General features: G+C 42.3%; 2 protein-coding genes across 13 annotated transcripts; one reads left to right on the top strand and one right to left on the bottom strand.

The window, feature by feature from the left end:
- Window positions 1–28,459: 28,459 nt before the first annotated feature.
- On the top strand, window positions 28,460–53,190 carry LOC147418960 (peroxidase P7-like). 11 transcript variants are annotated; one of them, XM_086506317.1, is made up of 8 exons: window positions 28,460–28,755; window positions 28,953–29,076; window positions 42,223–42,335; window positions 42,468–42,620; window positions 50,572–50,821; window positions 51,014–51,205; window positions 51,629–51,794; window positions 52,799–53,190. In XM_086506317.1, the coding sequence occupies exons 5-8, from the start codon at window positions 50,597–50,599 to the stop codon at window positions 53,188–53,190; spliced, it is 975 nt and encodes a 324-aa protein (XP_086362443.1). In that variant the 5' UTR covers window positions 28,460–28,755; window positions 28,953–29,076; window positions 42,223–42,335; window positions 42,468–42,620; window positions 50,572–50,596. The 11 variants fall into 11 exon arrangements, with proteins under 11 accessions (XP_086362443.1, XP_086362444.1, XP_086362441.1 ...); XM_086506318.1 differs by lacking the exon at window positions 28,953–29,076; XM_086506315.1 differs by having other exon boundaries at window positions 42,223–42,620.
- LOC147418959 (putative glucan 1,3-beta-glucosidase A) lies at window positions 53,062–58,063 on the bottom strand. Of its 2 annotated transcripts, XM_086506311.1 has the most exons (10): window positions 57,826–57,917; window positions 57,598–57,661; window positions 56,703–56,854; window positions 56,473–56,592; window positions 55,700–55,891; window positions 55,437–55,604; window positions 54,903–55,072; window positions 54,642–54,815; window positions 54,023–54,375; window positions 53,062–53,642 (listed from the first exon to the last, which is right to left on the bottom strand). In XM_086506311.1, the coding sequence occupies exons 4-10, from the start codon at window positions 56,545–56,547 to the stop codon at window positions 53,431–53,433; spliced, it is 1,344 nt and encodes a 447-aa protein (XP_086362437.1). In that variant the 5' UTR covers window positions 56,548–56,592; window positions 56,703–56,854; window positions 57,598–57,661; window positions 57,826–57,917; the 3' UTR covers window positions 53,062–53,430. The 2 variants fall into 2 exon arrangements, with proteins under 2 accessions (XP_086362437.1, XP_086362436.1); XM_086506310.1 differs by lacking the exon at window positions 57,598–57,661 and having other exon boundaries at window positions 57,826–58,063.
- Between the last annotated feature and the right edge of the window lie 14,026 nt (window positions 58,064–72,089).

Raw genomic sequence — 72,089 nt, 5'->3', positions numbered from 1 at the left:
TAAATATGCAAGAAGTAATAAACCAATATTATGCGGACGCCGCAAAAGTAGAGGAATGGGCTACACATCGATGGCAAGAGCAAGAACAACGGGAAGCTTCACAGGTGCAAGAAGCATGGGAAGCCATAGAAGAGGCCCATGATTTCGAGCGACGCGAAAGGATACCCGAGACCAGCATCCCCAGAGGCAGAGGTAGCAGCAATCGGAGCAGAGGGCAGGGGAGCAATTGGAGCAGAGGGCAAGGGACGAGTGGCACAAACCACGGGAGAGGACAGGGGACGAGTGGCACAAACCGGGGGAGAGGACAGGGGACGAGTCGCACAAACCGAGGGAGAGGACAGTTAGCAGGGAAAGGGAGCAAATTACTTGTATAAATATTGACAGAAACAACACAACATGTAAAGTTTTGAAACATTGAAAATGTACATTTTTGAAACATTGTTTTACCGCCAAAAAATGTATCTGCATTAGTCATTTTGAAGAGTACATCATGGTTTGCATGGCATCAAAGCTCTTTGCGTGCACAAGGTATGTGACCTAGCTTCCGGTGGAAGCAATTAAGTGAAGTGCATTTGTTAGTGACTCCTTGCACAATGTTGTTTTCTCCTTGCGCCTTGGAATCTGAAAAGAAGAAAAAGTTAGATTCATTCATAGTGTATTAAAGACAATCAAAATTTATCGATTTAGTAAGCACCTTTCTATTGTTGAGACTGAATGCATACAATTCCGGCAAAAGTGGAAGTTCTTCACATCTAAGATCTATCCTGAGTTGTGCCAGAGTTGTGCTTGACATTGTCTCCATCACAATAAGTAGGCTGTCTCGAAAGTAGAGCTCCATTGATAAAGGTTTGTTCTCGAGGTTGTTCTCTGTATCTTGGTCAAGTGGAATAAGCTGCCTACTAAGAAGATGATATCTAATATAGTAAAACGATACTAAGAAATTTTGAGAGCTTATGATAAACTTGCAAATTATGGACTTCTTTTGCAAAATACAGATTTTGTTCTGTGATTGTTTCCTATCCCAGTTATCATCTAAAAAGTCCAAACAGCTCTCAGACTTGCAAATGAACATTGTTGCGGTAGTTCTTATTTGCTCATCGAAGAAAAAATCTACAAACACTTCAAGAGGCATAAATAGTGCGAGCCGAACTATTTTTGTGGCAATTGAATACTTGAGGGACTTTTGTATATCCTAAAACAACTTATTCCTGAAGCTTTCACTAGTTTGCAAAGCAGGCAGGGACCAATCCTTGCTGTCAAAGGATGGAAGTGACAAAGGAGCTACACGACCCCAACCAATGGAAGTTCTCGGTTCCACATATGACATATCATAAAAGAAAATTTCATTATCTGCAAGTTCCTTGTGTTGTCTTCCTCCGTACATTTGCTCACCAATAAACGCATGGAAAGCATCAAAAATCCCAACTATGCTCTCAACTGGTTGGCAATCTGTCCTATTCGATGGATAAATATCTAAAACATACCAAAGATGATATCCACCAAGTAATATTCGAATATAATCATGCACTAAGCGAGATGCTGAAATAACTTACAGTTGGGTCGATGCCTTGGAAAACTTGGAGGAGATGTTTGCAACCTTAAGTCTGCATGTTGGAAAGCATGTTGTATGAGGACCTCTTTCACCCGCTTGCTTTGTGCACACACTTTAAAATCTTAAACTTGACCCTTGAAAGCCTCCACCAAATCATTGTGTTGCCTCCTCTTCCTCCTCCTAGGTTGCAGTAGAACCCAACTTCCGATAGTTATTCGAGATGGAATCCATGCTTGATCGTCTGTAGTATAACTGTTAAAAATGCTAACAGAGTCAATGGTAGTGCTAGGCTTTGGAGAAGTAGACATGGTGTGCAGTAGAATGAATACACAAAAAGGTTAGCGCAATTATGAAAAAGGGAAGAAGTTTTGAGAGGGAAATAAAGCTACTCAAAGTCATATTTGGGCGGGAACAAAGATACTAGATAGAGTCTTCAATGAAAGTTCTGAAATTCCTCAGTACTAGTTAGTACGACTTATGGCATTTATGCCTAAAAAGCGTGAAATTGTGCAATTTGATGAACCAAAATAATATTTCCTTCCTTTTTTTTAAAAGAGCTTGACTCCAAAATGTCGATTTTCAACGTAACGTTAGCCTCTTCCTCATTGGTCGAGCTTCACTCTCTCTCTAGAACTAGAAGGCCCAAAAGTGAGTCCAGCTTTCTCCTAATGACAAGCTTGTAGCGTAGGCTACGAGGAAGCACAGAAAAAACGCTTTCGGGGTGTGTTACAGTGAATGCCATGTTTGTTTTTTATAACCTACGGCCAATGTTAAAATGGAATTCCGTTATTGATTAAACCCATGTGTGGCTAGCCGGCCAAGGTGATAATGTTTAGTTTGTGGGAGGGAGAGAGAGAGAGAGAGAGGGAGAGAGATGGGGAAATTTTTAAATTGGTTTGAGTTTATATATGTTTAAAAGACCTTTAGTAAACTCGTTTTTTTGGAGTTTCCTCTGACACACTATTTCATTTTGAGATAAAATATAGAGAGGGAGATCGAGAAACGGGAAGGGACATAATAGCCTCCTATTCAGAGGTTTCTAGATGAGCTTAAAGGGTGAGATAGACATAGAGAGAGAACAAGAGAGAAGGAGAGTGAGAGAGAGAGATGGGAACATTATTATCTTTTATTTTTTATCTTTGTTATCACTTTAGAAAGAGAGATAGAGAGGGAGAGAACGAACTTTTGTTGTTTTTACGTCGTTCATGTGTGTTTTTGAAGAAATTTAAAAATCTCTTCATGATTTTTTGAATTATAAAGAAAAAATTATAGAACAAACTATTATGGGTATTTTAGTCCGAGGTTATTTTTGTGTTTTTTTAGCCTTGCAGAATGAGGGGGATTAAATACGAGGGAGTACGCGGGAGTTGGATTACAAGGAAAAACCTTGGAGGTAAAACTTTGTGGTGCAGCTACCCGAATTATAGAGAGAGAGAGAGAGAGAGAGAGAGAGAGAGAGAGAGAGAGAGAGAGAGAGAGAGAGAGAGAGAGAGAGAGAGAGAGAGAGAGAGAGAGAGAGAGAGAGAGAGAGAGAGAGAGAGAGAGAGAGAGAGAGAGAGAGAGAGAGAGAGAGAGAGAGAGATATTTTGTCTCTACAATAGCTTGGCACCACTGAGAGCAGGATCGCGAGAGGTGTCTGAGAACAAGATCGCAGAAAGCCAAAGACAAGGGAAGTATGTTTTGCCTATTTGGAGATGGAGATGCTGACTTCCATGGTGATTGGTTTTTGACGCCAAACGACAACTCAAAAAGGGCACATGGGTTTTCCTCACAAGGATAACCAGTGTAAAGGCAATGAGAGGACTCAGTACAATGTGTCTATTGTTCCTTCTTGTATCGTTTTGAGCTACTTGTAAGTTTTCCTTGCCTCCAAGTGTACCAATGAAGTTTAAGCTATAAGAACACTCAATATGCCATCGATGTCATCTCTATGGAAACCTTTGCAATCTAAACAATCCTTCTATGTAGTTCTTCTTATAGGAATTTTACATCTTTAGGTGAATTTCTTAGCTTGGATGAGCAAAAGAACCATGCATGTCTGCTTGGCTTCATTCATACCAACCTCTAGGGCAAAAGCATTCAGACATGTTGCAAAATACCCCCAAGCTCGTATGTTGATAGCATATTCCAAACTTTGGATGCTTCTATGCAATATGCCTAAAGTTGAAGCCTTTCTTTACATAAGTACATCAAAAAGATAAAACATGATGGAACCTACGTGCTCATAGCTAGCAGGTGCTCTTGCTGACATACAGATGTCAAGGTAAAATAAAATCAACCTTGTAGATCATTTACATATAATCGACCTTGTCAAATTGTACATCATACTTTTGAGGAGTCCACTATGTACAAATGCATATAGCACGTGCAAACAAGAGATATTCTAATAATCCCTTACCAATATATTTTCAAGCATATATGTACCCTTTTGTATGCATTTTTGTTTTACGTAAGTACATTTTCCTGTATATGTACCTAACTTTAAATTCCTTATTTTGTCCACATGTGCTATCTTACATATTTTGTAGTGGACTCCCTGGGATCATACTGAGAATCACAAAAGTATCTTAGATTCCCCAATTTTCAAATGAGATAGCTCATGAAATTTAGCAATCAACTTCATATTAGTACAAAATCTTGCATGACCGAAGCAACTATTGTTTGTCAAGCTAGTTGGATAGAAGATTCCCCAAGACTAATAAGGTCAAAATTGTCAACCTTAAACTGAAATTGCTGACTGATTTGCTTGAATATAATTGTCCTTGGCATCAGAATTCGTTGCACCTCATGTTGTGGCCACCTTTGCTGGATACCTCACATGTGAAGAAGCCTTGCTTCACCATGTACAATTACACCTTGCACAAGCCTTGCTTGTGAGTAGTTATGTATGAAACCTTGCTCCTTAGTCCAGATTGTGATTACCATAGCCTTAGTTGGATGGTGTCGGGATGACCATGGTCATAATTGAGTGCGTATGTAGACTCTCAAGGCACCATAGCCGAGGTTAAGATGATGACACGCTCCTATAGTATAAACTTATACATAAAGTTATGAAACCCAAAAACATGAAATTTCAAACCTTAGGACCCATCCCAATCGTTGTGCTCAATCTGATTCCATGCATAGAGAGAAGTCGTGCTTCTCGGGTACCGAGATATGATTGCCACTACAAGAGGTTCTTCATATTAGCGACGCTAGCAGTGTGACACTCAAATGTGAAAATCCACGGCATCACTATGATCATCACTATAAGCGTCATTATATTATTTGTTGCATAGTGACGATCATAGCGACACCGACAGGGGTTTTAAAAGAAAATCGAGAGAGCCAAAAACTCAAATCTTAGATCTGAGTTTTGACGCTCTAGCAAAACAGGTATACCTGCGCCTCTCTCTCTCTCTCTCTCTCTCTCTCTCTCTCTCTCTCTCTCTCTCCCCACACACACACACACACACACACACACACACACACACACACACAAGGAGAGGAAGGAGAGCCAGGTATGCTCCTTCCCTTTCCTCCCTCTCATGTTCCCTTCCCCTCTTTCTCTCTCTCCCTCCCCCTCTCTCTCTCTCTCTCTCTCTCTCTCTCTCTCTCTCTCTCTCTCACACACACACACACACACACACACACACACACATTGTGTCTTTGAGAGAGAGAGAGAGAGAGAGAGAGAGAGAGAGAGAGAGAGAGAGAGAAAGAGAGAGAGAATGTACACACATGCATAAACAAAACACACACACACACACACACACATTGAATGTACAAAAAAATGTACACACACATTGTGTGTATGTGTGTGTGGATGAGAGAGAGAGAGAGAGAGAGAATGTACACACATGCATAAACAAAAAAAACACACACACACATTGAATGTACAAAAAATGTACCACACATGCATAAAAAAAGAATGCATACACACACATTGTGTGTGTGTGTGTATGAGAGAGAGAGAGAGAGGGGGGAGAGAGCAAAGAGAGAGCGAGAGAGAAATAAGGGGAGAAAACAAAGAGAGAGAGAGAGAGAGAGAGAGAGAGAGAGAGAGAGAGGGAGAGAGAGAAAAGTAGAGAAAATATGAAATGAAATGTTATATTAAGATTTAGGGTTAGGTTAGATGTAAGATTACATTTAAGTTAGGTTTAAGATTAGGCTAGATTACATTTAACTTAGATTTAAGATTAGGTTAGATTACATTTACGTTTAGGTTAGATTTAAGATTAAGTTAGACTTAAAATAAATTATTTCTAGGTTTATGTTAGATTTAAGATTAGGTTAGACTTAAGATTAGGTTAAAATGTAAACTAGACTTAAGATTAGGTTAGATTACATTTAAGCTAGATTTAGGTTAGATTACATTTAGGTTTATGTTAGATTTAAGATTAGATTAGATTTAAGTTTAAAATTTAAGATTAGATTAGATTTAGGTTTATGTTATATTTAAATTAGGGTAAGATTTAAGATAGTTTAGACTTAAGATTATGTTAGATTTAAAATTATATTAAATTTAGGTTTATGTTAGATTTAGATTTAGGTTAGATCTATGTTAGATTTTGGATTTAGTTTTTGTATTAAAGTTTACCTTCAGGATTACGGTTTAAATTTAGAGTTAGGCCAATGATGATCCCTTTCTTCCTCTCCACGGATGTGGCATTAAGTTGGAAAGCTTTCAACGGCATGATACTCAGATTGGAGGCAGACATGTAATGTGCACAGTAATCCCTCGAACAAGGAGCTATTGTTAAGAGATGTTAGGCTCAGAGTTTTCCCTTGTTTTAGCTCCTTTTTATGCTTCTACTATGTTGTGTTGTCATAAAATATAATATCTAGCTTTACCAAATGGTTTTCTCATATTAAACTGATCATTTAATGTGGGAGAATAAATAGGAACAAGAGTTAGAATAGAGACATGTGCTTCTAGACCTATCTCAACACGGGACCAAAAGGAGAGATGGTTGCATCTCAATAGGGGTCCAAAAGGAGATGGTCTATCAAAGAGCAATGTGCAATAAGTGCTTCTAGACTTGCCTCAGCAGGGGACCAAGAGGAGAGATAGTTACATCTCAATCGGGGCCCAAAAGGAGGTAGTCTATCAAAGAGCAATGTGCATCTAATGGAGCTTAAAAGACCTTAGGGTTAGCTTCATTAAAGACCTCCAATGGTTAGTGGTTAAATTACTTTGACCTTAGCCAAGCTAGGGCTGAACTTGAGGTGGGAACCCAACCTAAGCTTGAGGTGCTTGTCATGCTTCATGACTAAGGTGCGTGCTTGATGACTAAGGTGCTTCAGGTGCTTGTCGTGCTTGATGACTATGGTGCTTGAGGTGCTTATCATGCTTGATGACTAAGGTACTTGAGGTGCTTGTCATACTTAATGAGGAAGCTGCTTGAGAAGCTTCCCATGCATGGGGGGTAAGGTGCTTGAATCAAAAAGAGACCCTACAAACTGAATGAGGAAGGTGCTTGAGAAGCTTCCCATGCATGGGAGGCTAAGGTGCTTGAGTCAAAAAGAGACCTTACAAACTTAATGAGGAAGGTGCTTGAGAAGCTTCCTATGCATGAAAGTCCCAAAGTTAGGGGAATCTTTGACTTAACCTTCCACTCACCCAAAGGGCACCCCTTTTCTCAAAGGGAACATGGGACACATGTCGGACTTTCCCTATGCTTAACCACATGGTGTGCTTGAATGCTATTGGTTGGTTTAAAGAGGGGTCCAATGAGCTTCTAGCTCCATCCAACCAATATCTAGATATTTTCAAGCTTTCTCTCTCTAAGGGGTAAGGAGGACACTTGTCCAAAGACTATCCATGTACTTGAATGCATGCAGCATGTGATTGGCTAGGGGGGAGAGGGGTCCAATGAGCTTGAAACATTTGTAAAATCTACAACTCGCCCCAAGCAAGCAAGGGGGTATACACCACACACACACACTCATTTTGTGGATCATTCTCACTCGGTGAAAGTTGAGGAACTCCACCTCCTTCTCCAAGCTTGTGAGAAGTGAGAGCCTACACCAACACTCTTGGCTATGGAATGCAAATCCAACCAAGAGCCATGCTTCAATGATTAAGCTTGCCATCTTCTCAATCTTCATTACTATGCTATTATGTATGCTAGCAAGAAGAGTGATGATAAGTGAGTAACTATTTCTTTCTCCTATGGAATGTTTCTTCTTCCTCTTCCCTACCCTCATTCTCCGCTAGCTCTCTCCACCTTCGAAGGTGTTTGAGGCCTTGGAATTGAGGCTTGGGATAGTTAATGCTTTCTACAAAGTTTATGTTATGTTTGTGATGCATGAAGCTTTCCATCTTCATTGCATCACTTAGGTCATAAAGAACACAAAGATTGTATTGTACCAAGTCTCTCTTGATGGGAGAAACTATAATACAAATGGCTATTAGAGGGGGGACCAGCTCTGTATGAATCCGGTCCTCAACTATTGTCATGTTCTCTAAACTCTCTCGTTTGCAAAAGTATTGTTCATGCCAAGTTAACTAAGTACCATGTTTATGTTACTACCATCAATTAAGTTCACCCGCTATGCTCACAAAGTAATCTCACAAAAGTGCTTCATCTAATTTTCTAATTCCGCTACTCTCAAAGTTCATAGGCCATTTTCATTACATTGGTATCAGAGTATTTAATTTTCCTTTTCTTGCTTAAGAAGAGAGGTCCTTAAGTAGCCTATTAATGGTTTATTTTGTTAATTATATTAGGGTAAGTGGGATTGGGATCTATTATCGGTTTTGTTGAGCCCACTATGTGGGATATGGTGCACACCTCGGGAGCTTTGGTCTTAATAATGGATTCTTTTTAGACTTTCCTACGGCTTTACCATTATTGAGCCATAAGAAGTCCGAAAGGAGCTATCCCTCGGCAACTTCGCTATGTTAGACTCACTCCACTACTCTCTATAATTAACCAATTCGATCCGTGGGTGTAGATACTTAAGTGCTTATTTTCAAAGGCTAAGAGGAGAAAAAACTTAGGATTTGAATTGACAAATCATACACTAAGTAAACACATAAGTTTAATTAACGTGGCTGACAATAACCAAGAGAGTAGAATGAACATTGATAACTTTGATTTTGTACATGAAGGTGCTAATGATGATGCCCCCATGTTTGTTAATTATCTTGTTACTAGGTTGCAACAAGATATGGGAAACCCCGCTTTGCAAGCCGAAGTTACTCAACAACTTCGTGCTTATGGGATTTTATTTCCTCTCCAAGAGGAGAGAGAGCTTAGGAGGCCTCTGGATGAGACCCCCAAAAGAAGACTCTCTCCCATACGAGGAAAAATCCAAAGATCAAGAAAGTAATGAATCCCTAAATTCCTTCAAAGATGTGGCTCCACAAAGAAGGCGGACTAAACGATTTTCAACTCCTCCCAAGAGGAAACGGTTAACCCATAGTCCTTCTCCTCATCACTCCAAAAGGGAAGAGGGGAAACCAAGGACGAAAAGGGCAAGAAAGAGGTCACCCTCTTCTCCTTCTTCTTCACTTCCTCCTCTACCAATGAAAGCTATGGCTATTCTTCTAGATAATACAAGAGGGGAGTACATCACAAATCTTACCCTGCATGGCGAAGGTCACAAAAGCTAAAGAAGTTGAAAGAGGGAGGAAAGAGTATCTCTTTTCTCACCTATGATGGCACCTTTGGTGCTACCGACAAAGTATTGGCCTTCATCCAACAATTTGATGTGGCCTTTGAAGACGAGGGCTTCACGGAGTCCTCCAAGCTACACCATGTAGTTATGCACTTCCAAAAATCGACTCGTCAATGGTGGGCTAGCCTTCGTGGCATCGGTGAATCCCCAAAGACATGGAAAATTCTACGAGTTTCCATCATGAAGAAATTCCTTGCAAGCGATGCAAAGGACAAAGTGCTCACCAAATGGTGGAGTTTGAGTCTTCTCTCTCACGAGTCTATCCACAAATATGTGGACAAGTTTTGGGATTTATATTCCAAGACTGTTGCCTTTCAAAAGATATACTTCTCCGAGAAAAAGCAATAATTTTGTGCGAGATTACCCAAAGAGATGGCCAAGTATGTCAACTCTCAATGGCCTGGTTCTATCACGAAAGTAATCCACCACACCATGGTTGCTTCACACATCAATTTCCAACAAGGGGCTAGATGGAATGTCAAGCCCATGGAAAATAAAGACAAAAGTGATGCCAAGAGGAAAACCAATGCCCAAAATTCGTACCAAGGCTATTCCAACAACAACAACAGTCGGTCCAAGGAGAAGGGAGTTTACAAAGGTAAATATAAACTCTCTCCTAAAGAGCTAGAAGCTTTTCGTAAGGACCACAAATGTTTTAAGTGTGGGAAGCAAGGCCATGGTTATCATCCTTGCCCCAAGAGAATTTCCCACGATGAGACTCCTAGAGCCTCTATGTTTGAAGCTCCAAAAGAGGATACTCATTGCCAAAGATTTCTCCTTTCCTATGCTTGGGGAAAGATGGAAGAGCATGATGCCTTTATTTTGTTTGACCCTGGTTCAACTCACAACTTCATATCCACGGAGTTGACCACCAAGCTAGGCATACAAGCCCACGAGATGGGAGATGCATTGAAAGCCAATGGAGCTATCAAGGGACAAAACGTCTTTGTTACTTCCTTAATTGGAAAATTAAGTCTTCATGTCCAAAGCTATGTGGACAAAAAGGATTTATTCATCTCCCCTCTCAAACATGAGAATGTTATCATTGGGGCACCATGGTTTAACCGCATGGCTTCCAACATGAAGCTCCCTAAAAGGAGAATCTACTTCACCTACAGGGAAGAGAGCATGTTTATAGATGCTAATGAGTTGGGGAACACCATATCCCTGCAATAAAGGGAATCAAGAGAAACTAGAGTTGTCTAATTTCCTAAATGGATTTCAAGATGTTTTCATTGATGACATCCCTAGTGAGCTACCTCTAAAATGAGGGATGATGACTATGCAATTGAGCTCCTACCAAGAAGTTCACCACCTAACATGCCTCCTTATCAAGTTTCACAAGCTCAACAAAAGGAGATCATGAGGCAAGTGCATGAATTGGTGGAAAAAGGGATGGTGAGGTCTAGCTCCTCTCCATTTTGTTCACCATTGCTTTTAGTGCAAAAGAAAGACGACACATATCACATGTGTGTCGACTATAGAGTACTAAATAAGATCACTATCAAAAATAGGTTTCCCGTGTTGTGGATAGAAGATCTATTTGATAATTTACAACTTTTGGCTTTGACAAATGCTCCAAACTCATTCAAATTCATGATGGACAAAAATCTTCAGGCCATTCAAATTTTCTTGAGGAGTACAAGGGACACCTCCATGTAATCTTTCAAGTTGTGAGAGAGAATAAGCTTTTCATTATTTTTTTTTTTAAAGTGAATTTTTCCTACAAGAGATTCAATATTTAGGTCACATTATCTCTATAGATGGCACCCGTATGGATCCAACAAAGTTAGAGATAATAAAAGGATGGCCTAATCCAAGGAATCTATAGGAGGTACGAAGCTGCATAGGTATGTGTGCACACGATAGATGCTTCATAGAAAAAATTCTCGCTAATAGCAGGCCCATTACATGACTTAACAAAAAAAACAACATTAAGTATTCATGGACTGCAAAAGTGCAAGAAGCTTTCGAGAAGCTTATCTCTCAACGTGTGCTCACACTACTAGATCTCTCAAAGCCATTTGAGGTCCAATGGGATGTTTGTGGTGATTTCCTTGGAGTTGCATTGCTTCAAGAAGGGCATGCCATAGCATATGTGATTCAAAGACTCAACTTCGATAAGTGAGTATTGGGCAAATGCGAAAAAGAGCACTAGCTATTCTATATGCCTAAACACGTGGAAACACTATCTCTTAGGGACTCCATTCATCCTACAAATGGATCACAAAGACTCAAGAACTTCATGACGCAAACCAAGCTCTCCACGACAAACAAATGAGTTGGCCAAATTTTCTTTTGCAATTTAAATATCATATTGCTTACATTGTTGGCAAGCACAATCAAGTGGTCGATCCACTTTCACAACGACCAAGGGTAAATGTGGTGTCTATAGCAACTCACAATGGTCTATCTTATATGATAGATGAGTATGCTTCTGATCAAGACTTTAAGTACGTAACTAGAGCCTTTGCAATAGGGAAGAAAAAAAAACCATTCACCTTGAAATGTGGTTATCTTTCAAACGGCAATAGGCTATGTGTTACTCACCCATACAATAAGAAAGTCATGTATGAATCCCATACTTGTCCTTATGCAGGGCAAAGAGGAAATCCATAATCTACTCTTCAAGGAGTAGAAATGTTATTTTGTTGGTCTACCATGAAAATTAAACATACAAGAGTATGTTTCAAAATGCGTGGTATACCAAAAGTTGAAATTTGATCTAGGGAAGCAACTTGGATTGTTTCAGTCTCGACAGGCTTAACAAGAAAACACACTCTATGCCTATCAAAAAGACTATTAAGTCACATCAAATGGCAACCTTCTTCAGATCTCAAATTTTCAAGCATCACGGATTTCCAACATCCATAGTGTCAGACAAAGGTCCTAGAATGACTAGTAATTTTTAGGAGGATCTCTTAGAATCTAGGAAATAGATTAAATTTCTCTTTTGGCCTATCATCCACAAATGGATGACCAAAGTGAAATAACTAATCTAGCAATTCTTGAATCTACTAAAGGCTATGTCATGGAAGTAGATCAACGTTCTAAATGATAGAAGTACCTACCTCTTATAGAGTATGCGTACAATGACATTGTACATACATCTATGGGGAAAGCACCTTTCGAAGTTAAAGAGGGAAGATCCAAAAGTCCCTCACTACTTAAAGTACATGGGAAGATCTTCGCCTACTACTGATGAATATAGCCGAGGCTCACAAGAACCTTTTCCAAAGATCAAAGAGGTTATATCCATCTCAAAGCAAAGGCAAAAGGGGTTGCTGCTAATAAGCATAGAAGAGCCTTAGCCTTTAAGGAAAATGATTGGGTCTTGCTAAAGTTTCTCAAGGCTCATCTGAGGCATACTACGGGCAAGAGTCCTACAGACCACCAAGAGTATGATGCTAAACTAGTAAAAAGATACTATGGTCCTTAAAACTCTTAAGCCAGTCAATGAGATGGCTTATCAATTGAAGTTTCCCAACCATTGGCTCATGCACAATGTTTTCCATGAGAACCTACATAAGCCTTACAAAGGAGCGCCATCAAAAGAAGCAATAGTTGCAGACCCTCCAAAAATCAAAGATCAAGAAGAACTACTTCAATCTAAGTCCATCCTATGACATGAAGACAAGGTATTAAGAAACGGTAAAATTATCTGACGATATATTATTAAGTTAAAGAATTATCCTTTTAAAGATGATAAATGGATGCAAGGAACCTAGCTTAAGGATAATATGAACCTTGTCAATGCTTACAATGCTACACTAGAGTAAGCATATGAAAATGCATTTTAAATGAAAAATGTTTTTGTCTTATAAGACTAGTTCTCTTTTATTGTGCACAAATTTAAATAGTATGCATGCTTAGAATCATGTCTGTGGTGACGACGTCTCCCAAACACCAAGTAGAACTTGTCACTCTACTTTGGAAGTATGATATGGACTAAAGAGCAGACATGCTTGCGGCAACTATGTCTCCCAAGCACCAAATGGACTAGTCATCCATCTTGGAATGATGTCGTAGGGTAAAAAGGGATCCTCTACCCGCTAAGAAACATGGACTAATGACTAGGCTTTATCTTCTCTACCTCATAGTCAAGGACGACTATGATTTCAAGAGAGAGGTAATGTCATAAAATATAATATTTAACTTTACCAAATAATTTTCTCATATTAAACTGATCATTTAATGTGGGAGAATAAACAGAAACAAGAGTTAGAATATAGACATGTGCTTCTAGACCTATCTCAATATGGGACCAAAAGAAGAGATGGTTGCATCTCAATAGGGGTCCAAAAGGAGATGGTCTATCAAAGAGCAATGTGCAATAAGTGCTTCTAAACTTACCTCAGCAGGGGACTAAGAGGAGAGATGGTTACATCTCAATATGAGTCCAGAAGGAGGTAGTCTATCAAAGAGAAATGTGCATCTAATGGATCTTAAAAGACCTTAGGGTTAGCTTCATTAAAGACCTCCAATGGTTAGTGTTAAAAGCACTTTGTTCTTCGGCAAGCTAGGACTGAGCTTGAGGTGGGAACCCGACCTAAGCTTGAGGTGCTTGTCATGCTTGATGACTATGGTGCTTAAGGTGCTTGTCATGCTTGATGACTAAGGTACTTGAGGTGCTTGTCATACTTAATGAGAAAGCTGCTTGAGAATCTTCCCATGCATGGAGGTAAGGTGCTTGAGTCAAAAAAAGGACCCTACAAACTTAATGAGGAAGGTGCTTGAGAAGCTTCCTATGCATGGGGGGGTAAGGTGCTTGAGTCAAAAAGAGACCCTACAAACTTAATGAGGAAGGTGCTTGAGAAGCTTCCTATGCATGAAAGTCCCAAAGTTAGGGGAATCTCTGACTTAACCTTCCACTCACCCAAAGGGTACCCCTTTTCTAAAAGGGAACATGGGACACATGTCAGACTTTCCCTATGCTTAACCACATGGTGTGCTTGAATGCTATTGGTTGGTCTAAAGAGGGGTCCAATGAGCTTCTAGATCCATCCAACAAATATCTAGATATTTTCAAGCTTTCTCTCTCTAAGGGGTAAGGTGGACACTTGTCCAAAGACTACCCATGTACTTGAATGCATACAGCATGTGATTGGCTAGGGGGGAGAGGGGTCCAATGAGCTGGAAACATGTGTAAAAGCTACAACTTGCCCCAAGTAAGCAAGGGGGGTATACACCACACACACACTCATTTTGTGGATCATTCTCACTTGGTGAAAGTTGAGGAACTCCACCTCCTTCTCCAAGCTTGTGAGAAGTGAGAGCCTACACCAACACTCTTGGCTATAGAATGCAAATCCAACCAAGAGCCATGCTTCAATGCTTAAGCTTGCCATCTTCATTACTATGCTATTATGTATGCTAGCAATAAGAGTGATGATAAGTGTGGAACTATTTCTTTCTCCTATGGAATGTTTCTTTTTCCTCTTCCCTGTCCTCATTCCTTGCTAGCTCTCTCCACCTTTGAAGGTGTTTGAGGCCTTGTGATTGAGGCTTGGGGTAGTTAATGCTTTCTACAAAGTTTATGTTATGTATGTGATGCATGAAGCTTTCCATCTTCATTGCATCACCTAGGTCACAAGGAACACAAAGATTGTATTGTACCAAGTCTCTCTTGATGGGAGAAACAATAATACAAATGCCTATTGGAGAGGGGACCGCCAGCTCCGTATGAATCCGGTCCTCAACTATTATCATGTTCTCTAAACTCTCTCTCTTGCAAAAGTATTGTTCATGCCAAGTTAACTAAGTACCATGTTTATGTTGCTACCATCAATTAAGTTCACCCGCTATGCTCAAAAGTAATCTCACAAAAGTGCTTCATCTAATTTGTTGATTCCGCTACTCTCAAAGTTCATAGGCCATTTCCATTACATTGTGTAGTATATTTGCAATGCAAAATCAATGTGTAATGTTAGTGGACTCTAAACTAAGTGCAAAACTAATTAAGACATAGAGACTTGAAATGTGTGTATCTGAAAATAATAAATTACAGGAGTCTTTAACTTTTGGCATGAGTGGGATCTTTCTCATCAATTCACTCCACTTGGTATAATCATACACATGCTACCTGTACTTATCTATTAGAGCTTTTACGGCATGTCAATGAAGGGGGAGTTCTAGCTAAGCTCAATACTTTTCCCAAAGAGCAAGAACTAGGTACACAAGAATATGTATATTCCCATCAAAATCTAACACCTATTGATTCACCCACTAACCATGTTCAACTAGCTCAAAAAAAGGGCAGGCAATGCCATATTTTGAGAGATTTTTTGGGCCAATTTAATCTTTCCCTACCTATAGATATTGCTATGTACCTTTGTGTACCTTAGGCCTCCCATTGGACCAATGACACTAATTGAACTTAATCTTTCTTTAGTTAAGTTTTAATATTCTACAACGTGACTAATGACTCAAAGATTGATGCTTTTTATGTGAAGAGATGTTAAGTTGTTGTGAATTGATACAACTAAAGAAGAGGCAAAGGGGTTTTTTCCACTACATGCATTGTCATGTAGACGTGGGTGTGTAGATTTCTCGTACCCACAAATATAGGCATTGACCAATAAAGACGATATTGTAATCCGGTGGTTCTGATCTCTGTGCACCTCTAGACCAAGGTGTGCAGGGATCAAACATGACCAAAGAATGTGAGGTAGTTTATTGTGTCATCTAAGAGAGAGAGAGAGAGAGAGAGAGAGAGAGAGAGAGGGATAAGAGACGGAGGATTCCAATAGAAGTTTAAATTTATGTCTAGGTTATAAGGTTTTAATTTACATTCATTATGAGTAGTGACAACGATGTGGGGCCGTCCAACCGAAACACCTATCTCCCAACAAGGATCTTATGTCCTTGTAATCAATGCAAACATGTTGTGCAACGGACAAGACGCATTTCTTTGCAGCACATTCGGAAATTTGGCGAGTTTGACCCATCTATTATAGATCGAGTTGTTGCCAATTACAACTCATCGGACTCTAACGTTGGCCAACAGGCAAAAATCTTGCAACCCAATAGACGTGTTCGCAGGCGCTTCGGTCAAGCAACATATGTGAGGCCACAAGATGAAGCCCCTAACAGCTCGGAGAGTGATCATGCAGACCACATTCCCAACGAGGCTATGTTTGATCCCAAGATCAATGAAATGATCGATACGATCATGGATTCAGAAAGGCTCATCTATGATGACATAAAAAGTGAAGCCGATACACCATTGTATGGTGGAGCACGTGTGTCTAGATTGAAGGCGCTCCTGGTTCTTCTCAACATATAGGCAAATTTTAAATGGAGTGACACTAGCGTCCCAGTTCTTTTTGGGTGATCTATTATAATGTGTTTACTTCAATAAAAAAACTCTAGATGTATAATAAACCAATGATTACTTACACAAAGTGTACCGTATTTTTTTCGTTGTGTAGATTGCTCAAAGAGCCCATACTACCAGTTGATAATGTGATGCCAGGTTCCAAAGAGGAAGCAAGAAAGATCTTGCAAAACCTGGGGATAGATTACAATTCAATTCACGCTTGTCCTAATGACTACATTCTTTTCAGAGGGGAATACATAGAGATGGAGAAGTGTCCGAAATGTGATTCCGAGAGATATCAAATAGATCTCCACGGACAAAAAACTCCACAAAAGGTTTTGCGACACTTTCCTCCGCTACCTTGCATCAAGCATTTCTTTGAATGTAAGTCCATGGCCGCCCTAGCATCAAGGCACGAGGAGAATAGATCTTCGGATGGTGTGTTGCGGATTCTTGCAGATTGCACAGCCTGGAAACATATAGACGATACATGGCCGGATTTTGCCAGGGAAGCTCGAAATTTGCGCATCGGCCTGGCTATGGATGGCGTAAATCCATTTGGTCATAGGTCAATATCTTACAGTGTATGGCCAGTTGTCATCGTCAACTACAACATTCCCCCGTGGTTGACTACCAAGAAGGGGCACCTGTTTCTAAGCTTGATTGTGTTGGGGCAGTATAAAGCGAAGAATATGGATATGTATGTTTGTCCACGATTGGAAGAGCTACAACAATTGTGGATTGGCATAGAAGTGGTGGATATGAGCCGAACACAGGTCGACGCAATGCTTTGATCAGAGGCATTCTAATGTAGACCATGCATGACTATTCCAAACTAACAGAACGCTCAAGTGATATATACTCAAACTCAAACACTATAAACCTTGGTTTTTCTCAAGCTTATCTATTGTCATGTGTATACATGCAGGGCTTCAAACAAGTGTCACATGTGGACCTAGACTTAATGCACGTCGGGCGCCCTCACCGAAGAAGCAAGGTCATCAAGCGCATCTTCCAGAATCACGAGTTACATGATGGTTTTTTGTGAAGAGAGCTTGAGCATGGTTAGAGAGAAAAAGGAGATGTGTGATGACGGTTTGCCCCCAAGGATGAAGAGATTCTCTCTATGGTATGAGTTACCATATTGGCGTAGACTCATGATCAATCACTTGCTCGATCCAATGCACATATTCAAGAATGTGGGTAATCTGCTATGGGACCATCTCATCAGCAATAAAGATACTTTGGAGGCCAGAATTGACCTTAGAAATGTGGATCGTATGGAGCAATATTGGCCGCAAACAGCACCTGATGGATCGATAAAACTCCCTAAAGCGCCATGGATTTTGATAGCGGGCCAAGAACGCAAAGTAAAAGAGATCATTCGATCTGTGCGGACGTCCATTGGCATAATGCACTCACTCCGAACATGTTTCACTAAAGAAGGGAAGCTTAATGGTTTGAAGTCACATGATTGTCATAAAAGGTGCCAAGTATGTTTGAAGTGGAATATACCATAGTGGGAATTGTGTAACATATCCGTATGTGGAATTGAATACCATTGCTAGACATGTTTTGCAGTTTATTTTACCAGTGTCCATTGAGGGATGTTTGTCTCTTGGCATCCGTACCATAATCTACAAATTTGAAAAGTTGGTGCAATGGATCTCACAAAAGGATCCATGTAGATTCCATACCATCCGCCAAACTAAATGCTGCGGAGGTTGTATGCATGTTTAAGAAATACTTTCCTACTACCATGCTAACCATTCAAGTGCATCTTCTTGTTCACATTGTTGATGAGGTGGAAATAGCTAGCACGGTGCATTCCAGATGGATGTTCTTTTTAGAACGTTTCATGAAAATGCTCAAGGGATATGTGCATCAGAAGGCACGTCCTAAAGGTAGCATAGCAGAAGGTTGGTTGGTATTAGAGTCCCTAGTTTACATTGGAAAGTGGCTAGACAGATTTGATAAAGCCCGAGACACGCTATGGTGAACCATAGATGATGAGCGCATATCCGGGATTGTCATGCGCAATCTCGGTGTTGAGAAAAAAATGACGAAAGATATAGAGGCTAAAATCAATCAATTTTGCATGCTTCACAATCCAGTGATGCAAAAGTGGATTTCACAATACGAGGATGCAAAGCAAGAGCAACGAAGGGCACGAATCGAGTGGAGACGGGGAAGGCGACCACCGATGCATTATCCGGCAGGTCTTGAGAGCCTACCAACATTCATGAGCTTAAGATGGTTACACAACCAATTGAAAAGCGCACAACAGTGTGGCGAATAAGTGACTTAGGAGGAGTGAGATACTCTCGAGGTTGTGCGACCAAGGTAAGTTTTCAATGTACGACTCATGGCTTTCTAGATGTTTGGATGGCCACTCTTAATCTTTGTTGGTTGTAGTATAAGTCATACACGGCAGCATGGTGTAAAGGTCGACATTTTAGGATGGAACGGATTGACAAAAAGCATTTTACACAAAATTGTGGAATCATGGCAAGCTTTGAACAGTCTAGTCAACGATGGTCCTTTGATGCAAATCCTGTGGTGGTGGAACTCACTTACTTCGGCATGCTACAAGAGATTTTGAGGATCGATTATAGAGGATTTTTTGTGGATTTGTTCGACATGCAATGGTTCAAGATAAACATGGAGGGTTACAATGCTACTTGCGCAAAGAAGAATCAGGTTTCCTTGCGGTGGATTCAACTAAAAAATAGACCGACCTAAGAGACACTTTCGTACTACCCGAGCATTGTGAACAAGTAATTCTGTAAATATTTAACATCCAATTTTAGAGGACCAGTGGTTTGGAAGCACTCATGTAAGTTATGTGGCTCTTGTAGGTGGTATTTCATCCTACAAAGTCTACATCGAACTGGTGGTATGTCATAGAGGTAGCCCCTTGTAGTGCACGAACGTATGAGGCCTACCATGTGCCAATCACAACGGCATCAGTGGAGGAGATCGGAGAGGATACTGAGTCGGAAGCCACTGAGGTGGTGCAAGACGAGCCTAGTGCTACTACTCTCTATGGGATGCATGCAAAGGATCTACAAAATGAAACGGAGGGCATTTGCCTAAACGGAGAGCTCTATATAGACATAGGGAGTTATGTTGAGTTATGCGAGGATGAGAGAGAGACCTCTTAAAGCCATATTGTATTTGAGTAATTTTGCTCCTTTTTATAATATATAATGTATTCACGTGGAGTTTTGTCCATTCTTGTCTATATGCTATACTCGAGAAATTTAAATTGTGTTTAATCAAATTATAACTTGTTCTCTATTCATCATTAAGATTTAATGCTCATGTGTTTAATGCAGGTATGGATGATGACCAATTTCTTTCTTCCTTGTGACCCCAGCAGAGGAGGTGGTACGAGGAGCGTCATCGCTCTGGAGCACCATCACGTTGTTCCACTCTTTCAGTGTCTCCCTCTATTTTGGAGCATTCAGCGCACTTCGAGAGTTTGGTGTTGACGAGACAATCTACACATTCTTCTAGGCACCAACGCTCTAGTGGTGGTGGTGGTTGCTGTGGAGATGCTGCCGCTGATGCTTCGAAACCGCTTTCGTAGTCGACAAGGCTCCTTACCTTCCCCTTCTTTGCCCGCCCCCACACCAGCCACGACATCACCATCTACTCCAGGTTTTGCGCGGCTATCGATCGTTCCTGGCTACACACCACTCGCTACTTCTCCGGGAGTCACCCCAGTCAACACTCCTCGCTTCAGGACACAGACTCCATTGGAGACACCAATCATCCGTGCCTCCACTCAATACGCCACTCGAGACCCCTGCCAAGACACCCAGGTTCACGCATCACAGGCTAGAGGGCTTACCATACTCGGTTGACATCAGCGAGATGGCATCATGGATGACGATGGTAAGAAGGTGATCTCGCGCATGCGCGGACTTTGCTCTCAGGTGTTTTGACATTACATACTAAACACCTGGAGTAAAGTGCTAAATGAATTAAAAGACAGTCATCAGCATGCTGCATGATGAGTTTCCCATGTCAAGTCGGGATGAGCACTTCAATGAAGACCTGATGAAGGTGTGGATGCACGAATACTGCAAGCACAAGCGTTCTGAAGTGCAAAAAGAAATAAAGCATGGGTGGAACATGCCAGATTGATTGGCCAAAGAAGATTGGAAGAATGCAAAGCAAATAGCACGCGAGAATCCTGACAAGTGGAAGCAACAAAAGGAGGCATCCAAAGCGCGAGTAGAGGCTGGGAGCTTGCACCACTTGGGGAGCGGCGGGTGGGTGTCATTTGAGGTCGATTTTTTATGTGTTTTTGGATTGCCCTTTAGGTTTGGTAGTTATGGATAATTGTACTTTTAAATTCTAACATAACCGTGTATTCTTTATATGTTTTGAACAGTGGTCGAGGATGACAAGACATGACCCCACACCATACAAGTGCGAGTATGCGGGCAGAAAGGGCTTACACACCCTTATAAACATTCTTAGTTCTTGCATCGGCATGGTTAGTATTTCACTTTACTCTCTTACATTTGTTGTAATTTAATGATAAGCTAAGAAAATAGATTGTTTTGTAATTATATGTTTATACTTACAAAAAATCTTATTGTTTTTTTCTGTAAAATCTGACAGATACACCGCTTGGACACGATGAGACATCTGATTAACACTAGAATGGTAACCTAACAGGACATAAAAGTGTCCTTTCAGGGTTTTGGGAAAAAATTCCAAAACCATAGTAGATCCACTCATTTTGAAAAATCCTTTCATGAGCTTATAGTTCAATAACTACTACGTATGGAAAAAATGAGAAACTTGTAATTTTTCTCATCCCTTGGTCACTACAAGCCTCCAAAGTTGATGGACCAGTGCATTTTGCCCAAAACAGCAATTTCTTACGGTTGATTGCATATAAATAAGAGTGGAGATTTTTGTAGGACATGAGATAAAATGCCCCGTTAACTTCAATGGGTTGGTGACCAAAACATATGGTTGCTTTTACCTCACTAATTTTTTTTTGGACAAAAAAAATAGGTACAAAAAAGTTGCATTTTTGCCATTCTGCGGACCTATCATCAAAGTTTCTATAGTCACGCTCAATACAGATACTATATACATGTTTTCTTAGTTCTCTTTGGGCCTCTGGATTCAAAAGGAGCCATGGAGCATGTCAAATGGATAATGGATCTCTTACAATTGGAACCTTGGGGGCAATGATAAAGTGCTAAATACAGCAAACATGAAAAAACTGGGTTTAGCATTATGACCTCTAGAAACCCATAGAAACTACTCAATATCTAGCCAAGTTTGTAGTCTATGATTAGATATGGTCACTACCTACAAAATACACACAATTGGCCTAAGAAAGTAGCAATATTGAGAAAGTTATACTTGCTACTCTAAAATGTGTCGTATTCTTCAACAATCAAAAAACTCAACCATCATCATATACTATGCTATATAGCATATTTGGTCCCCCAAAACTCAAGGAAGATTAGCTTTATGTTATACATTACACTTACACAATCAAAATTGAATTTGGATATCAAGAAAGCCACCAAAAAATTCATAAAAGTGCTAATTTTGGCCAAAAAACAGGATTATGCAATTCTTGTAAATTGGTCATAACTTTCAATTTTAACACTTAGCTCTCCCTACAAGCATCAAAACATGTTGAGAACTATGAAGGCCTAACCTCTAGCCATCTAAACCTCACAAACATGAAGTTTAGAGTGGTATAGTTGCCAAAAATTGACAAAAAGCCAAAAACAGGACCCGTTTTTTCACACTGTTTAGGTTCAAAAATGTTGTGCAAGAATAAGGTTAATGGTGAGATCGATACTAAAAAAAAAAAGCTAAGTTTTTTTCAGGTCATAAGGCAACTTTGTGGATATATAGCACCTAGAAATTCATTTTCATACTCTTCAAATAATTTAAGCAAAATGGTCACTTAACAGGACACAAAAGTGTCCAAGGACATAAAAGTGTCCTGTTACCATTCTAATGTTAAACGATGTCAATCTAGCCGTAGCAAGATAGCACTAGTTTTCTTTTGTCATAGCATGTATATATGATGATGTGTATACGTCATTTTTGTAAATATTGGTCAACGATGTATTTTCTCAATAATGACAATTGTGTTGTAACTATTACATCAAATGATTTTGCCTATGATGTGTATAATTTTGTCATTGTATTACTTTCGTATATTCGCTTTCGTCAAAGTACTTTTTTCAGTCAATTTTGCATCTTTATTTTGGAAACAATGCTCAATATGCTTGATGGGTGGCAGGGCACTGAATTCCCTGCCACCCAAAAAAAATTATTCTCGGGCATCGCTATAGGCGTCTTTATATAAGGTCCGGCAGTGTCACTATATTTGTCGCTAAATCACGACTGTTTGCGTCGCTATAGGCGTCGCTTTAAGCGTCGTTATTTAGAGATGCTTATAGCAACGCATATACCAACGCCAATAGTGACGCTTATAGCAACGTTCTCGTTTTGATGCTTTTAGCGACGGTTTTAGCGACGCCGGGGGATAAAAGAACCCATTGTAGTTTCATCGCTACAGCCATCACAATTGCGCATAACCTATTGTAGTGAGCTTTAATCACTTTCTTCAAACGCTCATGTTGAGCTCAAATTGTGCTTCTCATGAAACGTGAAATTACCCGTATACTTTGATATGATTGATATGATTGTTTTTATTACTTTCTTTAAACGTTTGTGTTGAGCTCAAACTCAACTTCCAGCAAATCTGGAAATTACCCATCCACTTTGCAACCTTGAACGACGTGCCCCTTGAGAACATCAAAACTACTTATTGTGTGTTTGGTCTTGTAGAGTCTGAGGTGAGCTTTGGATCTTGAAGCTGAGAAGCCCTCATATTCTTGTTGCACCCTTGCAACCTCTTTGCCTGTACAAAACTTTCTTCAAAGAGCTTCCAACCCAGAGATATTGAAGCCTTGTGTGACTTGCATGGATACCGAGAAAGACTTGATAGCAAAAAAAATCTATTATGTAGAAAATTTATATAGCTCCCATAGCCCGTTGGTGTTGGCAGTGTCGACTTTGCTACTCCCATATGTAGTTTCCACCCACATGAGGGGGGGGGGGAGGGGGGGGGGGGGGTTACCAACACTTATGGGCACTCCATGTGGGAAAAAAAAGAGCTCAAAGCTTTCCATGGCGACGACAAACTACACTCTAGCTTTGGCAAGACAAATCCATCAAGCCCGCTTGCAAGCAGTCCCCAAGCGGTTTGGTGATTGTCAACCTTGGCTCCCTTTGCATATAAGGGTGCTTTCCCCCGCACACACACACACACACACACACACACACACACACACACACACACACACAGAGAGAGAGAGAGAGAGAGAGAGAGAGAGAGAGAGAGAGAGAGAGAGAATTATCATCCACAGAGGTCATATATGACCTATTGGACTGGAAAACAAAACAAAACATTTCATGCATCTTAGTTAAGGACTAAGGGTCCAATGAAACCTAAGGAGGGGCAAGTGAGAGGGTAGCCGGTCTTGGAGTTCGAAACTCTTAGACAATGTCTTAATCTCCTCGGTAGACGGCCCATTTTTCTGTTGTGCATGCTTCACGTACCTTCTGGAGTTCTACCTTATTTTGTTTAAGTTGGGCGGGTGTAAGGTTCTCTGCAAACCAAAGTGTGGTGTCTTTGAGAAGCCTTGATTGCTCGAGGAATTTGATTTCATAAGCCTTGGTCTTTTAGAAGTGGTGTTCATGCGCAAGGGTGGTGATTGTTGCTTGATTACATTGTACTTATGTATGGACTATCGCCGCCTGAATTCCAGCGAGGGACTCACTAAACTTGAGGTCCCCCTCCCCTTCTAATTTCTTGGGAGCCCGCCAATGCGAACATTGAGAGCTATATCATCTTGCCGTTTTTGTTCGCGTAGCTTGGATGCCACATCGTCTTCAATCTTGCGAGAGATCTCCTCTTTTACTTGAATCTTGAACTCCTTTGTGAGTGTCGTGGCTACTTCCCCTTTGGCTTTAGTGAGCAAGGCTTCCATTTGCTCTGTTTCTGTTTTCGTTTCCTCCACTCCGGTGAGATGGGCTTCGATCGTGACGGGTCTCTCTTTCATTTCTCCTTGCGAAGTCTCTCAGCTTTGTTTTGAAGGTGTGCATTGTTGTCGAGATTCGGGGGTGTTGCCACCTCCCCAAAGAAAGTGAGCCTGCTTCGAGTTGCTCGGGTGGTCATATGGATTGTTTGTGTGACCACCTAGTAGGCAGCCCAACTGAAAAGGTGACAGCCTGTAATTTACCCGACCCTGAGCAGGGTTACCGAGCATAACCAAACCCCATGATCGTTGCAGCCTGCAAAACCACGCCGCAAGATGCTCATAGCTTGCATAACAGAGAGTTGACGCTCGTCACTGCTTCCTCGTCAAGATGACCTTCAGTGGCTTCGTGGAGATGATCACTTGCAGGGCGTGAGAGACTTGTTGGAGGTCGCAGATGAAAGTGAGAAGGCGCTTGTGGGTTGAGAGAGGGAGAGATCAGCTCTTGGTTGGCGCTCTGAGTTTAGAGATGGAGGGCGAGCTTGAGGGCTTAACGCCCCTCCACAGGCCCACCCCTGAACCTGGGAGGGACAGAGGTTGCGACAGAGGTTGTGCTCTAGCCTTTGCGACAGAGGCAATGCTTGTGTGTGTGTGTGGGGGGGGGGGGGGGGGGGGGGAGAGAGAGAGAGAGAGAGAGAGAGAGAGAGAGAGAGAGAGAGAGAGGCACTATCGTGATGGCAACATGACACCTACAGAGTGGGGGTGGGCAATGCAAGAAAAGAGCGAGCAAGCTGCAACAAGCTCATCCCATAGTCAACAGCACGATGCTCGAGCCAAACAAACTCCCACACACTATGGTTCAAGAGGCAAAGCGGCTTGGAAAGATAAATATGTAAGTTATTTTCAATTGTGTAAGTTCGGATTAGAAGGTGGTTTAACTTATGAAACTTTTTTGGTTATTGTTGACTTAGGAAATCACTATGAGCCATCCTACGAGGCAAGTGGTCAAGTATCGAGAGAGACACACGGTGCTCGATACTGGGCAATGGTTGTTGGAAAGCCATCATAATTTGGGTTATTGATTTATCTTATTTGTTTCTGGTTGATGTAGAGTCATAACCATCAAACGTTTCTACATGCGGATGAGAACGAGGAGGACGACGAAGAGGGCTAGGATAGATAGATTATTTTTTGTACTCCTCTTTTACAAGTGCAAATGTGGCACAACCCTCATGATTTACAAAACTCATTTGAAAATCTGGCTTTATTTGTAAAATTTTTGAAGTATTGTTCTCTTCTGCTTCAATTTATAAAGGTAAGGTGTGACTTGTAATTTAAAAGTTTATGATTATTACTTTTGTACATGACAAAAATAAAGATGCTCATTTGAGCCACCCAATTTGAGCATCTTTACTTTTGAAAAGCACTATAGCGGCAATATAGAGATAATGAGCGCGGTAATAGTCATGGAAATATAATTGTGCCTACCACTGCCGTGTGCATTGCCACCGTTATTACCACTCACACATACTTATCTCTTTCTATTTTCCTTTGTTAAACTACAACAATGTTGGCGGACCGATAGTTCTGGACTTAGGCTCTTACAATGGCTCCAATCGCTTTACAAGGGTGCATTTTTTATAAAATAAGGCATTCACAGAATATTAAAAAAAAACTCACTCCGAAGCTTGCTCTATTCTGATCCTTTTACAATTATGGCATTGAATTCCGGTGAGTTCATTCTTTGGCTATCTTTAAAGAGTAGATATTGCCCTGATAAGAGTAAAGGAATGTAGAAGAAGGAGGAGCTTGTTTGACATTGCAATGGAGATGGGATAAGGGGAGAGGGTGTTGGTATTGCAATAATGGAGGTAGGAGAAGATGTATAACCTTGCTTGCTATGGCAATGGAGGTGGGAGAGATATGAGGAGGAGAACCTTGGTTGGTGCTCCAATGGAGGTGAGACGGAGCTAGTAGAGAGAGAATGTTGGAGTAGGAAGTGAATGTGAGTGTAGAAGCAATGGTGAGCTTGGAAAAGGAATTTTAGAGAGAGAACTCACTTTTTAGCTATGGGATAGGTTACGGGGAGCTTTGGATAAGGAAGAGTGCTATTTTGAAATTTTTGTAAACAAAAATATTTTTGGGCTTTTTGGCGTGCGTTTTTGACTTGTAGAGGTCAAACAATGCACTTTTAATTATAAAATAGTTATGAGTTTTGAAATTTTTCAAAAAATTTGAATTTTTAGGGTTTTTTTTCAAAACCACGTAAAAAAGGAGGGAAAGGAGGTTCCATATGGTCCCCCCTCCCGCCCGCCCCCCCTCTTTCACTAGGGGAGAGGCCATCAAGAAGAGTAACACAACTTTGTCTCCCTATTAATTTGAGGGCATAGAGTGTGTCCACCACCCTCTTCCTATTGGTTGGCCTTTAATTAACCTTGATCCCAAAGGCCCCCTAGAGGGTTTATATTTCTCTTGAGGCTAAATTTGCTAAGAAATTTTGCAATTGGATTTTAGCCCATAAAAATCAATCTTGAGATAAACTTCTTGGTTCTTGGTCGTTGCATGTAACACCGCCAATAGCAACCATAAATCTAATACTATCACATTGAGTTGTGCCCACACTCTAGAGGTAGGGTCTAGGCACTAGCGCCTGTTCATCGCCCAATGTTCCTTATAAAGACCTTTATTGGTAAAGCCCCTCTATGGCCAGATCTTCTCCTAGATCCCTCATTCCCACATGGCCCTTGTCTTGACATTCTCCCCCCTTGTGGCGAAGATTCCATCCTCCAAAATAAAAATAGGAAAATGATACTTGTGGCCTTCAAGTATATTGCAGTCATGTCTATCTTGCCATTGTTTGCTCATATTTTTGGTTCTAGCTTACCTTGAAAATTGGTTTAACTTGCTCGATGTGACCAATATGCTTTCTCATTACCTGGGAGCAGGGAAGTGAGCCTAATCTCAACGGGTGGAATATTACTTGCTGAAAAGAGCAAGTAAACCACCCGCCCAAATTTGAGGCAAAGGCGTTCTTGAACTCAAAAGCTTGTAGAAGTTGGGAACATGGTGTGTTTTTAGTTATACTCTAGGCCAAATTAAATGAATTTCTTGTACAATTTCAATATTGCTTAAGGGCAACCGACAGAAATTGACACATTTTAGTGCAAAAATGGAGAAAATATCTTCTGATATTGAGCTTGTCCCTTTCTCCATTGGTTCTTCAAAATGGGTTTGGGAAGCCTTTGTAGAGCGTTTGGAAAAACTCCTTATCCTAAACATACACAAGTCCCTTTGAGCCAAGTCTTATGCAAAAATTTTGCATATTACACTACATGTTTAGTTATATTTAAACTATTTTCTTGCAAAATCCAAGTGGAGTTTTCCCTATTCAGTCTCCTCTCAACCGGCTATCTTGAATTTCTAATGAGCTCAAGGCTAAGTCTTTTCCTGAACAATGTTTTGAATTTGTTGAGTTTGGCAAGAAACAATGTTGGGGGAATTTATGTCTCAACTTACAATTGTGCCAATTTGAAAATCTAAAATGTTGGTTGAGAGGGATACAAAGAAGAAAACCCGCCTAGATTTTAAAAAAAATAGAGTAAAAATAGTGAAAATTAGCTCAAGTTTTTAAAAATTCAATTGAATAAATCATAAAAAGTAACTAGTACGGTCGGCCGCCTTCGGCGGCCTCTCTCTCCCCCTCACTCATATAAATCGGAACTCACCAGATGCAGCAAACTTGGCATTGGAAAACCAATCTCCTTAATATATATATAGTATAGATATAGATATAGATTGTGTATGGTCGCAAAAATGTTTTTCCGGAACATCGGAGCGCGCCGCTAATTTTAGAACCTTTTCAGCTGCCGTGCATGCAAAGTTGTTGTTGACTTGTGTAGTGGTGGTTGAGGCACACGCACACAGAACAGAAGATGGCGCTGCAGAGAAAAGGCGGCCACAAAAGGAGGAGGAGAGTCCGCGCCGTCGCGCTGCCAATTTCTGGTTCCACCTAACTAGCGGCTGCAATACTTCCAGAGCTTGGGCAAGACGCTGCAACCACATAGCTTTTTCTCAATATTTTGCAGCGCCTCTTACTTTTCACTGGCTGCCAGCTACGCAGGATTCCTTACCAAAGCTTCGAGCTGAACCATCTTGTAATTGGTGACCTGCCTAATTGTCTGGTGAGAGAGAGAGAGAGAGAGAGAGAGAGAGCTGAGTATATAACTAGCTTTGCTATGTGAAAGAGTGTGTTTGTGTGTGTGGAGAGAGAGAGAGAGAGAGAGAGAGAGAGAGCGCACACAGTGCTTTTGGTAGAAGTGCCTATATGTCAGAAGCGCTTGCCATCCTCTCTTACCAAGGCACTTTTTACTCTCTTTAGGAAAGGTGTTTTACCCTGTCCGTCAAGGTCGCTAGTGGGCGGGCACTGGGCAGAGGGTCCTGGCCCTTCATCAGCTGTCAGTTCTGAAGAGGAATCTTTGCTGCAGCTGACAGATTGACGGCAGGTCAGTTCCCAGCCCCGTCAGCAGCCGTAATTAATCGATCAAGCTCTTCTCAATCATTTCCACTGATTCTAAGCCACAGCAGCACCCGAAATCCATCTCCCTCATCAGCGCGTGTTCTCTGCTGAACTGTACCTATTGTTGCAGGTTGTACCCGACAGGCATCAAGGTGAATTCATAGGTGCTGCAGCAGTCCGGCCAGAACAAGTGTGCAACGTGCGATAGTCGCCTCCCAGCAACTCTTGACTGTCGGGAATGGACACTACGTGTCCATTCCCTCATGATACCTGCGACCCCTTGGCGACCGGCGGATGTCCATTCCCTACCCCTTCTGTTTCTATAGTTTGTCCATTTGTCCATCATGTGACTTGTTGTATTGAGCTTTTACAGTCTCCATTTGTTGCCTTCAGGCCTGCCGTGTACTCAGTGATGTACTTGCCCTCAGAATCGGCACCGTTTTGAGGGACTTTTCAAGTAATAGAAATCGGCCTCCTTTGTTGTCAAAAACAGAGAGAGATCAGAGAGTCATGCACTTGTTTTTTTCGTAGCAGTACCCACATTCCCGTGGGCGACGATACAAAGTGCACCTACAAGCATTTCACAGGGTCCCCTAGTTGCACTGGAAGCCATCACCCGGGTGACGGAGGACAAATACTCAACTAACCAAGCCTTTTAATAGACATCTTTCTACAAGTTATACAGCCTCTTGCAGAAAGAAGCGCAACTCCATTACTCCTTTCTTTATCGTAATCGTGTATGCATGCTACATTTGGTGTCAGCATGGGCTAAGATTTCAATGTGGTCAGATTGTCGTGCCTTCTTTGATGATGGCGCTATTGCTGACCTAGAATTTGAATATAGAAGCATTGGAGAATTCACAACATAAAGCTTCTTCGCTTCAAAGAGGCGGTCTTGTACTTAGATTCAGTGCTTGAGAGAGAAATAGTGTCTTGTCGCGTGCTCTTCTAAGATACAGCGGAATCTCGTATTGAGTGTCTCAATAAACTATCGGTTTTCCAATCAGCATTGTATAGCCATGTACATGATGACTATTTTTTGCGTTCTCTCTCTAAAATGTACTTAGACCAAGATTATATACACTACATGTTTTGCAGCAGACGTTCGGCTAAACCAAGATGCTCATGCCTTGGAGAATGCATGTAGCGTGAAAGCATGCTTTCCACACATCATGGCGAAGTAGCAGTAGATCCTGCTTTTTCATGCTCTAGCCTCCGTAATGATTGCTTCAATGGAAAATAAGATGTAGAGTAATGTGCTCTTGTCTGAACCCAGCTTGACCACTTAGCTCTTGATGATGCCTCTCTGTCCAATTGCTTGTAGAATTGGAATTGGACACAGTCAACACACAGGAGTTGATGAACAGAGAGGAAGATACACAAGATAGAGAGGTGAACTGTGATGATTGTTTGCTTCAGCCCAAAAGGACGACTATACAATGGTTTGTGTCTTTCCATGTGTCAATTCATGTTACGTTATTGTTCGATATTTTGCTTAAGTACCTAAGAGTTGTTAATTAGCGTTGTTGACTTTTCAACATTTAACATGCCTCCCTAATCTTAGTCACTTTGGGAGATGATCATTGAATTCAACATGTGATTGTAGCATCTCCAATGTTTATCTTTTGATGCTATCTTCCTATCTATTGTTCATTTGTTGACTGTGTAAATTATCTCACAAGTCTTCTCCACTACAAGGTCCCGAACAAAATTTTTGAAGTCGATGTGCTTTGTCCTTTCACTTTCCTTCCGTTGGTGAGTCATCAAGATTGCAGATTTGTTATCGCAATCACGGGTGAATAAGCCGACAGAGGAAAGTCTTGTTTCATGTCAAAATTTCCAGATCCAAATACCTTCTTTTGTAGCTGCCGCAAGAGCCATATATTCTGCCTCTAGAGATGATTGTGCAACGGACTTTTGTAATTTACTTTTCCATGAACCTGCTCCACCTGATAGCGTAAAGACATAGCCAGTTGTAGAATGCCCGGTGTTAATATTTCCTCCCCAATCAGCATCAGACCAGCCAAGGATTGGAGGGTTGATGCTGGTTGTCCTCATATAGCTTAGAGCTTCAGTGTTATTGAGATAACAAAAGAACCCCCTTACATGGCGCCAATGCACAAGCCATGGATGTTCCATATAGCGAGAGAGAGAGTTAGCAGCTTGTCCAGTTGAGTGCCAGTTACAAGACAGTGAACACCACCAATTGCATTACCATATGTTGTTGCTCAGCAAGTGACTCAGGACCAGTGATGAACGGTAGGCGATGGTTTATTGGAAGAGGGGTATCAATGCCATGAGAGAATTCCATTCAAAATCGGCATAGTAGTAGCTCAGCATAGTGCTGTTGATTGAGCCGTAGGATGCCATTGTCTCTATCATGGTGGATTTGAATACCCAAGATATACTTCAACTCACCCATATTTGTCATGGAGAATGGTGCTGAAAATTCAAGCTTCACTATAGTAATCACATCTAATGAGCCACTCTCAAGTATGATATCGTCTACATAGATTGCAACCAAGAGATCACTCATGGTTATGAGCCACGCTCATAACCATGAGTGATCGTAAAGTGATTAAACTTATGATACCATGCTGCGGTGGTGATCGTTTCAGACCCAAGTGACTTATTTTATTTGTAGAGTTGAGAAGATACTCCGTTGCCTGTGGCGTCAGTTTGTCGGGCGTAATTCCAAATCGAGCTGGCAATTCCAAGTGAAAAGAAGTTGGCCTTGGCTCCTTCAAAAGAGCTTCCTGATCCTTCACTTTGCCCCAAAAGCGGCAAAGTTTGTACTTTCATTCATTAGATTTGGTGCAGGTCCCACGCCATGTGGTACCAGTTCTGCTTTTCTATCTGCCTTTTCTGCCACATTCCTCAGTTGCTCTCGAACTCTTAGGCCAGTCGTCGTCTTTATCATTTTGTTCTTTCTGTGCCTTTTTAGGGCACTTCGCGGAGATATGTCCATGTTCCCCGCATCCAAAGCACTTCCCCTCTTTTATGAAGCGAGCTCTCTCCTCAGGAGTAAGCTTGGCTCGTGCATCCTTTTTCTCTGGGTTGCTCTTTTTTCTTTCTACTTTCATTCCCAGAAGTCTGTTCGGCTCGTCGTGTCATGGCCTCATCTGTGGGGTAGGTCAGACTACCATAGTGAGTGGCAAAGCCCCGCTTCGCATGACTCATCAACTCCTAAATAGAAGCTGACTTCTGTTCCAAGCAGTGATCTCAGATCTCTATAGGTAGACCCAAGGTAAACCGCTCAATCTGTTCTCTGAACGAGATCTTCTTGAATGAAGAGGCGGGTAGAAAAGAGCTCCAGAATCTTTCACAGTAAGCATTGATTGTATCTTTCTTGGTCATCCGAAGATGGTTCCAAGCAGCTCGTACATCTCGTTCATATTCTTGCGTCAACCAAGAAGAAATAAAAAGCTTTTTAAGTTTCCGCCATTTAACGGGCGCAGTCTTGTTTAAAAGAAGCGTGGACCACCAAGTACGAGCATTCTTCTTAAAGTAAGAGGCAGCTCTCCGAATCTTGGAGTGCTCTGAATAGCGTCCTCCCGCGAAAGCGATGTCAAACTGTTGTATAAAAGACAAAGCCTTCGAAGCATCTGAGTATCCTGAAAAAGTATCAAACTTGATCGAGTGGCCACCTTCCTTAAACTCTCGGACTTTCTTGCTTTTATCTTCGAGAAAGTCATATTGGTTGGCTTTGTAAAAATTCTTCTTGTTCGCATAAAACTTCCGTCATCCGAATCTGAGCTGTCTGTAGACGAGTCCTCAGTACAACTGTCAGTCTCTGGGCGAGATGTAGCCTTCTTTGCCTTTTTCTTGCCCTTTCCGAAGCTTTGTTTCTTGCTTCGCTTTTTGCTTTTCCTGTCTTCTTCGCTCGAGTCTGAAGAGCTAGAAGAACTAAGTAAGCCTTCAAACTTGACACGCTTCTTCTGTTTCTTTGCCTTGTCAAAAGTCGACCGACGACCCAAATATCCCGGGAAGTCACTGCCTTTCTTCTGCTTTTTGCCGTGCTTTTTGCCTTTCTTTTGCACGTCGAAAAGCTAAGCAATCCGTGCATCAACCACGTTCTCCAGTTTCTTCTCCGTATATTTCTTGGAGGCAAAAGGTTTCTTGAGAGCGGGTTTCGAGAGTGGTGTTGTGGTTCTCTGCCACTCCGTCTGTACCTCTTCCAAAGAGGTCTGGTTCATATATTTTGCCATCTTCGGGTCCTTGGCAAAATTGAGCATCATCTTTGTTGCATCGCCAATCAATTGACGACGCTCCATTTCTCTTTGCTCCGCCTGAGTAGGCCGAGGTGGGCCATACTCTCTGTCTGAATCTTCATTGTGATCCCAGCCCGCATCTCCAGATGCAGAGGGAGTCGACTAATCATTGCCTGAAAACCATAGGTGCCGCGGAAAAAAAAAATTCGGGGATCGGATTTCCCGTAGGAGAGAAATTGGCCATGCTCTAATACCACTGTAACAGACTTGGACACTCCAAGTCAAAAATCAATTGCGACAGCACCAAATAACCACTTCAAAACAATTCACAGATCACAATAGATTTGCACTGGCCCGGCGGAGTTCCGTGCCTAGAGATATTGGCCCCAAAGACTGGCGCCCCTTTGGGTATTTCTTTTTATATTAATCAGTTCAAAGTACAAGAGAGTGACTAGGGTTTCACTCTCAGACTCTGCGTCCAGATGCTCTGAGAAGTAAAGCCCTCACCACTTATTTAAAGATACAAGGGAGAGCCCCAAAAGCTTTTAAAATAAAAAGCATCAGTTCTCTCTCTCTCTTAGAGAGTCTTTTCTCTTTTTTTAATAAAAAAAAGCAAAATTCGTGTTGCTCATCGTTTCAAAAAAATAAAAATAAAAAAATCAGCCTCCGCGATTTCCGAAAATTAGGGTTTCTGGCAGAAATTAGGGTTTGCAGGAATTTTAGGGTTTTTGGCTGAAATTAGGGTTTCTGCTGTTCGCCACGTCATCACTTTGTGACACCAAGGCACAGATTTAAAGTTCCTTGGCCCAAACTCATCTTGCATGAAAGGCTCTGCTCCCTAAAAGCATCAATTACGAAAAGCAAGCGCCCAGAGGGCGGCTGTCCCGCGTGTTGCAGACCTGTGCATACAGATTGCCATGTCAGTATGTAGTACGATCCGCGAGCTGCTTCGTACATTAACCACATCAGCAGTTTTTGATCATTTGTTGAATTCTCGGCCGATTGTGTCACGTGCGCACTTCGCTTGCGCTACGTGGACATGCTTCTGCAACAGTCTAGCATGATTCATTAGCTTAGGACCTAGGGTGGCACTTTGTGAGCCTCTAGCAGTATGTGCATGCCCAAGCCAGTCATAGTTGCATACCCTCTCTTGCACAGTACAGTCATTTCAGCATGAGCATTTTCTACCGCGTGATACAACCTCTATAGGTCATTTATTTATAAGTGACTTTTGGAATTCTTTTTAGAAATTGTGGGTTTGTTGGGAAGCTTGCCCGACCCAGCATATAATTCCTATAAATGAAGACCTAGCGCTTGCAGAATCAGGCAGAGGAATAGAGGCCACTGAGCCGCAGTACGAGCCTCTCAAGTACCCTAGCGTTTTCAGTCTTCAACACCAGCATTTTTGCATCAGCATTCAGCCCATCCCGTTGCGGCAATTCTTCACCGCAATCAGCCTGCCATCATCAGCAGATCAGCATTTCAGATTCAGCCATAGCCTCGTGGTGGTCATCATCGTCGCAGAAGTCACCATTTTCAGCCTACAGCCAGCGATCAGTTTTCAGCCATTAAGCACCCTAGCGTTTTACAAATTTCAGCCTTGCCTCGTTATTGGTTGCAATCCCTTACCATCGACACCGCTAACAGATTCCGGCATTCAGCCGCAGCGTCATCATCGTCGTCGTCGTCAACACAGTACCCTAGCACCTAGTACCCTTGTGCCTTGGCTCAGCATAAGGATCCACAGACCCATCAAGAACCTTGTCATTGCCATCATCGTCTTCGACATAAATCCAGAGAACCTCGTCGTCGACATAGACCCCATCAGTACCTCGTTGTCATCGTCGACATAGACGCCATCAGTGCCTCATTGACATAGACCGCACCAGTACCTCGTCGTCGTAGTCATCATCGTCGACATAGAACCCATCAATATCTCGTCGTCATCGTCATCAACATAGACCCATTAGTACCCGTCGTCGTCATCATCATCGTCAACACAGAACCCAAATTTGACAACATCTATGCTTTGGGGAACTACAGAAGAATCCAAGATCTCTCGAGCATCGGGATTTCTTAAAGATAATGCCATGCAATGGTGGAGTTCAATTACAACGCAACGGCATGCTCCAAGGACTTGGCAAACTTTTAAGACAATACCTGCGCGCAGTTATATGTAAGGTGCAACGGAAGTGAATGTTGAACTTTGCTCAAGATGAGTGCTCCGAACTATGCTCAAGGGTTCCTTTTACTTACGGAAGGGAGAGCCTTCCGTTCCTTTAAAGAGAGAGTGCAATGGGTACAAATAAAGTGGTGAACACTGTGAATGAAGGTGCTAAGACTGAGAGATAGAGAGAGAAGAATACGACACCAGACGAGTTGTCAAACCTCCTCCGAAGGCCCCACTCTCTATGGCGAGAGCGGTCTACTATTGATTGCACAAATCTCTACAATGCTTTGGACTTGCTGACGATGTGGACGACAATGAGGACAACGACGAGACGGGTTGAAATCTGAAAACACTAATGGCTGAAATCTGCAAATCTGTATCTGCTGAATTCTGACTCTATGTCGGTGACGAAGGCGATGACGACGATGCAACGATGACGCGCTGAAAACGCAGATGCTGAAATCTACGTTTTCCGGGCTGAATCTGCAAACTTCGGTGGATCTGATCGTGCGGTCAGGATCTGTTGCGGGAAGGTGAGATCTGCGAGGTTTAGGACTTCTACTACGGTGTCTTGATGCTGAAAACTGAAAACGCTGATGCTCTTTATTGATATGCCGCGGAGGAACTGCAAAACGCTAGGTGATATGCTGCTCCAAAAACGCTAGGCTGATCTGGGGTCAATCTGCAAAAACGCTGGGAGATCTGCTAACTCTGTTGTCGCCAAGTTGCTCTGCAAGTTGCAAAACGCTAGGCCGATCTGCAAATGCTGAAAACGCTGGTTCTTTGTGGCTGAAAATGCTCTGTCTCCTATCGGGGGGGTCTTGCTGAGAAGGTGCACTGTTGGATGTCGGGTCTCTGCTGCCTCTTCTGCCCAAAAGTGCTAGTGCTAGGGTTTCTTATATACTTCCTGACTTAAATTGCCCTACCCAGTTTCCCAACAAAAGTCACTTAAAAATAATAAGTGAAAATTGGATAAAATAGGAAAAATAGATCTATGCACTGTAAAAATGCTCCTGATGGTTTCTGATGGAACTTTGATGATCATGCTATGTGCAACTAGAGGATATGCATCTATTCTAAGTGCCTGGACATACATGGTCTACGAACAGACTCACAAAAGTGCCAGAACACTTCCTAAGCTAGGCTGACTGAACCCTTGTCATGAAGTAGCTTGTCCACATACACATAGGTTTAGATGTGCACGTGACATCCCCTCCTTTTCAAAGTGAGGTACTGGTACCGAACTATATGGCGTTGAGGGAGATCGCCAACAGCATCTGGATTCCTGGAAAGGACTCTTCGCCGGTCCACTCTAATATGTGAGTTGTGCGATACTTGAACTTCATAAAGGTCTGCAATGCTTGCTTCTTTGGGCCGCGCCGAAAGCGACAAAGTCATTTGTGGCTCCTTCAATTCGTCAACTTTGTCTATAGTCATGCGTCTACCTTCTTCAAGAATCTCCGAGGCTGAAAATTCTTGAAACCACTTCTAACACAAAAACATGAACATACCCATTCCATGTAAAGTGACATGAAAAAATTTTGTCTTCCTAAAAGACTGTGCATGCAATGTAGATGAACATATAGACGGAGTGTCAAACCGTTCATCAAACACACGCAAACAATGGAATTGAAACTTGTCTTTCTGATCTAAATCAATCAACTGTGGCAAATCATAATGGAAATGCCGATGCTTGATGCTCAATCCTTTTTGTGCTCTTCCGGATACTATGTCATGCCAAGGAAGAGACATGGAATGTGAATTCCTTGGGTGCAAACATTTCATCTTTTCATGAGTTCCGTGCTCATTCATGAGTGAATCGTGTTCATCGTGCAATATGTCATACCTATGAAAAGGGATCACATAGGGACGGTGACTAAAATACAAGAAAGCATCACGAATGAAACACTCAAACAATGTGTGATGACTAATCATTCGAACACATAATACTTCCTGTGGGGGTTCTTTGGACCTCGACTCAAGAGCCAATATCGGTTCTTTGTGACTGATCGAATCTGTAATGAGGTTAGCTTCACTAGAAAAAGTATCAACTAAACCATCACCCTTGTGAACAATCACATCTTTTCTTGCAATTCATCATGCTTGTCAATAATCACATCTTGATCATTATCATGCAAATCATGTATGTCGTGCGTTGGAAAAGAAGAGACAGAGTCTCCTTTTCCTAATTCTGTTCAATTTGTGCTTGCACACTAGAAAAGAGTCGGAACAACTCTTGCATGTGTTGGGCTCTCTATTCGGCCACCAAGCGCGCTTGCTCGCGCTCGGGATCCAATTTGGCTCTTCTTTCTTTGTGTTCACGATCCAATTCGGCCATTCTTTCTGCTTTTCTTGCTTCGCATTCTAACTTCATGTCCATCATCACCTTGTCGAAAGCCTCCATAGGAGTTAGTGAAATCCTTGGCGTAGATGGAGAAGGGGGAGGGTCGGAAAAACCTCCTGGTGGGGAAAATTCTTCTTCGCCTCTTCCGTGCTCATCACCTCCATGCGAAGTATCCATTCCGCTTCGGGTGATGACCATACATTAAAGTCTTGGGTTCTTAAGTTCACGAGGAACTTTGGTTCTTGTGGGTCTTGGGTTCTTGGGTGCTTGAGTCCTTGAGTTCTTGAGGTTCTTGAGGGTCTTGAGTGCTTGAGGTTCTTGAGTTCTTGTGGTTCTTGAGGTTCTTCTTTAGCTTGCAATCTGTGTGAGAGAAGAATCTTCTCTTTACCCGAGCTCTTCTCTTTCCCGCGGGTGCACCCCTTGGCAACCTTGCGCTCACACCAAGGTTGCTTTTTCCCACCTCACGTCGATGGCCGGCCGGTAAGTGCACAGTCCGCTCTCAATGAGTGAAAAGAGAAACAAGGGGAAGCTGGATAAGCCCTTCTTTCTTGGGTTTCCTGTCACTCTTCAAAAACACGATTAGGAATCGACACGCCCAAGTGGACTTGGGTTACGTGCGACCGTAACAAGCAAAAAAAATTATGTGGTTCTTTCCTTGAGTGATACAGAACACTGCGAAAGCTCTGATAGCAATGTAAGGTGCAGCGGAAGTGAATGTTGAACTTTGCTCAAGATGAGTGCTCCGAACTGTGCTCAAGTGTTCCTTTTACTTACGGAAGGGAGAGCCTTTCGTTCCTTTAGAGAGAGATTGCAATCGACACAAACAAAGTGGTGAACATTGTGAATGAAGTTGCTGAGACTGAGAGATAGAGAGAGAAGAATACGACACCAGACGAGTTGTCAAACCCTCCTCCGAAGGCCCCATTCTCTATGGCGAGAGCGGTCTACTATTGATTGCACAAATCTCTACAATGCTTTGGACTTGCCGACGATGTCGACGACGATGAGGACGACGACGAGACGGGCTGAAATCTGAAAACGTTAATGTCTGAAATCTGCAAATCTTTATCTGTTGAATTCTGACTCTATGTCGGTGATGAAGGCGATGACGACGATGCAACGACGACGCGCTGAAAACGCAGATGCTGAAATCTGCGTTTTCCGGGCTGAATCTGCAAACTTCGGTGGATCTGACCGTGCGGTGAGGATCTGTTGCGGGAAGGTGAGATCTACGAGGTTTAGGACTTCTACTGAGGTGTCTTGATGCTGAAAACTGAAAACGCTGATGCTCTTTATTGATTTGCCGCGGAGGAACTGCAAAACGCTAGGAGATCTGCTAACTCTGTTGTCGCCAGGTTGCTCTGCAAGTTGCACAACACTGGGCTGGTCTGCAAATGCTGAAAACGCTGGTGCTTTGTTGCTGAAAACGCTATGTCTCCTGCCCGGGGGGTCTTGCTAAGAAGGTGCACTGTTGGATGTCAGGTCCCTGCTGCCTCTTCTGCCCAAAAGTGCTAGCGCTAGGGTTTCTTATATACTTCCGGACTCAAATTGCCCTACCGAGTTCCCTAACAAAAGTCACTTAAAAATAATAAGTGAAATTGGCTAAAATAGGGAAAATAGGTCTATGCACTATAAAAATGCTCTTGATGGTTTCTGATGGAAATCTGATGATCATGCTATGTGCAACCAAAGGATATGCATTTATTCTAAGTACCTGGACATGCACGGTCTGCGAACAGACTCACAAAAGTGCCAAAACACTTCTTAAGCTAGGCTGACTGAACCCTTGTCATGAAGTAGCTTGTCCACGTACACATAGGGTTAGATGTGCACGTGACATTATATAACTTCTCTTTTGGATGTTCGGATCTTGACAAAATGGGACAACTTGAAAATGCTTGCCACAGAGACCATGGACGACTATAACTAAAGGTTTCTCGACGTCTACCTCCTAGTGTCCTTCTTTAAGTTCATTTCCTTGGAGGACCAATGCGAGCGATACACCATTGGACTACCATCACCATTGCAAGAATATTGCCTGTCCAAGCAAGTCTCAACTATGCAAGAGCTTATGGACCATGCGACGATCGGCTACAAATTGATGAAAGGCAAGTTAGAGTTTACTACAGAAGTAACTCCGGCCAATAACCAGAACTCCCGTCAACCACGAACAAATTCTCGAGATTCTCGTAAAAGTCAACCACAAAGGCCTCATTTGACGCATCAACAACAAGACACCTTATTACAAGAAGGCTGATGTTTTGGATGCTTTCGAACAAGACATAACTATTTTGGTTGTCCCCAACGCACTGACAAACCAGCGGAGTCGACGCCCGCACCGATGGTCGACAAAACCCCAGGACCATCTCTAGCTAAACGAGCTAAAGCAGCCATTGGACTTGTACATGACATCTATGGCATACGCCTTGAAAGCAAAGTCAACGGCTTCAAAGCCTAATTTTCTTTAACCAGGAGCCACCGAAAACTACATCCATCCAGAATTCTTGAAGCAGATGGAATTTGATTATAATCCACAGGGCGGCGAAATCGAAGCGGAGTTAGCCACCAGTCAGACCGAGAAGGTGATACCTCTCATTGGTGCTCTTCCAGTGACCATCCAAGGATAAATTTGTTTTGAATGGATGGTATTTGTTTTAAATCTGTCTTGGTGCCTATTTGAATTGTTTGACTCTGGTTTTAATATTGGTTTCAATGATTGGTGATTTTATGTTTGAGAATGCTTGCTCATACTCATGGCGCGGACCCTTGTGGTTATTTGCAGGGGGAGTATTGAATGTTTGAAAAGTGTTGTTTTTACTCATGGCCCGGACCCTTGTGGTTATTTACGGGGAGAGTATTGTTGTTGTTACTCATGGCCCGAACCTGGATAGTTATTTACGGGGGGAGTATTAAGAAGTCTGAGCAGTGGTTACTCTCAGCACCTCCAAACGACGCAAGTTGCGGTCTGAAATGAGACTTCTTATTGGATGAGATACTTCTGAGAAACCAACGACTTAGGATATCAAGATCTCCGATCTAGATTGAGAAAACTGATTGTCCCCTGGAATGACCCTCAGAAATTTTTGAGCTAACTTAAGTTGTTTTGCAGATATGCATGTTGTAATCACAGACAATTACTTTCTTTCAAGGGGGGATGTTACAAATTGCTGACGTGTCAAGCCACTGAAGAACGGAGCCAACCTGCAGATCCCGGCCGAGAGGCCTAAACTCTAAGAAGAACAAGCAACAGAAAAAACTTGCAAAGTCTTGCGGAGGGACCTATTTTTAAAGACGAGCTCCCACCAACTTACGGGACCCAATCCGATGGGGCCCATGGGACCTAAATCGATTATAATAAAGCGGGACCCACACACACACACACAAAGACTTGCGTAGAGCCTGATGATGTGGCAAGCTAGTATGGAATTTCACATTTTGCACTGACTTAGTGACGTGGCAGCCTTCACGGATTTCCATGATTTATGTTGGCTGATTTTCAGCGCCAACTTTTGGGCCAGATGCTTTTGAGTTTTAAGCTTTTCATGTAACTTATTTTCATAGGCCAAGGGCCTTTAAATATGTGCACAGGGCTCAGTCTTTGGCACTCTTCCATGTGAAGGTGCAAGTGCGAGTAACGGCATTGTACTGAGTTCAAGCAATATAAAGAAATACCAAAAGGGACGCCAAGGTTTGGGGCCAGTGCTCTCTCAGGATGAAACTCCGCCACTCCCCGTCTCGTGTGCCTTGCACTCTCTCTCTCTCTTTCAGTTCAGTGTTATTTGAAGTGCTAGAAGAGTTCAGTCTGTTGTTTTCCGTTGGCATGTGATGTCCCTCCTGTTACAACCGATCACTCTCGAGTGTTTATGTAATGACCTCATTTGATCAAGGTCAATAATTGATCTGGTACCCGGTAGTTCTCCCACAAATTACCTGCTATTGTGGGTAGGACATTACGACGGAATCATTATGAGTTTTCAAGTAGGGAAAAATTTTCACTAAGCTTGAGTACTCTCTACGCCCACACCCCCTACCCGTTAAGGAAAGATATGATAGTGCTTTTCGCACAAGTGAAGAAACCCTCTATTTATGAGGGAAGGATCAAGAGATAGCTACGGCCTGTGCTCGTGGAATTTCAAATTTGAAATCCTAGTTTACTTGATGAGCGGGTTGCTCTTAGATTGAGTCAAGAGATGATCACATGGAGCGTTTTTGTTCTAAGGATCTTCAGAAGGGGAGAGACACCTTCCGAGTTCACAAAATCTCTAGCACGGCATGAGTATTATGTACAATTTTGTATGATGATAAGATGGATGCTATGTCGTTTATTCTTGGTTGCATCAATTTACATCCTATTTTGCGGTTGTTAAAAAGTCTGATAATAACAACGTTCTTTTGGCTTCCATGCAGCATCTCACGGGTGATGCCATCACTTGGAAAAATCAGTGGATGGAGAAGAAGAAGGAAGCCCACAAGGCTGCCCATTCCGAGTCTCTCCTCGTTCCCCCTCTCGAGCTTAGTTGGTGAGTTCAAGGAAGATCCAAAGACTCGCTTCTCACCCCCACAGTACCTGAAGCGATTGAAGGAGGATTTTTGGGCTTTGTCTCAACAAGGTAAACCTGTGATGTCATATGCTAACCGTGTGTCTCACTTAGGAGGACAATTACGGAAATCGGATGAGGAAAGGTTGGAGGCTTTTCTCTTTGGATTGGACCACTCGATCAAGTTTGATGTGGAAGCAGATGATCCGAAAACATTGCAAGAAGCTTTACGCTTGGCTCAACTCCAAGAGATGAAGCACAACAAGGGTAAGCTCGAGACGGCCTCGGGTAATGGTAACTCTTCCTCTCATGACTCGTTTAAGGATAAGAATTCTAATGAGAATGGTAACAATAAAAAGAACTCTTCTAGTTCTTCTCAATCTAATTCTCCATCCAATTTCAATCAAAGGGCGAAAAAGCTAAGGCTAAGGGTAAAGGAAAATCTGATAAATCTCAACTCACACCTGATGAAAAGATTGCTCAAGGAGTTTTAAATGGTCAATTCAATGAGGAAGAACAGGCATTGTATGCAAAGGAACATAGGTGTTTTCATTGTCATGTAATAGGTTACATGAAAAAGGAGTGTCCTAAGAAATAATCTCAAAAGGAAACCTCTTCTGCGTTACCTTCTGACTCTACCCCTCAAGTAAATGATATGAGTGTGGTAGAGCAAGGGGCTAAGCAAGAGGGAACTTTTGAAGAGGATGAACTCATAAAGTGTTATGGACATGTTAATGGTCAAAGGGTCATTGTGTTGTTTGATTCTGGAAGTTCTCAAGATGTCATAAGTGAATCTCTTGTGAAATGTGCACGTCTTTAGACTTCTCCCATCCCCACCCTCCTAGTGCAGGGGTTCTCTGAACGCATGGACGCTTTGATTTTTCAAGAATGTGATGATGTCATTCAACAAACCAATTTACTCCTCGTTCTGTAGTCTCTAAACTTGCAACATGTGATATCATTTTGGGCATTAAGTGGTTTCGCAAGTTCAAGCCCATTATCGATTGGAAGAAGCTCACGTTTCTCATCAATGATAATGTGTTGCAACCGTCCTCATTCGAGGGGAGAGTGGTATTCCCTCTCTCTTTCATCTCTCACATCCAAGAAAACAAAGAGCTACTTTGAGGAGCCCAAGAGGTGATTATCTATGTTAACCCCATATCAAGGAACTTTGGTGTTCCTGACAAGTATAGTGAAGGGTTTGTCAAAACCAATTCTGTGCTTTCCCAAGATCATCATTCCTATGGACATTGTCTCCGACCAATTGCATGACACAGAACACGTAGGTAAATTTTTTCTCGATCACATAAAGAGAATCCAAAACCAGGTGATTTCTTATTTAGGAGCCTTCTCCCTCCCAAGGTACGGTCTTTTGGGTTACCAGTTCTCTTTGTTCACGAGAAATCGGATTTCAGGGCACTCAAGACAAGACCGGATTTCATGGTCAAAGTTCGGAAACCAAGACCTCACATGGCCGTTTCTTTGGAACATCTACAAGTGGCACAACGAGTTTCCACAGTGGACCTGTCGAGGTGTCGCCACAAGTGGTGGACTTCCAAGGAGCAATCCAAAGAAAAACCAGTGGAGATCATTGCCACCAAGTCGACAACGTTTTTGAATGCTTCCATTTCAGTTTGGCAATAAGAAGGAAGCAAAGCAACATTTTCTCAAATTCAAGGATCGAGGGACACATGCAAATTCTTGGGTGTACAAGGACGTTTTCATTCACTTTCAAGATTTGCTAGGCCATACAGATCGGTACCCGTACATCACCTTAAGCAGGAGAGGATGTCATGTGCACATGGCTCTGTGTGCCACGTGGACATGCTTAATTGACTTCTAGAGTCGTTTTTCCCTTCTTCCTAGATAGGAGTGTCTAAAATCCTAGAAGGATTAGTACCGGCAATTTCGTGAGCCTGTTCACAAGACTTGCATGTCTCGACAAGTCCATTAGATTAGGTTTTCAAGTTTTGGAACCCTCTTGCATAAATGGTTTGTACGCGCGTTTTCACAGATATTGTTACACTACAGTGGACATGTGGCATGACGCGCATGTAGTTCTAGGTTAAAGGAATCCAACGAGCCATTCCCCACGTCGATCGGATTCCCAAGTGGGCAGATGTGCGATAGTTTCACCCAAAAACTGACCCGCTAGCCTAACTTTTTAATAAATCATTTTAATGATTTGTTTGTTGGGTATGGTGGACGGTATGGTGGACGGTTTGCCCTACCTAAGCCTTAGGATAATTATAAGTGCAATTTCAACCAAGCAAGAGCCCAGCGATTCCATCATATTGTGCTAGTGCTAGCAAGGAGGCAGAGAAGCTTAAGCGTTTTGTGCTCCATATCAGCCCTGCAGCGTTTTCAGTTTTCACCTTATCGCCTGCAGATCCAAGCCCTACTAGCCAGCGTTTTGGGTTTTCAGACCTAGCGCTGCAGTTAGCAGCAGATCAGTCCGGCGTTTTCAACTTTCAGCCCATTCCCCTCGACAGAACGGCTTGTATTTGTCTTTGTTGGCATCCCGTTGCGGTTTGGTACTTCGGCATCCCACCAAGCCTCCGCTCGACCATTCCCTTGCCAGCATCGAGTGCTCCATTGTCGTCCATCATCGGCATCGTCGAGATCTGCGTTTTCAGCTCTTCATTCCTCTCACATCAGGAGTGCAAATCAGCCCCTTGGTGGCCATTGACAATCCCACATCGAGAAGGATCCAAAGGTGCATCAAATCAGCAGTGGAGGTGCCTCATCTTGAGGAGTTACCGTGGTGACAATCATCATGTGAGTCAGTACAGTTTACACTTGAGATATCGCATGTGTGTACATTCCATTTACGCAATCTAAAGCAAATACCACATCAGCAATGGTGTGGGGGGCCCTTGAGAGGGTTGGTTGAACCCCATCAGGTGTCATTCTTCTCTTCTCTCTCTTTCTCTCTCCCTCTACACATCTCTATCGCACTCTCTCATTCCCTCTCTTCAGGGAAAGGTAAAAGGAACCATTATTCAAGCTTAGGAATCATAACGCAGGGAAAGAAAGAAAAGGATTTGTGAAAGTGTAAACCCTAGATTGGTATCATGAGCAATGCAGATATACATTTCCTCCCTGGAAAGCATCTGCTGTCCCGAAAAGCACTTAAAAATATTCTGCTTTTTAGAAAAAGCTTCTAAGAACCCATCTTTATTCTTGTATGTGCGTCTTTACGCGTAATCCTTTACCCAGTTCGGATATTCTCCCACACTAATGGAATATTTCCTATTTGATGCTGCCATCACCCATCATGTGACGCATGAGGAATATCCATTGCCCGGTCTCTCCCACCCTGAACTTACGTAACAATTCCTTCAGGATGCTTAATGTCACCCATCATATGACACATCAGAATTTTCCGTTCCTGATGGCTTTTATCAGTTCCAGTAGATCTATAGTTCCTAACTTTAACAGTTCAAGTGTACACATTTAAATCCTAATTTCAGTAAATAGAAATTACGCAGAAAAAATAAGAAAATAGTCCATTGAGCAACAACAGTTATGACTTCTGTACCAGTGCATGGAAAGACCCATTGCTATAGCCTTGTCTGACATAAGCTTGAGCTTATGAACACTCACGTGGCCTAATCAATAGTGCCACAACGATTATTTCAAGATTGGATTGTTGAGCAGAATAGGCTTGTGCTGGCACATGCCTTGGTGGCTCTTGAAACTGTTGTGAGAGATAACACTATGAGGATACAATCTGCCATTTTGTGGGCATTGGATACTCTCGCTTGAGCAGATGCATAGTACAGTACCCCTTGTGGAAGGTAAGGTTATGCTTGAGCCATCATTTGTTATTTCTGAAACAGAGAGAAAATTGCAAGCTAATCCTAGCAAGTGGTAGATGTTGTCTATGTAGGCTGTTCTACCAGTTGGTAACGTGACTTTTTAACATCATGTGACGGGTAGCACCAGTATTGAGATACCAGACATTGTGGTCAGCACAGAATTGGGAAGTATTCATGATAGCAAAGGCTTGAAATGAGCTTACATCCTGATTGTTTTCACACAAGGCATGGCAGACACTTCGCATGCCTTAAGACCGCTGCTTTGTACGACAATCCCACTCATAATGTCCTGTTGGTCAACAAAAAGCCTCTGGATTATAGGGTGGGGATCTTCCTGTTGGACAGTTTGGACCTTGCCTTTGGTTGAAACGCTGGTTCGAAGACACCCCTTTCTTATCCCTTAACTGGCCTCTATATGTGAAATTACTGGCTGTGGATGCTATTGCCAAGCCAGACGAAGTTGACTCACTAGAATTGTGCAAAGAGTCCTCTTGCAGGATTCTTGCATATAGGTCAGTCATTGAAAGGGCTGCAGTAGCAGATTGTGTCGAGATGAATGACCTCCAAGATCAAGGTCATGCCATCAGCAAACACCTCCCTGTTGCCTTGGTTTGCATCAAGGGCAAAGCCAGAAAGTAAAACAGCGGTCCCCAAAGAGTTGGTCTAACGGTAAGGCTTTGGCCTCTCAACCTACGCGTTGTGGGTTCAAATCCCTTGTTGGGTCACACTCTAGAGGGACACCTTGTGCTCACCTGGTGTTCACGTTGCTAGGGCTCTTGCCCTTGGACACTCGAGTGCATCCTCCTCCTGGGGTGGGTCACCCGAGGAGGAGGTTCCTAGCTGGTTGCTACGAGTTCTCTCCGTCGTTCCCAGCATGTGGTGCATCAATTAGGTGGCCATGGTGATGCCTACGCGTGGCTCTTGCCCGATGGTACGCGGCCCTTGCCCAACCATGTAACATGGCTAATATTTGGAAGGGATAAGCACCTCCCCCTGTGGGCCCTCTGATGTGTCGAAAAAAAAAAAAAGAAAGTAAAATAGCGGTTGCCTTGGTTTGCATCAAGGGCAAAGCTAAAAAGTAAAACGCTGTCCAGGAGAACTTTCCATGACTGTTAAAATTCTTGACGTCAACACCATTGACGAGTGCGATCTTTTTCAGTGCCGTTACTATTGTCATTCTATCTGTGAGTTTGTATGTTTCTTGAAGAAACTGCCATATGTCATGAGCAGAATTTAATTCCCTTACCAATTGGGCCTGTGTATCATGCAAGTGCATAAATACTTCCGTCTTGCCAGCAAGGTCGTGCGATACTTCACCAGGATCAGAGGTGTTTGGTGTCACGAGACAAACACCACATGCCAACGGAACTGAACAACTTTAAGCACTTCAAATAACAATTGAATTGAAAGAGATGCACGACATGAGACGGGGAGTGGTGGAGTTCCACCCCAAGAGAGCATTGGCCTCAAACCTTGGCGCCCCTTTCGATATTTCTTTATAATACTTGAACTCTGTACAACGCCGGTACTCCATCCTCTGCACCTTACACGGAGCATGCCAGAGAATAAGCCCATGGCTCATATTTAAAGGCCCTTGGCCATGAAAAGCCAAACTCAAAATCGTCTGGCCTCAAAAGCTGCACCCCAAAGCTGATCTGCGTAAATCACGGAAATCCGTACACCTACCACGTCATCATGTCAACGCGAGTTGCGGAAATCTATACGGCTACCATGTCATCATGTCGGCGTGAATTTCGAGAATCCGTACAGCTGCCACGTCATCAGTTCTTCGTGCGCGTGTGTCTGGGCTTGCTTTATTTTTAATGCCTTTATATCACTTGGGCCTCATCGGAAGGGTGCCATAAGTTGGTGGGAACTCTTCTTTAAAAATAGGCCACTCGGCAAGACTTTGTAAGTCGGTAAAACTTCTTCTATTGCTTCGGCTTCTTCTTCTTAGGGTTTAGGCCCCTCAACCGGGATCTGCAGGTGTGCTCCGTTCTTCAGTGGCTTGACACGTCATCAATTTCTGACATTTGGTCTTGGTGCGGTGCGTTTGACGAATGCTTCGGAGGATCACTTGAATAGTAGCTCCATTCGACGCACCCAAACGGTGTAGTTATCACTTGTTAGTTTGTCGATTTTGTAGGAGCGAGTACTTTGTGGTTGGGCACATTGTGAAGTTTCGCCCAAGTTGCGATTAGCTGATATTGTGGAAACTATTCCTATTCTTAGTGCTGTGTATGCCCTATTAAGTACCTTTTTTGTTGCATTAATTGTTTCTATCTAGGCTTTTTTCTAGTGCTAGGCTTCATCATGGGTGTCTACCCTTGGTCTTTGGAGTCATGACAGAAACTCAGTACGCAAAACTTTGTGTTGATGAATGCTCATGTTTGCATGCATAGTTTTTCCATATGTCAACGGACACACACGAGTACAGAAGTACGGAATAAGTACGGATCAAACTACTAGGAAATTCCACACGTCAAATAGCCTACGACATAGGATGCTTAAAAGCCTACATACTACACCACCATGTTTAAAACGTTATACACAAACACAAAACCATAGAAACTTCAGAAATTAGAATTTAGAGACTAGCTTGTGGGCGCAGGAGAAGCCTGAAGGTGAGCAAGAGAGGGCGAGAGGATGGGTTGGCCGCAGATTCGCAGCTCGCAGCTTGCTGATGTGCCCAAATCTCACACTCTCTGCAATGCCTGCATAACAGAGTCAGTAGCCCAACTCGCGCAGCCAAAAAACTACAAGCGAAAAATTTTTGCCCCAAATTTTTTGCCGGGTGCGGAATCACTTCCGGTACGCTTTTGTACTCAGACGAGTACGGAAGTACGGTTGGGCAATTTTACGCGTACGAAAAGATATGTTTGCATGTATGGTGTGTGTTGTGTTGGGAGCTATGTAAGTACCTAGTTCTACACCCACTATTGGGCATTGATGACGTTAGTGGGGATGTAGTATTTAGTCAATACCATGCATGATGGTTATATTGTCTTATGGGTGACTACCATGAGTTTGTAGCTGCACTTTCCTTCATAGGTGAATTTGGGCTCTTCCTAGATTCATCTATATATATTTGGAATCACGACAAAATGCAAGTAGGGCCCTAAGGGTTGGGTGGTCAATTTAGTTCGTGCGATACCATGTAGAATCGGACACACTCAACACACAGGAGTTAATGAACACAAAGGAAGACACACAAAGATAGAGAGTGCAGAATAGTTGAAGGGTGATCATTGTTTGCTTCAGCCCAAAGGGGCAAATATACAAGGGGTTGTCTTTCCATGTGTCAATTCATGTTACGTTGTTGTTTAGTTATATTTTTCATGGTGTTGAATTTCAACATTTAACATTGTTGAAAGCTTGCTCTACAATAGATCCATAAATCTTGGCCAATAGATCGTATCAAAATGGCCGAAAAATGTGTCCTGCTTTTTTTTTTTTGGGTGAGATCGCAAGTATATGCACCCAAAACTCTTTTTTGCTGAGTGTCTCCATAGCTCCTTTGAAAAGCCCAGCTTTTGAAGACCTCTAAGCCAAGGAGGTCCTCTAGGCTTAATTCCCATTCCTGGCCTTGATTTGAGGTAATCTTGTACTTTAGATTGCCCTAGGACTTTTATCTTTTGCTGAAACCATTTATGGTTGATTCTCTGTTATATTACTTTGATGTAATTTTACCTTCCTTGAGGTGGTTTTTCTAATGGAAAGGTTTTATTTTTCCGGAAAAAAAACCCAGCTTTTGGGGCACTAGCTTTTAGGCTTTTTGGGTTTCAATAAAAGGGTCCCGAGTAAGGCATTTTGACTTAGATGCATGTGTAGGAAGTCCAAACACTCAGTCAGTCTCACACAGGAATTCAAGCCATTGTGCTCTTTGGGTTAAAAAAATACTCCCCCAGGAGTGATAGCAATTGTTCCAGAGCCACTGATCTCTCTCAAAAACCATTTTCTTGGCCATGTTTTTTAAGGGCAAACAGGCAGACAACCGGATTTAATGGATATTCGCCAGGAATTACCCTTTTTTTTTTGTGTTCACAATCAAGGGCCAATGGAATTACAAATGGGATTTTTCATTTCCAACTGGTAAATTTACAGTGCAAACTGGGATAAGTGAGCACTGGTAGGAGCATCCCTCTACATTATCTTCTTCTCTCTCTACCTTGACCTCGTCTATCGAGTTTAGTTTGTTCAGTTATCAAATGTGTGCGTGTGTGTGTGTGTGTGTGTGTGTGTGTGTGTGTGTGAGAGAGAGAGAGAGAGAGAGAGAGAGAGAGAGAGAGGGGGGGGGCAGGCTGTTGATATTCACAAGTGCTTGGCACACCCCATAAACTTCATTAAGGACAAGGATACATATTTATTTGATCTCATGCGGTTTTGCACATTGCCAGTTTCAAAATACACCAGGAGGCAAGAATGAGCAAACATCTGCAAATTGAGAAAGTGCTTTGCATGAGTATTGGCATCCTAGTCTTGTACTACACAAGCTGTGTTAGGGGCCAACTTTCTTCGAGCTTCTATGAAAGCACATGTCCCAACTTGCTCTCTATTGTGAGCTCAACATATCAACCCTTGGCAACCAAAGACAATGTGGTCTCTCCTGCCACTCTCCGATTAAGCATGCATGACTGCTTCATTCAGGTACTCTCAACCTCTCCTCCTCCTCCATACATCTTTGTGAAAAGTTGTCAATCTGTTCCTCATGTTGAAAGTAGTATATGAAGCTTATAACAACCCTCTTGTTATGCCTTTGTTTTTCTTTTTAGGACTTCTTCATGCTATGCCTAAGATTTGTCACTTACTATCTTCTACAATGGCTATGTTCAAAGGCAGGGATGTGATGGGTCCATTTTGCTTTCCTCAACTTCGGATAACAGTGCAGAAAGAGACTATGTGGATAACGACATACCCCAACAAGCATTCAACGCCATTGATGCAATTAAAAAAGCTGTTGAAGCATCTTGCCCAGGAGTTGTTTCTTGTGCTGATATAGTGGCTTTGGCAACCTTTGAAGCTGTGCAATTTGTGAGTTCGCTGTCGTTATTTACCCCATGTCATTCACAAACAATTCATCAGCTTGTGTGTGTATAGATATACATATAAGCATGTGTATATACCTGTAAATATACATTTATATTGACATATACTCATGTGTCACACTTTAGTGTATAACCATATATAGTTATATCTGTCTATACATTATAATCCATGCACACAATTACATGTGTTTATTAATCTATTTATTTATTTACTTATTTCCATTTATGTCTTTATGCATGTTTTATTTATTGTATGTATTCCTATTATCCTCTCACTGTTGTACTCCCCATGTAGTGACGTTGCTAGAATTGCTTTTGGGATCTCTTGTAGCGGCGCTTTGAGAGAGAGAGAGAGAGAGAGAGAGAGAGAGAGATTAATGAATTGTGTCTCTCACCCTGTGTCAAATAGCTCGGAGGACCCTCATGGCAAGTTCAGCTTGGAAGAAGGGATAGCCGAACCTCTCTTGCAGCTAACGGAAATGCCAACATACCACAGTCAAACCTGGATGGAGACCAACTAATTAGTCTTTTCAGCTCTAAAGGCCTTGATGTGGGGGACTTGGTTGCTCTTTCAGGTTTGTTGGTGCTACAGAGCTCTTTTGCTTCGAGATTTCTATATCAGACACATAATTTTTCTCTGTGAGTAACATCTAGACAATGCATGTATAATTGTCCGTCTTGAGGATTTTGCAAGCATTTGATGCTTTGTATACAAACGATGCATGTAAAACTACCTAGTGTTTTACCATCAGCGCAGGGAAGCTAGTAGGGAGAAACTATACACATATCATGTATTTACAACTGTACATTGCTGTACATTACGCCCTCGAGGGGTAACCGTGGGAACCACCCCCCCAATAGGGGAGGAGAATACACCCAAGAGACTGCAACTTGTGAGCCTTGAACCCTCAACCTTGGGGTTACATCACAAAGGTCTTACCAACTGAGCTGAATATGTTGCAAGCATTTGATGCTTTAGGGCTTAAGCATTTTTACTCATACTTTCTAAATCTTAAATGTTGTACAACTCAATTAATTTAAGTGATTTAGGGTTCAAGGTTAGGGTATGGGTGTCTGTATGGTGACCAGATGGCATGGTTTTCAAGTTTATAGAGCAATATGTGTGGACATTTTTGAAAACGGATCAATTGGCACAAAGGTTGCTTTTGTAAACCTTTACAGCATGCTCCATTTTAAAATTCACAAGCCCCTCATCATGTGGAACAACATTAACGGCTAAGAACTACCGTTTCTTTTCTCTTTGACCACACAACGTACCACAAAGGGTGTATATATTGGTGCCTAGATCTACACCCACTATTGGGCAGTGACAACCTCAATGTCGCAGTATTTAGTCAATACTATGCATGACAGCTGACGGTTAGATTGTCTTATGGGTGACTTTCACGAGTCTATCTATACCTTGCACTTTCCTTTAAAGGTGAATTTTTCTTATTCTGAATTCATCTAGGTATACACATGTACTAGTTTTTCTTTATTATATGTTCCATATTGTTTAATGTCAGACGTATAAGATGTTTCAAAGGTACAAATTGTTGAGTTTCTTGTGCACATGTAGGGGCACATACAATTGGCTTCGCAAAATGTCGACAATTCGATTTCCGCTTGAATGGCAACGACCCGTTTTACGATGCAGCATTCACCGGACAATTAAGAGGACAGTGCCCTGCAACGGGTAGCACGAACGTCGTACCTTTTGATCCCTCATCTCCATTTGGATTTGACAATTCTTATTACAAAACTCTTCAGAGAAATAGGGGCTTACTTTTGACAGACCAGGCATTGCTCTCCGATAATCAAACAAGAGCTTTGGTAGACGCATTTGCAGCATCACAAAGCCAATTTTTCCAAGCATTCTCAACATCCATTGTAAAGATGTTCTCCGTTGGTATCTTGACAGGGAATCAAGGGGAGATACGGAAAGTTTGTAACTTAATCAACTCCTCTTGAGTTAAGCATAGCTACCTACAGCTCTACAAGCCTAAAGGTTTTCTTAGATCTAGATTATTCTTTGGGACAATTTTGTTGATTAGAAATTGTGTTGATTGGCCACAATCTCCTTACTACAGAGTTGTTTTCACAGAGGAGCAAAACAAAAAAATGCTCTCCCCTTCTTGAGGCCTTGTGCACATCTTTTCTTCTTCCAAAGTTTTTGGCAAATATGTTATTTGATACACTTGGGCTTCGGTGCTAACTGAGCCACCCATTAGAAGGCATTTGTATGTAGTTTTTTTGGTAACTTTGCTTGAAGTCCCAATGATTGAAGCCAGAGTCATCGATAATATAAGTCCAATAAGCCCACCCTGCAGTGGCCTCCCCATACACCTGAAGCTGAGCTTGCCCGAATTTCTGATACTCAGCTTGACTAGCACCTTTATAAGCCCATTCATTGGTCCATTCACCTACAAAGCATCAACATATCATAGAACAACACAATGTTAGATAAGACAATGCAATGATACATTATCTGTGCGACACATACACAGACAAGGCATTTCAGTGTCTCAAGACACTTTTGAGTGTCCAATTACAGAACCGGTGTTAAAAATAAAGATGTCCATTTTGGTGGTCCACTTGTATGACCATCCTTACTTTTAAGCCTACAGAAAAAATTAAGGCAATTTTGTCCATTGCTCTTATGAAAGGAAAACTTTAAGGAAATTGAGAGTTATTTCCAATAACAATTTCCCCGCCACGATAAACGACAATCCTACTCGTGATACACAAGAGGTGGCATACACTTCACATAGCATACACGACAATGGTAGGGGGTGAAACGTACCCACAAAGGTTAGAAGACCATTGCTGCCCTTGTTCAGTTTTCTGATCTCTTGGCTCCTGTTGTTGTAGATATATTCTATGTTCTCTTGCACATCCATGCGGGCAAATGTGTCTCCAAACACATTGTAGTAGTGTAGATCTATAATGGCATTTGAAAATTGAGTGCCCAAGTCTGACAGATCACTAGGATCAGCTCCTAACAGCTGGCATATGATTACGTATGTGCTTGTACTGTACTTCCTCACAATGTCATAGCCTCTCTTGTAGTAGCTTTTGAGAATATCAATAGGAACAACACCTGCTGTCGGCTCATTCAATAGCTCGATTCCATAGAGCCCACTTCGATGGCTATATCTGGAGACAAAGGGAGAGAGTCAAAATTCTTCTCACCCCCAAATCAATGCTTAAGCGGACGTGAGAGCCTTAATTGAAGACATGATGATGTTGCACATAGTATCAGCTCCATATTTAAAAGCATGTAGATAATGAGAAGTCATGCTTTAATGTGCACACACACTCAGAATGGGACACTCACAATGGGACGATCACCAACCTCACCTACTTCTAAAAGCTTAAACCTTGCAGATAACAAACCCATATGCAAAAGGGCCTGAATGTACCTTGATGCAAGAAAATCAATGGCTTCAAGGGTTAAATCAATGTAGCTTTTCTTACTACTGGCGTCAATCCCTCTCGCCCATTCAGACACCCCATCGATTGTCGCGCTGTGCTCTTGGCCATTCTGAGACCCTGGAGCTGCATGTAGATCTATGATAATCTTTATCTTATGACTCCTGGTGAAGCGAAAAATGGATTAAAAACAGCCATAATTGCAATCTGTAAATCTCTGCCAAATAGATAAGTCTTGAAAGCTTGCTTACTCTGCCCATGAAAAGGCATTATCCAATGCTTTGAGGGATCCAGCTACAAAAGGATTCGGCGGGTCAGGATCCTTTGCAATCCAATATCCAACGGGTATTCGAACACCATTAATGCCAATGCTGCTCAGATATTGAAAATCGGCAGCTGTGATGAAAGAGTCTCTGTGCTTCTGTCATCATAGCAATACACAAACCCCGTCCACTTAGAAATAGCAAAATTTTTCCCAAATTTAGGGTTGAGGCTCTGTAAAACAATGTTAACGGAGCAAATTACAGAAACTTGGGGAGTTCACTATGCGTAAACCCTCCATATCTCGTGCGTGCAAGGCCTAGTCTAAAATCCCGGATCTGTAAAGGCTTCCCCATAAACCCTTTGAAAGTGCCTATGGAGGGCCCTCAAACTGCAGCATCTGCGCTCTATACGTCCTCTACAATGACATTTGCCACAACAATGCACATGCAATGGACGTCTAAGTATACAACGGAAGAAGCTGAAGAATGGGTAGTCCTCAGTCCCCAGTATGAAAAGCTCACCTCAAAGACTGAAGCAGCCTTCTCTGGCCCCCAACCATTTGCAAGCTGATACTCTCCATGATAAGGGGACGCTACATTTATTGTCATTTTAAAAGTCGCCGGATTATCCCCCCAATCCGGTTCTGAAGAGGACACATAATCTGCAGTAAGCTGGTTTTCATCTTTAGCCTGCAATTCATAAATCTCTACATCACAATATAACCATTTGACTTCTAGAAGATGAAATCAAATGGTGCAATTATAGATAGCACTAACTCTTTGACCTGAAGATACATTCCATTATAAGCTTTGATGTGAACTCTGTTATTGCTAGGATTCCTTGTGAGCATAAAGCTCTCCCACTCCCTTGCCCTTGCTCCAGTTGCATTCACTTCACCACCGCCTGCATCCAGAGCACTTATGAACTGGTTGTCGAACACTCTGAAACTGTAGATGCCATCCGTATGTCTCCAAATCTTCAAGCAGAACAAGGTAGCTTTGAACATTTAAAACAAAAATGATTTAAAATGTTTGAACGTGATTTAGAGAGCTGGCTCCCATAAGGAACATTTAATCTAGATGTAAAACGCGACCTTGACACATAATCAATGAAATCAAAAGCCTGTATGGTATATTGATGTAATCTTAATCCTCAGTAAAAGACATATACAGCTAAGATTTTGGAAGAACAGACATCCGGTTAAATTTCGAGCGTTAGTGCCTATGTGGCATTAGCAAATGCCCTAGATTTTACAGATCTCAAATTTTAAGGGTGTTTGCTAGTGCCACATAGGCACCAACCGCTCAAAAATCACCAACCAATAGGTCCTACCTCACCTGTAAGTTTTCTATTCATATAGAGGTGGTTAAAGACTCCATTTTAGGCATTCTTGCAGAATGCTTGTGATGTAAAAAAACTGCCAACGAGATTGTAACCTAGTGGTTAAGATGAATGTGTGGGTGCGTAAAGACACAGGTATTGATCAATACCCAGCGGCATCTTTCAGATAGCAGTTGTACCTCAAAAAAAAAAAAGCTGGCAATGAAGAGAATTTACCTTAAAGGTTTCCCAACCAGAAGCCGATTCTCGATTCACAACCACCCGCTGCCCACCTCCACCTTCAGCAGACATATACTTCTGTAATGTTACAGACTTGAATTGAACTTGAGATCCATCCTAACCATAAGGCATATACAATCCCATCAACCCCAAGCTCGCAAAGACTATCAATGAGTGAGCGCAACCACGTACACATTTTGAGACATATAAATACAGATTATGCATACAAGAAGGTCGGCATCGGGTATTCCATCCCAAATTGAAGACCTCGTCCATTTCTCAATTACAAGCCATCCACCTAGATTCACAGCAGCCAACTTTTGAGAGCTTGCAAGCTTTCTGCCTTCTCCTTTTTTCGTATTGCATATCCTTGAAAACCCTACACATAAACATGAAAACACAGAATCTTAAGTCCAACTAGCATAATGTTAGCGACTACGGACAAGAGAGCATCACACACGAAGGCCAAACAATTGATGCAACAATCAAATCGATGCAAAACCATAGCATATTGTCAGCAACTACGGAACAGAGAGCATCAAACATTAAGGCAAAACCATTGAGGCAACTAGCATATTGTCAGTGATAACGGAAAAGAAAGCATCACCCATTAAGGCAAACCATTGATGCAACAAACAAACGTTGCAAACATGTATCATCAGCAAACCACTTCAAGAGCCATAAAAGAAGCCATCCCTTTAATTAAGCCAGTAACAAAGCCTCCACAACTTGCCACAACCGATCGATATTAGATAAAATGGGGAAGATCCCATTCCCATTTTTGCAATGGGCATGCAATAAAGCCTCCAAATCTTTGGTCAAAACCCCCTCATGGGAATCATCATTGGAAAAGAAAAATCCGGATCTTCAATCTCCAACAAAGTTGGCGTTTGTATCTTTGAGATATACCGAGAACAAAATTAAAGTTTCATTCCCAAAATGCAGGGGTTTTCACCTAATGTTGAATAAGCGATCGCATCAACAAGAAACATCGGTAGGCCATCCACTAGAACCGACAACAAGAACTACATTGTCTTCACCAAACTAGAACATCAGAGTACATCCACTTAGCGGATGATGGCTACCAATGCAATGTTCCTGTTTCAGAAGACGGCTAGGTACCTTAAGCAGTTCAAGTTGTGGCTTGCTGATGTAGTTCATCCAAGGGGCGGCTTGCTACCTTTTACTGCGGTTCCAAGTAGATATGGCTTGCTTGTTATTGCGTCACAGACTAGCAAGATTTAATCACATTGGGACCATGGCTTGGAACAGAAACAACTCTCTCTCTCTCTCTCTCTCTCTCTCTCTCTCTCTCTCTCTCTCTCTCTCTCTGAGAGATGGAGTACGTACCTGTGGAGGCGCCGCAACAGGTGAGGCTCAGGAAGATGGCAAGGAAAAGAGGGCAGAACTGGATGACGGTGGGAGACGTCATTTTGGGATGACTACCACACCTGTTCAGCTAAAGCATATGTAGAGAGGGGAGGAGGAGATCATCCCCACTACGGCACCTGCAGGCAGGCGGTAGCAGTAGTAAATTAAAGAGGCCGGCAAGCACCTGAGAGAGACTGGCATTTCTCCAAGTCAACGTTCAGCTTCAAACGTTGAAGACTTATTAGGCTGGGTTCGATCCCATTTCAGCATGCCCGTGTGATATAGTGATGAGGTTCACAGCCCCCGTCACTAATTGACATGGGATCAATGGCCCACATTAGGCGTAGCGAGGCGGAAGCAATCCGGACCGTCCGATCGCCGTTTGAACCAGGTGTGAACGAAGAGTGAACTCGGGAGGAATGTGCACCACACCAAATTTGGTGTGAACTTAATGTGAACTCAGTGTGAAGTAGGTGTGAACTTGTCCGCGAGGCAGTGATCTATAAACTTACCACACACATACCTTTCAATGGACGTGTGATAGCTTAGCGGTTAGAGTCAATTCCAAGGGGGGGAGAGTAGTGGGTTCACGCCCCAGAACCGAAAATGTGGGAATCTTTTGCATTCCCTAGGCAATCCAATGGTCACAATCAACCGGTGATCATGAGCCATTGATCCCACCTTGCAAAAGGAGGTGTCAAATAGTGACGAGCGGTTCACATCGTAGTGGGGAGGCGAAAGATAACACCTAAAACGCCATCTTCCGAGTGGAGGACATGCATTATCCGCTTTTCCACCAGCTAAATGTTCACAGTGGGGAGGGTGGAAGAGAGAATGGGTGTTCTGTGCCGCCACCCAATGTGAACTCAGGGGATGGGTGGAAGAAACACTAGAAGACATTCATCTGGATTTTCTTATTTGAAAAGAAGGCATACAATATTAAAAACCGCTCCTAGCGTGGCATTTTTAGCACATGTGGAGGGGTGGAAGAGAAGATGGGGGGGGGGGGGGGGGGGGGGGGGGGGTCAGTGGCGATTTTTTGTCATGTGTTGGCATCGTCTTGCAGAGTATCCGTCGCGCAATGTGAACACCCATTCTGACGTGCACGCTTGTGATTCACTGGCAGACGGCTCACTTTTCCTGTTGCCGCGCACTGTGAACCCGGCCTTAAACTCAGACAATAGACGATTTCACATGAGAGGAGGCCTGCGTGAGGACTATATTTAATGGCATTAATGCAAGGGTTGCCAAATGCCAACTGCCAGTAGTTATGGTGAGGAGGGGGCCATGTTTTTGGATGCTAGTGGTGGGGATCGGCACCCTCAGGACTAAAGGGATGGCTGTCACCTCACCTTAGGGTATGCTTGGAGGGTGTGGTGGGAAGAGTTTGCATGTGAGGGAGGGGCTCAGGAGCACGCCAACCATGATATGCATGAACTACCAAGCATGAAACAAAAACCACTCGTGGACACTCACATGTCATAACAACTAGCCCAATCTGAGTCCAAAAAAACATGTAAATCTGGCGGCAATGATCCCCCCTTGGGATAAAACAACCCAAAATGTAAAGAGCCACGCAAGTAGCAAAGGTTTTGCTTGGCAGCCTACTAGTGCTTACCATGGGCTATGCATAAATTTGTTGACCTCCTGTGAGACTGCAAACTGAATATCTAGCCTCATGTTGCATACATAGATAAGGCATCCAATAGCAATTTGGTAAAGAGTGACATCGGCAGGATCACCAGCATCATGAAGACTCAACTTCAAACATGTTTCCATGGGAGTGGCAATAGGCTTGCAGTCCTCAAGTCCAAACTTACATAGCAATGTCTCTATGTAACTTGTCTGACACAAGGCAATACCACCATCACACTTCTTAAACTGTATGCCCAAGTAATGATCCAACATCCCCAAATCTTTTAGCTTGAAAGTAGCATTCAAATCAGCCTTAAATTCAGCAATATGTGCCTCATTCAGACCATTGATCAGCAAATCATCCACATATACAATAATAATGCACCCTCACGCTTTACATACAAAGTGCTCTCTGTTGGATTGTTATGAAAGCCTCGTTTGACCAAATGATTGTCAGCTTTCTCATACCTAGCTCGAGGAGACTGCTTCAAACCATACAAAGCTTTCTTACATATGCTTATCAATTTCACCATTTGGCTTGCGTTTCAACTTGTAAACCCACTTCGTACCAATGGCCTTTCTTGCCAAAAGGCAAATCACATAAAGTCCATGTGTCATTTTCTATAAGTGCATCATATTTTGATTGCATGTCAACCATCCAATTTCAAAATTTTGTGCTTCATCAAAAGACATAGGTTCCTCTACATCACATAAGGTAGAAACAACCAAAGCATAACAATCTAATGCATAAGATGCATGGCAAGAACCTAAATGAGTACGACTAGACAAAGATGCATCCAAATTACTGTCACGCAAAGTATGCACCAACCATTTTGGCATACCGATAGCCTGCTCATTCTCAGCCCTTTCCACATCAAGTACATCATGTACATCTGCATCAGTAATGGGCTAATCCGTAGCATTTTTTGAAACCCCCCATAGACTGTACATTTTCGTCGTTTGAATTTACATTCGAACTTCCACCACTGAAAAGAGGCAACAAACTGTCATAAATGTCCTGTGAGCATACATTATTGTCTCTAGTACATGACAGCAAAGGCTCAATAGAATCTTTCACAAACGCAACATCCCTTGAAACCAGGATACACTTTGTTTGTGTATGGTACAACCTGTAACCTTTGTTTCAGTACTATAACCAACAAATATGTATTTGATAGCCTTATCATCCAATTTTTTGCACTGCATTTGTGGCACCAAAGAATAAGCCAAACAACAAAACATGTGCATGTGATCAATAGATAGCTTTCCATCATGCCATGCTTCATAAGGAGTCATAGACTGCAAAGCTTTCATAGGACACCAGTTGAGTACATAAGTAGCACACATGCTGGCTTCAAGCCAAAATGAATGTGGCAAATCTTGACTCTTGACCATACATCGTGCCATCTCCATAAGCCATATGTTCTTCCTTTCAGCAACACCATTTTTTGAGGTTTATATGGCACTGTACATTGGTGTTTTATCCCATGAATAGCCAGAAATGTATTAAACTCATGAGACATGTACTCCCCCCATCGATCTTAACAACGGGTGACCATAGTAAATTTAGAGATATTTTCAACCATAGCCAAAAATTGCTTGAAGCACATAAACACTTTGGACTTAGCTTAAAGTGGATACACCCATGCATGCCTGGAGTAATCATCAATGAAAGTCATGAAGTACAAGTAATTGCCTAAGGATGGAGTTTGCATAGGCCCACAAACATCACTACGCACAAGCTGCAACCTGCATGTAGTCCTTATTGAACCATCCTTTGGAAACTTTGAGCGCTGCATCTTACCCAAAGTACAGCCTTCACAAACATGCTTCACAGGTGCTTCAAGGGGCGGCAAAGAAGCAACCATATCATATTTTTGCAAACACAACAGATTGGAAAAATTTAGATATCCATAATGCATTCCAAAGATTTGCATCTAAATAATCCTTTGAATCCACAAGTGCATTTGCAAAATTCTGCCCACAATTGTCATACAAACTGAGCTTATACAGTCCACGGCATAAAATGCCAGATGCAACAATTTCATCACCAAAACTGAGATCATGAATTGTACATCTGTCATCCACAAATTGGACAAAGTCTAGCAAGTGCAGATACAGACAAAAGATTTTCTTTTTTCTCCAAGGTACATAAAGTGCATCAACAAGTGTGAAAGAACTACCATTTGCAGAAGTCAGCACAATCTTTCCAACTCCCTTGACAAGATAAGAGGCATTGTTGACACAAATGACTAAATTCCCATGAGGGACATCCTCGAGAGAGGTAAACAAGTCACATGAGAGGTAATGTGCTTTGTAGCACCACTTTCAAAGTACCACACATGAGCATCTGCAACAACTGACATACATGCATCATGGACAGAAGGATCATAAGTGCACTCTGCACTAAAAGCCCGTTGTGCATCTACATCAGCATCACAATCTCCTTTCACAGAAGACTCTACAATTGCATCACTTGTAGTGAAACTTGCCTCTTTCTTCTTAGCCTCTTTTGCCTTCAATTTGGATATTGTTTGATCAAGTGATCATTAGCTTTACAATAATGGAAATACATCTTCTTTTTTCCCTTTTCACCAGAATTCCTAGACAAGGTGTTGCCAGCAGAAGCATTGGAAACAAGTGATTTGCCACTCACCGAAGAACCATGAGAAGTGGCTACATTTATGTTATCACTTTTCCTCTGAGCAGCAATAAAACAGGTGACTCTTGCAATAGCAATGTGCATAATGCATCAAACTTGACAACTTCTGGATTTGCTTGGGTCATAAGTCTCCAAGTACTAGCAAAAGTATGGCAAGAATTTGGCAAAGCATCAAGAACATTTTGCACAAGGGAACTATCATAAATGACTTCTCTTGTAGAAATAAGTTGCTCATTAATATCCTTGAGACTAGCAAATAAAGTGTCCATTTCATCTTCCTCATGCATAATCTTTGACTCCAACTCTTTACGCAGCAATGTAATGTTAGCCTCATTGTGACTTGCATAAAGACCATCCATAATATCCCGAGCCTATTTTGTAGATTAAGTTGAACGAATGTGAGGAGCAATAGTGCAATTCACAGATAACACAATCAATGCATGAGCATGTGCATCTCTAACATCCCAACAAGCTTGCTCAACCATAGGAAAAACAGCTCTAATAGCAACAACCTTGCCACCAAAAACCTGCAACATCCTTAACATCACCTATATCCACAGAACCAAGACGTACATCAATGCCTTGCACAAGATTCCAAACACCCTTTGACACAAGAACATGTTGCATCATGTAAGCCCACATTGGGTGAATGTCCCCATCCAATCTATCCTCAGTAGAGCAAACATCTTGAACACATATGGGTTGTTGTCAGCCACCATGGTGAATGTATGCACCTAATGTGAAGACTGCTAAAAAAGAGGAGGAATGAAGCGGGACTAACACGTGCTATAGAGCACAATCCAAAGAACACTGTAAGGGACCTGTTATGCAAATAGCCTCACTGACAAAAATCTACACAAAAGGACAAATTTGTATGTGCAGTATTGCCTATAGTGGAAACGGAGGCCAAAATGAGCCCAAGTATTTGTGGACCTGCTGACGCTCACCAAATCTCATTGAAATCGAAGAAAGTTAGCAGGTGTGTGCTGGCAACTAAGCCTGAGAGGATGCAAGTTGCTCTGATAACAATTGTTAGAGATAGGGTTGCAAGGAAACGCACACAGCTTGGAGAAGATGAAGGAAGCTCAAGGCACACAACAAAGAGTAGTATTACTTAGTGTGCAATGGAAAGATAAGATAGCCCTAGAGTGATGGGCTTATATAGACTGCACGGAGGAAAAAACTCCTAGTGAGGGGAGCCTCGGTGGTCCTAAGTGTGTTCACACACATCACTACCACATGTATATGGTAACATTTGGAGGAAATGAAGAATATAACAAAAACAAAACCTGTGCAAGAAACATAGATGTTGGCTTGAAGCTTTTGGGAGAATCTAGAACTTTAGAAAAGCCCAGATGCAGTGCTTTGGAAACTAAGCAAAAAAGAGAATCTTGAAACATTTGAAAAGAAAAATCAGATCTTCAAAAATCAAATGCCTTCTTGAAGCGTTTGGAGAAGGGAAATCAACTTTAGCGAAGTCTTGGAGGCTTTGGGCTTGCGAAGGTTTCAAAAAGCTCCAACCGTAGTAAATTAAGGCTTATGTGCAAGATCTCAAAGGGTTGTGTTTCATTGTGTGTGCACACACGCAGACACACACACACATTAAATTAGGGAGATTGTATGTGAGCTTGGGCGAAGAACAAGGGGTGCAAAGCAAAGAGGATCGGTCTATGGATGAGCCAAAGCTATTAAGAAAGGTATGTGCTATGCTATTGATGAGTATGTTTGTGGATGCTACTATACATGGGATGGTCCGTATGCTACAGGAGTCCTTGGAGGAGGCCTCCACTTTATATATTTGGTGTGGAAGGTCAGGTATGTGAACAGATATGCGTGTTGAGTGATATTGTGAGCACGATAGTGCTCTAATTGAAGCAGGCTAGGTATAGTTCTACTTAAAGTTGTTGTAGATGGATGACTACGGTCCAGGTTATGTGTTTGATCTTGGGGTCATGCTGTGATGCAAGGGGCAACCCACTTGAAGGTTTGGTAGGAGGCAATAATAAAAATTTGTACATATGGTTTTGGGGTTGTTGATAGTGTTTGCCAGGTTTGTGCAGTTTTTAGATGAGTAAAGTAGATTTGTGGTTGAACATAAATGTTCAACAAGGGGGTTGGGCAATGATGGTGCAACTAAAGTGTGTCGACCGTAGAAGACGGCACATACAGGTATAAATGGGCTAGCAGGTGCAGGCAGGGGCAATAAAGTAGGTATGAAGGGCAGGATTGGCAAAGGGAGGATTTAAAGTGTATGTATGAAGAGCTTGAGAAGTGGAGCATATCGATCTTTACAGATCGACAATCGAAGTCCCAGATGCCAAGTTACAGAGCTTTGAAGTTTTGCTAAGGGCGGACAATTCTGAGCCAGCTTGATCACATTGGGAAATGAACCATCAAGTGTTTTTTGAAGCTCAACAAGGTTTGCAAGGGTAGTGGATAGCTTATGGAGATGACAGGAAGTGACGGCTCATCCATCAAGCTCATGGTTGCCAAGTTACAGCCTATAAGAGTTGAAATGCATTTGCTTGTTGATAGGTGTTTTTGCCAATTTTGGCGGGTTGGGTTTGCAATCTTGGGGAAGATGGAATGCAACAAGCTCCATATGAATTGTAGTCAAAAACACACTCTTTGATAGTGGCTTTACAAAGAAGAAATTCGGTTCCCGAGTAGGAAAGACAACACCTTCAATTTGGTGGGGAACAAAGAGGTTTTTTCATATGTCACATGTCGTTTTTTTTAGGCCTATGAGTTTGAGGTGACCAGTGAGTGCCATGTGGCAACTGTTGTATCCCATAGGTGATTGTGTAGGGCAGAAGTTTGAGGTATATATGCTGTGGTGAAAGCCCTTTGTTGTCAACATGGTGGAGAGAGGAGCCCCTTGCTCCCTAGCGATGGTGTAGAGCTTGTGGACGCTACATGCACGGGCGGCAGGCGGCGCTGATGGCGACCTGTGGTGGAGAAGGTGGTGCGCGGTACTGTTGTTGTGGATGTGGCCGCCGGATAGTAACTCAACAATGTTGATGATGTGGCAGTCTGGCATAGATGGGGTTTTCGCAGACCTTAGGGCACCACTCTTTTTGTTGAGGAGAAGTGTCACATCAGCCTTGTCATGGTGCCATGACAACAAAAGCAAGCCTAAGGGGTGGATCAGCTGTTGTGTGAGAGAGAGAGCAAGGGAAAGTGCTCGGTTGACGGATCTAAAAGGTAGTTCATATGAGAGAGAGAGGAAATGAAATCTTGTCAAGGTGTCCCGAGCATGCAAGGTATGGCAAAATGAAGTAAGCCATGTGTATGTAATGCCATGAAATGCTAAAAAGAAGCTCAAGTGGAGCTACACGAGTAGAGATAGCCAATTTTTTTCTTTTTTGGACTTTTGTCCACCCTTATAAAAGAGTGTTCTCACCAAGTTGTAAGGGCTTTTTAGCCATTTGGGCTTTTTTTCCATTGGGTGGTGGAGGCCATTGCTTTTTTTGCCATTGTGGGGTGGAAGCCATTGGCGGCCATCGAGCTAGTGTGTGATGCCTAAATGAAGGGTTTTTGAGCCATGGTGCTTTTGCGGAGCCACGCGGGCTGCCATGTTATGTTTGAGCTCGCTAAGGTGTGTGCCAGCTTGGATCAATGTTGTTTGTGGTCATCTTGTGAAGAGAAGCCATCATTGCCGTGTTTTTTGTGTCAATTCCCCCTTCTCTTTTCTTCTTGTGTGCATGTGTTTCCAGGTGTGTGTTGGCAAGGGTGCCCCCTTGAGGTCAAGTTGTGCAAAGAGAGATAGAGAGAGGTTGTGTGTGTGAGTAGAAGGCAGTGAAGTGAACAGTGTAGAATGATTGGGTTGGTTTGTGGTGTTGTGTCAAGTGTGTGCATCATGTTGTGTGCAACCGGTGGTTTGCCTACGGATTTGTGTTGTTTTGAAGATGAAATCTAGTGGTTAGGGGTGATGTGTATATATTGGGCTATAGAGAGGCAGTTTGTTTTTGTTTCAACTGTGTTCCCATTTTCCCCTTTCCAATGTGTAGATCTCCTCACTATGTGACTACTAGACTCTGTTCTCTCAGGAGCATTACTAGCTCTCTCTGGAGCACTACTAGCGATAGGTACATCACTAGTAGACTGAGGTGTTGTGTAATTGAACTTGAGGTTATGTCCTCAAATCTCACTTTGCACTATTCAACTTCTCTCATGGATTGTTTGTGCATCTTTGATTCATTAAAGATCACTTGTGAGCTGCAAATAACTCTCTGAGATTATGGGTGCTACAGATGACAACCCATCTCTCCATCTTTCTAAGATCTTTAGGCACATGTGAGAATGCCTCACACCCAAACACACATGATCTATCATAATTGGACTTCTTGCCTATCCACATCACTTGCAATATCTTGTAGTTCAGCTCTATACTCATAACATCCTCTCCCCAAAACTCTTGAGGTAAATTTGCCATAGATAGTATGTAAGTGACCCTCTCTTGAATAGCCTTGTTGATACACCTAGAAACTCCAATTTAAGGAGGTGTGTATGACATAGTAAATTTCTTTTTAATGCCTCGTTTGCTACAAAAGTCCTTAAATTCAGTGAAGACATATTCTCCCCCATTGTCAGTGTGCAAAGCCTTCAATTTCTTCCATGACTAGTTCTTGACCATAGATAGAAACTTTTGGAAGACATTATAGACTTTGTCTTTCCTCTTCAAAAGGTAGACCCACACCTTTTGAGTAGAGTCATCTATGAAAGTCAAGAAATATAATGCCCCCCTAGAGACTTATGTGGCATAGGCCCATGTAGCTCACTATGAACCAAATATAGCGGATTCCCTAACTTTCAACCTAATGGTGAAGTGGTAAGCTTAGTCTATTTCCCATATATGCAATGCTCACACAAAATAAAATCAGAATATTTTAACACAAGGATATAGCCAAAGTAATGTGACTGTTCTTAGTCATATGATCAAGCCAGCTAAGCCACAACTTTCAACCTAATGGTGAAGTGGTAAGCTTAGTCTATTTCCCATATATGCAATGCTCACACAAAATAAAATCAGAATATTTTAACACAAAGATATAGCCAAAGTAATGTGACTGTTCTTAGTCATATGATCAAGCCAGCTAAGCCACAACTTAGTAGAAGGCATTTCAATAGCAATATGGAATTCTCTTTCACACTAGAGACATATAAAGAGTATAATGAGCCAGAATTTTGGCCTTTGAGCATGACCAAATTACCTTTTTAGATAATCCATGACCATTGCCAAACATTGTAGTGTATCCAAGATCATTCATTTGTCATGTTGAAACCAAGTTCTTGATTAGTTTTGACACATGTCTAACACATGGTAGCATTAACTTAGAACTGTTGTGCATGCACAATTTCACATCTCCAATGCCACATATCTCAAGCTGATGAGGATCATTGAGCTTAACTGAAGGATGTGTAGAAGCATAACTTGAGAACCACTCCTTGTGAGGAGTAACATGAAAACTGGCACTTGAGTCAATAATCCAATTCTACGCATGGCATTTGTCAAGAGTTAACAACACCTCTAAATGAAAATCAAAAGTGAAGTATATCCCACAGTTGTGGCAAGTCAGGATATCAATATGTGGAGACTCAATGACATTGAGGTCTATATCTTCACACGACTCGTAGGAGGTGCAAAACTTACGACAATGGCTTTACCCTTCTCTCTTTGAGACAAATGGAAAACCTTCTTCATGTGTCCTTTCTTAGACAATGGTAGCATTTAATGTTCCTCGTATCATGTCTCAACTAGAAACAAGAAAATCAATGCATAAACCATAAACATTGCTAGTAGGGCATCAAATCCCATATATAGCTCAAAAACTCACTATCAAAGATTACCAACTTCGCATCAAAGCACTTATAACCATCTATACATATCCTATGGCGAGGCCACAATTGGGGATCTTCGGCAGCCTAATCCACCTCACACTGGGTAACTCGGCCTCCAGCACTCGACTTCAAAACACCTCATGCAATGACCCTCACAAAAGGCTATGCAAATGCTATGACGAGCCACAATCTTAGTAAGGGCTCTTCCGGACCGAGTCTCGAAAACAGTTAGGACTGCCAAAACAAACCAAAATCGGCTCCACAATGAGGTACAAAATGAATATGCAAAGAAAAGCACAAAAACAGCTCCCTACAGGGAGTAAAACACTCTTATTAAAAACAGAGCTCAAACACTCTCAAGTGCTAGTCGCACATAAACCATATGCATCCAAAACTCCCACTAGAGCTATAGTGGCTATCACTACCAAAGATGCTCGCAGATCTACTATGACCAAAGAACCTGTGATTGTCATGTGCATGTAAAAATTATATTTGAGAACTGTCTCACTGCAACCCTATTGGAAATTCAATGCAACCCTATTGGAAATAGGGTTGCAGTGAAACACACAAAGCTTGGAGAAGATGAAGAAGCTGCAGCTAGTGAAAATCTATAACTTGCCTCCCACTACCACTCCAAACCAGCTAACAAATCTTCTACAATGTTGTAGAGCTCAAAGAGATCTTCATTTTAATTTTTAGAAAATTTGGATCCGACCTTTTTTAGCTCAAGTTATGAGAAAAATAGTGAACCTACTATCAATTTGCCCCCACACAAAGCTTGAGAAGATGAAGAAGCTGCAGCTAGTGAAAATCTATAACTTGCCTCCCACTACCACTCCAAACCAGCTAACAAATCTTCTACAATGTTGTAGAGCTCAAAGAGATCTTCATTTTAATTTTTAGAAAATTTGGATCCGACCTTTTTAGCTCAAGTTATGAGAAAAATAGTGACCTACTATCAATTTGCCCTAAATTGAGAAACCTACTTCTCTCTCTCTCTCTCTCTCTCTCTCTCTCTCTCTCTCTCTCTCTCTCTCTCTCTAAGCTCGTACAAAACTCAATCTCTCATCGCTTGTAGCTTGTGGAGCCACACATGTACTTGTTTGGGTAATATCAACAAGAGGAATTCCATGAGCGATTTTGTTTGTGAGAATTATAAAAGCACAAGTGATAAAATAAGCCATTGGATTCTACATGTAGGAAAAGACGATAGTGATGGTTGAAAGATTGTAGCTACAAGGAGACCTTATAGGAAAATTATACTATGGTTGGGTAATAGTGTTGTGGGAGCCATTGAGAAGGTTAAGCATGAAAAAGTGAAGGGCTTCCATATCTTCTTGCGGCATATGAAGCGAGAAAGGCTGGCCAACTAGGAACTGCTGCTCATGTGTGTCATCTATTTGCTATCACACGATCGCTAATTGCAACATGGTATATGGTCCCCCAAGGCCTTCGAAATAGGCATCAAATGAGACGCAAGGCATGGATTCACGCTTGGACATATCAAAGGCTATGAGCTCATGCTCCTTCTTATGGGGGCGGTTACAGAGTGAGCTCAATGGAGCGAGCTTTAGAGTGAGCTTTTTTTTTTCCCCATTCCACCACCACTGCCGCCCATTGCTGCCCCTTACCACCCATGACCACCACCACCCTAGCCAACCATTGGTTGTTGGTGGTTCTAGCTTGTTGCCACCATGTGCTGCCCCTACTCCTACCACCACCATCCATTGCAGCTCTCCTTCCAATAGAGCAACCCCCCCCCCCTCCCCCTCTCTCTCCCTCCCTAAGCCCCTCCCCAATCAAACTCTCCCTCTCCGGCCTATGTTCTCTCCCCATCCCCCCTTCACTCTCTCTCTCTCTCTCTCTCTCTCTCTTCTCTCTCTCTCTCTCTCTCTCTCTCTCTCTCTCTCTCTCTCACACACACACACACCAACACCACACACACACATAATTTGTCACAAATAATTCTAGTTTAGCATCTTGCATGATAGACAATCAGTCTTCTTGTAAAATGTTACGATTTGTTTTATTTTGGTAAAATTTACTCTCGGGGATATTTTCGGAAATTTGTATAATTAGAAGAGCATTTTGGAAAATTTAATGACAAACTACTAGTATTTGGGATTTTCGAAATTTGAGGATATTTTAAGAATTTTCACAAATTAGAAGGGTATTTTGAATTTTTTCCTTTTGTTTATTTAATTTGAAAAGCTCAAACACTTAGATCTCTCTCTCGCCCTCCGTTTCTCTGCACATCACAGGGTAGTTTGTTTACACTCCCCCCCCCCCCCCCCCCCCTCTCTCTCTCTCTCTCTCTCTCTCTCTCTCTCTCTCTCTCTCTCTCTCTCTCTCTCTCTCTCTTCTCTCTCTCTCTCTCTCTCTCTCTCTCTCCGCCCACAACCAATACAATGCCATATGTTCGTTGAACTTTCCATATCAGATCATTCACTGAAGCTCCCCAAAGAATTGTGCATTCCTTCTACTCGACTTGGTGGGTAAGTAGCTCACTGGTTGCAGGCAGTCCGCGTGGGCCTCTCTAAACGTTGCTTGCTGGTTCCTAGAAACGATGTGTGCGCGGTTCCTGCCACCTTCTGCATGCTACAGCGTTGCATTCATTCAAACCTGCGGCTAATTTTACCTTGTGCATTAGAGCGCTGATTTACGGCTAGGCTTGCGTTAAAAATAAACAACTTGCTTTTATTTGTTTTATAAAGAAGAACCAGCACTAGCGATATCGCTAGTGCTTGGCTCTTTTTTTCTCTCTCTAAAGAGTGACTCTCTCTCTCTCTCTCTCTCTCTCTCTCTCTCTCTCTCTCTCTCTCTCTCTCTCTCTCTCTCTCTCTCTCTCTCTCTCTCTCTCTCTCTCTCTTCACAAGTTGCAATTGGAGGAGTAAATGGAGGAAAGTAGCCTGGCAAGTCGCGATTGGAAGAGTAAATGGAGGAAAGTAGCATGGCTAGACGAGGAGATGGAGAGAGAAGAAGAAGAATTTTACGTCCTAGGAAACTATCCCAAGAGACCTTAAAGATCTATCCGACAAGGAGAGTTGAACTCAAGACCTGTTATTCAAGAGGAAAATGGCATAACAATCTACCACACTTGGGTGATAGAAAGGTTATACCATTTTCCTCCTCTTATTAGCACGCACACACACACACCCGAGAATTTTAACGTCGTAGAAAACTCTCCCAGAGAGAGAGAGAGAGAGAGAGAGAGAGAGAGAGAGAGAGAGAGAGAGAGGAGAGAGAGAGAGAGAGAGAGAGATGAGAGAGAGAGAGAGAGAGAGAGAGAGAGAGAGAGAGGAGAGAGGGGGGGGGGGGGGGGGGGGAGGGGAGGGAAAAGCGATAGAGATTGGACAGAGAAGGAGAAGGAGAGTGGAAGAGGGGAGTAATAGGAAGACAAAGGGAGACGAGGGAAATAGAGGCTAGAGAGAGAGAGAGAGGAGAGAGAGAGAGAGAGAGAGAGAGAGAGAGAGAGAGAGAGAGAGAGAGGAGAGAGAAGAGAGAGAGAGAGAGGAGAGAGAGAGAGAGAGAGAGAGAGAGAGGGGTGGTAGGGGAAGAGGACCTTGAGGAAGGCAGGAGGAGATGGAGAGAGAGCGATTGAAGAAAAGTAGGGCAGCTAGAGGAGGAGATGGAGGGAGAAAGTGGAGGAGAGGGAGGATATTGAAAGTGGAGGTTGAGGAGGAGGAGCAAGAGAAGAGGAGGAAGCACATGGGCGGCGAGAGGAGGAAGGGGAGGTAGGGAGGGCGGCCCTTTATAATAATAAAAAGGTTCGCTCCAAAGCTCGCTCGCTCAAAGACCTAACTCCTTACCATTGTTTTCCCTCACCATCACTAGCCAACAAGTCTCCCCATCATCCTCCTCAGCATTAGAATAACATCAGCTCAGTGTGACTACTCTTTCTTGAAGGTTGGAAACAAGAGTAGCACGTCCCAAGGCTTGCATATCACGGGGAGCTATCAAACCTTGTGACAGAGCAACAATATCAAGATTCTAGACAACACACCATCTTCTTGTTGCACACCATCTTCTTGTTGCACAAAGGTGTTGATGGTATTTATGCAACATCATTAGTGGCATTTTGGTAGTGCTTCACTTCATCCTTGCT

This window comes from Adiantum capillus-veneris, chromosome 29 (assembly GCF_014529385.1).
Source record: "Adiantum capillus-veneris isolate H3 chromosome 29, ASM1452938v2, whole genome shotgun sequence".
Classification (NCBI taxonomy): domain Eukaryota; kingdom Viridiplantae; phylum Streptophyta; class Polypodiopsida; order Polypodiales; family Pteridaceae; genus Adiantum; species Adiantum capillus-veneris.
This window is presented reverse-complemented; position numbering and strand designations above follow the sequence as displayed.

What these genes read in the sequence shown, in the direction of transcription:
- LOC147418960 (XM_086506313.1), top strand. Translation starts at nt 30,450, where the DNA reads ATGAACAGAGAGGAAGATACACAAGATAGAGAGGTGAACTGTGATGAT. An exon ending in AAAAGGACGACTATACAATG is followed by an intron (nt 30,533 to 50,571) that starts GTTTGTGTCTTT and finishes GCACATTGCCAG; the next exon opens with TTTCAAAATACACCAGGAGG. An exon ending in TGCATGACTGCTTCATTCAG is followed by an intron (nt 50,822 to 51,013) that starts GTACTCTCAACC and finishes GTTCAAAGGCAG; the next exon opens with GGATGTGATGGGTCCATTTT.
- LOC147418959 (XM_086506310.1), bottom strand. Translation starts at nt 57,907, where the DNA reads ATGACGTCTCCCACCGTCATCCAGTTCTGCCCTCTTTTCCTTGCCATC. An exon ending in CTGGTTGGGAAACCTTTAAG is followed by an intron (nt 55,892 to 56,472) that starts GTAAATTCTCTT and finishes TTCTGCTTGAAG; the next exon opens with ATTTGGAGACATACGGATGG. An exon ending in AATGCCTTTTCATGGGCAGA is followed by an intron (nt 54,816 to 54,902) that starts GTAAGCAAGCTT and finishes TCGCTTCACCAG; the next exon opens with GAGTCATAAGATAAAGATTA.